This window comes from Scyliorhinus canicula, chromosome 19 (assembly GCF_902713615.1).
Source record: "Scyliorhinus canicula chromosome 19, sScyCan1.1, whole genome shotgun sequence".
NCBI lineage: Eukaryota > Metazoa > Chordata > Chondrichthyes > Carcharhiniformes > Scyliorhinidae > Scyliorhinus > Scyliorhinus canicula.
In genome coordinates, this window is record NC_052164.1 from 97,984,217 (window position 1) to 98,056,305 (window position 72,089).

Below are 72,089 nucleotides of genomic sequence, written 5' to 3' on the forward strand. Positions count from 1 at the left end.
TATCCCCTAAGTTACTATTTATCTCCTAGGTTATTGTCATTTTTTTGGTATGAAACTTATCTCTTCTACTGTGAAGATAGACACAAAAGTTGGGATTCTTCTACCACACTCGCCTGGCAACCAGAAATTAGTGCCCGAGGTCAATGGACCTTTACATGGTCCACATCCCTTCTGTGACGATCTTGCTGCAAGCGCGCCTGAGGAATCTAGCCCAAAATATTTGTTCAGTGCCTCCGCTATTTTCTCATTCCCAAGATATTTCTCCTGCCTCTTCTTTTAATGGACCAAAGTTTGCTTTAGCTACTCTTTTCCTTTTTGTACACTTAACAATCCGTTTTTACATTTCAGGCTGGTTGACTCTCATTCCATTTATTCAATTTTTATTAACTTTGTGGTAATCCTTTGCTGGTTTCCAAAACATTCCCAATTCTCACACTTACTACTATGTTTTGCAAGATTGTAAGACTCTTCTTTTAATCTAATACTATCCCGAACTTCTTAATTCAGGCACAGGTAGGTCTTTTTTTCTGAGCTTTTGTTTTTCGATGGAATCTATTTTTGTTGAACATTTTGAATTCATAGAATTTACAGTGCAGAAGGATGCCATTCGGCCCATCGAGTCTGCACCGGCTCCTGGAAAGAGCACCCTACCCAAGGTTAACGCCTCCATCCTAACCCCATAACCCAGTAACCCCACCCAACACTAAGGGACACTAAAAGCAATTTATCATGGCCAATCCGCCTAACCTGCACATCTTTGGACTGTGGGAGGAAACCGGAGCACCCAGTGGAAACCCACGCACACACAGGGTGGATGTGCAGACTCCGCACAGACAGTGACCCTAGCCGGAATCGAACCTGGGACCCTGAAGCTGTGAAGTGATTGTGCTAACCACAATGCTACCGTGCTGCCCGTAATTCTTTCTTTGAATTCTTTCTTTGAATCTCTCTCACTGTTCATTTACCACCACACGGTTTCCTCTATTTACCTAATTATTCGTAGCCAGTTCTGCTCTCCTATCTATGTAAATGATTTTGTTTAAGTTTAAGATTCTTGTTTGTGAGTGGGATTTGTCACTTTCAAACTTCACATCTGTGACGGTGGCGGCATACTCATTTAGGTTGTGCTGGGCCACCCGGATTCTTCTGCACTTCAGATGTCCTGATCAACATCTCTCCCTCAGCCAAAAACTAGATGAATGACTTATTCTTCTCGCCGTGGTTTGTAGGACGTTCTTGATACACACAACAACACGATTGCTCTTGCGTAGTGCTTTGGCAGAATGATGCTTCATAATTCAAGTATTTCTCCACATTCGAATAGCCGTGATATGGACGCTATTCAATTGTGTGGTGAACATTTCAACTCCTAATTCTCTAATTCAGTTTACAACTGTCAGAAGGAAATATCACAAAGCTGGGCCACGGGAAATATCCCCCAGGGCATTCTCTGAGAATCGGAGATGATTGTAAACAAATATAACTATGTTATTTTCAGATTTCACGGAGAAACATTCTGTGTAACTTTGTTTGCTGGAGTTCTCTCACAAATGGAATGGCGTAATTCCGCTAGTGGCAGGTAAGAATATAATTTATTAATATATCTTTCACCGTGGCACTCAATTCTCTGTTTTCAATGAGCCGTTGGAAATGTTGAGAGATTATTGCTGATGAAACGGCCAAAAAAAACCTAATGGTCAGTGAGAATGGAAAGCACTGGATAAACAATGGAGCAGTAAGCAACTGGCATCGTTTTATTTTTCTTTATTCTTCCACCCCTAATTACCCTTGAACTGAGTGGCATACTGGGCCATTTCAGAGAGCAATCAGGAGTCAACCACATTGCTGTGGGTCTGGAGTCACGTGTAGGCCAGACCGGGTAAGGACGGCAGATTTCCTTCCCTAAAAGACATGGGTGAGCGAGATATTGTTTTAATGACAATTAATGATAGTTTCATAGTCACCGTTACTGAGACTAGCTTTCAATTGGCGAGTTCATAACTTAATGGGCGCAATTTAATGGGACACAGGCAGAGTTCCGTTTTGGGCGCGTTTCTCGGCGCTAATGGCACATGGCCATTTTTCTGGGCCTCGGTGAGGAACGCCCAGCCGAGACCGCACTTATCTAATTTCCTGCACTGACACGCTCAACTCGCCAGTTCACGAAGATGACGCCCCGATCTTCCAACCCTCCCTCAGCCACTCCACTGCTGGACACCCCCCCCCCCCCCCCCCCCCCTACACCCAACAAGTACCTTGAGCCCCACCTCTTTAGGGGCAAGGCACCCATGGCACAGGCAACCTGGCAGCTGGGCGCCTTGGCACTGGGGTCAGCCTGACACCCTGGCAGTGCCCTTGTCAGCCTGAGCATACCATCCGAGCACCCAAGGTGGTACTGCCAAGGTTCCCTTTGTGGAAGTGCCAAGGTGCCAGGCTGGCAGTGCCCAGTGAGAGTACCAGGTTACCACCCTGCCCCAGAGTCCAACCACCTGGGGGTCTTTAATAGCCTGGGTGGGCCCCTCAAATGCCTTTATGCTTGGTCCACATTTATGGAAACCAGTGCTAAACGGCACCCTGGAGAGTTCACTCAGGTGAGATTAGTAACTGAGTGCCAGGGAGAATCTGGCACAGATATATATTTTAATGAGCCTAATGGCGTGATAACTCATTAAATCTCGCGACGGGTATCGAATCTTGTGAGAGATCTCCTGCAAGATTCAATGGCCTCATCGTGTCACCAAGAGGCCATTAAATTGTGCCCAAGGTGTTTAAACCAACTAGCTGCAATGGTGGGATTTGAACCCATGTCCTCAAAGTATTAGCCTGAGACTTTGGGTGATGGTCTAGTCACACATCACTACGACACCATCTCCCATAAAGACTGGCTGTGTTTAAAGTTAGGAATCCTTTGTCAGCCTGGGATTTAGGGTCGGAATATGAAATTCCCTCGGGGTGTTATGGTAGCAACATTATGGCAGAAATCACAGTCACCCAGTGACCTGCCTTTTCCGCCTGAAATGCAGACCAAGCAGCCTGGTATAATAAGCATTTATTGCTTTTATTTTAGTTTTAGAAAAATCACATTAAAGAAAAACCCAAATTATGGGAATGGAATGTAATCCCAATATTTCAGTTCTATTGCTAGAATGGGGTGTTAAAATTAAAGGCCTGAGAAAGTTTACTCGGACTTTGTGTTCATCATTTGCTGTTTGAGAAATAAGCTCATTTTGTGAGAATGTCCCAGAATTCCACTTCTTGACTAAAGGCTGAGAAATTGGAATAATGCCAAAAGCTAGAACCAAATGGCTTTTGGCTTTGCCCTGCATGCTCGAAGACATTGACCCGTGCATCACTTGAAATTGGCACTCACAAGACCAGTGAGTTGCTGACTCCTCAAATCAAATGTAGCCTGCTGATGTGGGCCTGCGAAAATGCAGCTGGCTTCAATGCTGAGCGAACATTTATCTTAATAGAATCATCTGTTGCAATCATCGACTTCAAGAATATCAGTGCCACTGATGGGAATTTTCATTGCAATTTCTCCAGCTATTCATATTCACCTCTTATATCTCTGGTTATCTTAATGTTGTTTCCGTAATGTTTTGCTGCATAGTGCATGGGCGGGATTCTCCGAGCCCCGCGCCGGGCCAGAGAATCGGCGCAACCGCGCCACGCCGCCCCGACGCCGGCACGCGATTCCCCGAGGAGCGGAGAATCGGCGCCATTTGCGCCGGCGTGTTTGGCCCGATGCCAGTCGCGGGCCACTGTCTGCGGCCGGGACGCTGATTCTCCGACCTTGATGGGCCGAGTGGCCACGTGGAAATGCCAGAGTCCCGCCGGCGCCGTCCACACCTGCTCGCAGCCGGCGGGAAGTCTGCACGCAGGGTCGGGGGCGAGGGGGGCTCCTTAACCGGGGAGGGGAGGGCGGGGGGGCCTCCGATGGGGTCTGGCCCACGATCAGGGCCCACCAATCGGCGGGCTGGCCTCTCCAGCTCCGGCCCTATTTTGTTACGCGGCCGGCCCCTGAACTCACGCGCCATGCTGCATCGGGGCCGGCGGGTTGAGGAAGTCCCCCGCGCATGCACGGGTTTGCGCGGAACCACTGTGCCTGCGCGGGTTGGCACGATGCCCAGTTGGGACAGGAAGGGAGGCTGGAGCGGCGTGAACCCCACGGCCCCCCTATGGGGGCCAGAATCGGTAGTGCCCGCGCATGTTTCGCGCCGTCGTGAAACGCGACGGTGTTCACGACGTCGCGGACACTCTGCCTCCATTTCGGAGAATCCCGGCCAGAAGGTCCCTAGGTCATCGTAATCTATTTTTATCATATGTAAAACATTTTGAAACTGGGAATGATGCATTTACATTCCTACATTACAACTCACTGCCTTACAGGACAACTGGTTCAAGGTGAAACCGATACAGACTGCCATTAGTTCTTTTGAACAGATGGTACCTGTTTTTTTTTGTACAATCTTGCTGGCAAGTTGTGTCCTCCCAACTAGTATCTCCTTGGCAGTTTAGAGATTGAAAAGGATGTCAAGGTTTTCGAGAGAGTTGTGAGGAAATTTGCTAGAGTTGTAACAGGGAGGTGGGTCTTGAGTGATATGGTGAAACTAGAGAAGCCGGGATTGTTCTCCTTCCGAGCAAAGCAAGTTACGGGCAGATTAGACAGAAGTGTTCAAAATCATGAAGTGTTTCAAAAGAGCAAATAAGGAGAAATTAGTGGCAGAATGAGGACACATGCAGAGAGTTAAGGTCATTGGCAAAATAACCGGAGGTGAGGTCACAAGAATTTTTTTGTTATGACCTGGAATGTGCTGGTGGGAGAAGATTTAATGGGAATTTCATTTCAAAATGAATTAGGTGAATATTTAAAGGGAAAAAATAGCCAGGCAGTAAAGAAGGGACAGGGGAGTGGGACTACGTGGATAGCTCTTTCAAATAGCCAACACAGGCACAGCAGACTGACTGGCCTCCTACTCTGCCCTCTATGATTGTTTAATTGACAATCCATTGACAACATTGTCTCATAGATGGATATGAGGTAAGTCGGGAATGGAGCTAACTGGTCAGACATTATTACCCATTATTTTGATCCCAGACCAGACCCCAAATTGGTTAGGATACAGGACCGAAACACCAATATTTTACTTTATTTTGTAAGACTGTGCGGAAAGAAAGATTTGCTCCAGGAGTGTTTGAAATAAGACAAAGGGCATTGGCATTTCTAAAACAAAAGTTTGATTATGAATACAATATTAAACTTTTGAACTTCACACCCCAAAAGAACAGTTTACAATTACCCCTTAAACACTACTACTCAATTTCCCATTAAACAACACAAAAATAAACACACAGTTCTAAATCTATCTTAAAATCAGCATGGCATAGAGTAATAATTGCTCTCGACATCAGATTTGGCCCCTATTAGAACCCCTTCAGACTCTTCAAAAAAATTGGTCCACCTGGTGTGTTTCAGTTTCTTCCTTGTCCCCAGGCAAGACTGCTCTGCTTTACAGATTATTTATCTTTTTCAACTTTCCTATTGTGAAAGAATTGTGGACTCAGTTTCAGGCAGATCAGATTCACCTCTCCTCTCTCCCAAACCTTCTTAAAAATACTAATTACCTCTCTGCATTCCTGGGATCCTCCCAGCAATGACCTCATCGGTACAAGCTGAAAAACAAGTTATCTGTGCAGGCTGCAAAAGCACACTGACCCCCAGGGACTTCCCCGATCAAACCACATTCCTTTGGGCCACTTCACTTGCTGTTACTTCGAGACAAAATAAAAATCCTGAAAAAACGTGACTACTGCAGTCAAACACACTGTAATGCTGGGCATTTAACCCTTAAATTGTCCCAACATTTAGAAGCTAATAAAATCCTCCGCCCGTCACACTCTGCTCCAACGCATTAACTCACTTAACATCTGAATCCACTAAATAGCCAGACATAGCAACAGCGTTAAAATTCTTCCAATAATTATATGATTTTAATTAGTTAAAGTGTGCATTGGACACCCATTGAAATGCCCTGCCCCCCCCATCTCCTTATTTGGCAATGCCTGACAGATATTTCAATTAAGGATCAACTGAAAACCAAATAGAAGGAAAAGAAGATGAGGAAATGTGTGTTGCGTCAGAACTGACTGCGCCTGTTATGAAAAATCATCTCCTGCATCAACTGACTGGGAGATGCGAAATCCATGAAAAACTGCATTTAGTCATTATTTATCTTTGAAATGGATTCCCTATTAAAATGAGGTTTCATCTGCTTATGTTTCAAATCAAATAAATGACGATTTTAGCAGCAAATGTTTTGCATATGCTATAATATTGCCCATGGTGATGTTCAAAGTAGGTTGATGAATACAAGCTGTTTTAATGTATTCAATCTGATGATGGAGTTGATAGTTTTCAGAAAGTTAATCGACAGTGTCATTATCTACATGCCAGAGTCCACACCTGGATAGCTGCAGGGTCTCCTTTCTCAATGTCAACAGATGCGATCTCAAAGATATGAAAAATACTTTCATTTAAATAGTGCCTTATTCAATCTCAAAGCGATTGGCCCCAAGCCAGACACGTGGTCAGTGGAGCCCACCCTCTTAAAGGGGCTGCGCGACCACAATATTCACATTAACATTTTAAACCAGAGAGCTGAGAGCTAAGGTGGGTCCCACCAAGGTTGAAGAAAGGACAAGGCAAAACAAGGAATGGTTTTTTTGACATAGAAAGAGAGCAGGTACTTTTTGAAGAGCAGCCCCTGTGGCCAATTTCTGCACAATAAGGTTCCACAAACAGCAGTGGAATCTTTTCCGTCCACCTTGAGATAGCAGATGAGGCCTGGATTTTAGCATCTCTTCTGAAAGACAGTACCTCCAAACGTGCAGCAGCCCTTCCGTGCTGCACTGGTGTGCCAGTATAGATTTTATACTCAAGCGCCTGAGTGGGAATTGAGTCCATTTCTGTTGCAGAGTTGAGTGAGCTACCACTAAGACAAGGCTTGTTATATGTTGACACAAAAGCACAGCCAAAATAATGATGGAAGGATGTGCATGGAGACATAATATCTTGAATTTTGTGCACTTGTAATGTGCATATATTAATAGGTGTCCATTAAAATGTGAAAACAATGAAAAGGTTACTGTCTAATTCTGATTAGTTGCTTTGTTCTATTCCATCAATGCCACAATGGTCTTTACCACTCTGAGTTTTCAAATGGATTGTCCTACATGATCTTCCTTCTGTGAGTGGTGACCTTGCCTTCCGCTGCCATAAGCTCTGGATTTCCCTCTTCTACACCTCTGACTGATCCTTGTAATGTTCCTTACAACCTATCTAGAATCACAGAAATTTACAGTGCAGAAGGAGGGACACTCTGTCCAAATTATCTCTTCATGTGGCTGGGTGTCACATTTAGTGAAGATGTGGGATGCTTACTGTGTTTAAAGGCATCACATAATGCTTTTGTTGTTGTTGCTGCCTTCATTCTTTCTGTGTCCATAAAAACATTCCTTGTTTTGCCTTGTCCTTTCTTCAACCTCGGTGATGCCCACTTTAGCTCTCAGCTCTCTGGTTTCAAATGTTTGTATAAACACTGTGGCAGGGCAGCTCCTTTAAGAAGGTGGACTCCACGGACCACGTGACAGGCCTGGGACCAATCATGCGGGAGCATGTAAATCTCGGCCAATAGGGAGTTAGCACAGAGCCCTGGGAGAAGGACCCTGGGCAGTGTGGACCAGGGGGTCGAAGTGTTAATACCTATTGTATTATTTTCTGTGCCTATTAGTTAACTGCCTTTGCATTTCATTAACAAACCCCTTTGTTAATTATTGGAAACTTCCAGTGTGTGTCTCGAGTCGCCACATTGGTTATGAGGTACAAGTTTTCGACCGCAGCCGACAGTAGTTGCTAATCGAGGAGGGAAGGAAGGAGCAGTTGAGAAAGTAGAGAAGCTCCAGCAAAAGTCGGTGTCATTCAAACTGGGAGTGGAAATGACCATCATTGGGGAAAGAGACCCATTTGACCAAGGGACTGAGGATTGTAGTCATTGTGTCGAATAGCTCCACTGGGTGATGGTTTAGCACAGTGGGCTAAACAGCTGGCTTGTAATGCAGAACAAGGCCAGCAGCGCGGGTTCAATTCCTGTACCAGCCTCCCCGAACAGGCGTCGGAATGTGGCGACTAGGGGTTTTTCACAGTAACTTCATTGACGCCTACTCGTGACAATAAGCGATTGTTACTATTATTATTCATACCACGAGTGAGACAACTAACGAGGACAAGCAGAAAGTGATACTTCTGACAGTGTGCAGGGAGCGAATGTATGATTTGATGAGGAACCTCACATCCTCGGAGGCACCAAATACACATAGAACATAGAACATTACAGCGCAGTACAGGCCCTTCGGCCCTCGATGTTGCGCCGTCCTGTGAAACCCCTCTAAAGTCTCTCTATACTATTCCCTTACAGTCCATATGCCTATCCAATGACCATTTGAATGCATTTAGTGTTGGCGAGTCCACTCCTGTTGCAGGCAAGGCATTCCACGCCCTTACTACACAGGCCTGAATTCTCCGCTGTCGGGATTCTATGTTTTGCCGGCGCCCTGGATTTTTCCGACGGTGCGGGGCTGCCCCACAATGGGAAATCCCATTGACCAGCTGCCGAAACGGAGAATCCCAATGGCGTGCTGAACCAGGGACGGAGAAACCCACCCACCAAATTCCAGCTGTTGGCCAGAATTCTCCGGTCGTTACGATTCACTTTTCCCGCCAGCAGCGCACCCCCGTCCGTGGGCTTCCCGATGACGTGGGGTAGCTTCAATGGAAAATCCCGCCGTCAGCAAGCTGAGCACCTCCGGGTAGCACACGGCTGGGGAAGCGGAGAATCCAGCCCATTTTGTATCCATGCATTTCCAACGTTAGAAGTTTAACTCTGCAGTGAGGGATCATGAAGAGTCTCTCTCAGCTTTCGTAGCCAGGCTTCGCCAGTTTGCCGAGCACTGCAAGTTCGGGACCACACTTAGTGATATGTTGCATGATCGGGTGGTTTATGGTATCCATAACTTTGATGTCCAGAAGAAGCTTCTGGTGGAGACCACGATTATGTTGAAAAAGCGATTGAGGTAGCTCAGGCGACGGAGCGCGCCGGAACATGGTCCTCGTTACTGGACTGGAACCCAAAGATCGGGAAAAGTTGGAGCGTCAACCCACGTGAAAGGTGGACTTCTACCATTGCGGGGGAGACCATCCTCAGGAGACCTGTCACGTTAGAGAACCTCCGTTGAGGTGCGCAAAGCAAAGCACGACAATGCAAAAAAAGCACCAACGGCAGCAGAAGTCCACAGCACCATTGAACATAGTGGAAAAGAGCTCTGAAGAAGAGCAGGCAATGTATCAGTTGAATGCAGTCCAACCCGGGGCTGGTTTAGCTCACTGAGCTAAATCGCTGGCTTACCAAGCAGGCCAGCAGCACGGTTCGATTCCTGTACCAGCCTCCCCGGACAGGCGCCGGAATGTGGCGACTAGGGGCTTTTCACAGTAACTTCATTGAAGCCTACTCGTGACAATAAGCTATTTTCATTATCATTTCATTTCAATAAGACAGACTGATTGAAATTGTCTTCAGGGTCAATGGCAAACCCTAAAAGATGGAAGTCAACACTGGGGCTTCGGTGAGCAGAGTGGGGGAGTAGACTTTCCAATATCCTCTTGCAGGAACTCAGACTTTAAGCTTGAAGAGCACTACAGCCAAGCTTTCCACATGCACCAGGGGAATTTTGACGATCCTCAGAATTGCCAATACACCAGTGGCCTACAGAGGGCAGGTGGCCAATCAGCCTTTGGTTGTAGTGGGAGAGCAGAGTCCCGGTTTGATGGGAAGAGACTGGTTACAGATCAGGCTCTAACTGGTTAGAAATCTTCAAAATATCCAAAGGTGTCCTCCAAGATGTCCTCAGGAGGTATGAGGACGTCTACTACAAGGAATTGGGCAGGATTATGGACGTCAAAGCCAAAATATATGTCAATCCGAATTCGATGTCCAAGTTTTTCAGGATTACATCAATGCCATGCACACTGCATCAGAATGTTGAGGTGGAAGTTCTCTGGCCATACTGCGGATTGTAAAAGATGTTTGCTGACTATCGCGGGGTCACGGCCTCAGCAGGAGGCAAGACAATTGCCTGTAAATATGTGCGCTGATTTCTGTTTTGTCTTCTTTTGTTTCCTTTTTTTGACACGGTTTTATAATATATAACCTATGAATTGTGAAATACAAGGGGCGGGATTCTCTGATCCTGAGGCTAAGTGTTGACGCCGGCGTAAACACCATCACGTTTTACAATGGCGTCAACATGCCCTAAGGAGCAATGATTCTACCCCTACAGGGGGCCAGACCGGCACTGGAGCGACCCACGCCGCTCCAGCTGCCGATCCCGGATACAGATGGGCGCCGCGGGTTTGCGCATGCGCAGTGGGACTGGCGCCAATGCGGAACAAAAGAGGCCCCCAGCCCGAGAGGCCGGCCGGCCGATCGGTTGGCCCGATCGTGGGCTAGGCCACAGCGGAGCCCCTCCCCCCCCACCAGGCCTCCCCCAGATGCATGCACGCTGAGGTCCCGCCAGGTAAGACCACATGTGGATAGCGCCGATGGGATTCGGATTCTTTGTGCGGCCACTCGGCCCATCCCGGGTGGAGAATCGGCGGCGGGGGGGGGGGGGGGGGGGGGGGGGGGCGTCGCGTAGAGCGACTGGCAGCACGCCGACCGCGCTAGTGCCAATGCCGCCAATTCTCCGCTCTCCAGAAAATCGTCGGACTGCCTTTGGGGCGGCGTTGCGCGTGATTCGCGGTCTGGCCTGGGCTGAGGAAATTCCGCCCAAGATGTGAAAACCTAATAAAAACACTGAAAAAGACAATGTTGATGCGGAATTCAAGAGATTGGAAGTGCTGGATATAATCAAACCGGTTGAGTTCTCAGACTGGACGGCGCCGATAGTCTCTTTCCTTAAGGAATTGAGGGGACTAAAAGCTGACCATAAATCAGGCTGCTCAGGTTCATTGGTATCCGATTCCCCGAGTCAAGGACCTCTACACTATACTGGCAGGAGGTCTCGCCTATTCACAATTGGACTTCAGTCGTGTCTACGTGCAAATTAAAGTGCGGCCCCTTTTAGGGGTCAGACTCCATGGATCACATGACTGTCTTGGGGTCAATTGCACAGGAGCAAGCCAACCATGGCCAATAGGGAGTTTGCGTGGAGCCCTGGGAGCCGAAGTGAAGGTCCCGATCCACCACAAAAAGCAAAGGTGGGATTTTAGACTGCCAACATCCGGCCCTCCCTCCCCCGCCCACCCCCGGCATGTTTTCTAGCAGCGAGGGTGGCTTGACATTGACCGTCGATGGAACCTTCCGGTCCCATCATTGTCGATGGAATTGGAATTTTGACAGGTTTGCTCATCCCATTGCTGGGGAAACAACCACAGGTGGGGGGTTGGTTTAACATGCTCATAATGTATTTTGCTTCAATCAGCCTTAGTTGAAGAAATGGAACAAAGATCAAATTCAGAGTTACTTTGACGCATTTAACCTCTTTGCAGGGAATTTGTAAACATTTTTAATTTATAAATTTAGAGTAACCAATTTTTTTTTTTTCCAATTAAGGGGCAATTTAGCGTGGCCAATCCATCTAACCTGCAAATCTTTGGGTTGTGGGGGTGAAACCCACGCAAACACGGGGAGAATGTGCAAACTCCAGACGGACAGTGACCCAGGGCCAGGATCGAACCTGGGACCTCAGCGCCGCAGTCCCACTGCGCCACTTGCTGCCCTGGGAATTTGTAAACATGTTGTGAGCTGAATTAGTAAAGTTTTCACAATGAAAATTAGTTCACAAATCATGTCCTCTTCAAATGCTGGCTGTGATGTAAAGAAGATAAAGATAGATTAGCTTGTGACTGAAAATACTTTGTAATTGCATCTAGTGATCTTTTGGGATGCTAGATGATGAGTACAAGAACACTAAGTTAATTAATCCGAGGAGCAGGCGTGACGTTTGGAACACGGCCAAGTCTGTCTCACTGAAGAGTTCAAAACACTCCACCCGGGGACGGAACTCTTCATGCAGTGATTGCAACGACCCATCCCAACCAATGAACCAACTCAAAACACTCAACCGCAGTTTCATTACAAATCTGCTTGATTTTAAAATCGAAAAATTCAACTGCAGAATTTCTGCAAATAATCTTGTCTACTTTTTTTTTTACCTCCCCTTTTTTATTCTTCACCTCACTGCCTCCTTCCTCCCCTTTCATTTGTCCTGGCTTCATTTTCTCCAATTTCCTTGCTTTCCCGCCTCTCTCCCTCCGACCTTCCTCTCCTCCTTTTACTTTCTTGGCTCGATTTTTGGGAGCGTCGGTCTGTCCCTGGAACAAAAGGCAGGAAATGAAGTCTATATTTTTTTTTAAATCGGTGCTCTCAAAAATGAATCCTCCTTGTCATTTTGCGATATTTTGAAGGTGATTGATGGTGATCCGTCACTGAACAATAAAGATTTTGCTTTTACTGGTTTGTGCATTACGTGCTCGGGGTGCGGGGGGGGGGGGGGGGGGGGGGGGGGGAAGGTGAAGCTGGATGTCCAATTTTCCGCAGCCTAGCTTATCTCTTTCTCTGTGCCAAGCTACTGGGCAAGGTCATACATCCCCTGTCAGTGTGGGCTGGGTGATTGAAACAGGGCAAGGGGAAGATTCACGCACTGTTCTTACCTATGCGAGGTGTTATGGGGCAGGGTTTAGAGAACCCCAAAGTGTAGCATGGAGTTCACCTGACCCACAATTTGTAATAGATTGTGGTATGGGAAACACAGGGCCCACTCTACAGGTGTGGCACAGCAGAAATGGAAAAGTTTTTTTTTAAAGAAAAACAATGTTTATTCTATGAACTCAAGTTAAGCTTTTTAAAACATACAGTGAACATCTTAGCAACCATTAATTCAAATACAACCCCCAAAGAATACAACACTAAGTAATCCGTAAGCTGTCCTTTTAACATCCATATGACACAAAACACCTTTTACCAGAAGCACATAAGCGTAAAGTCACTACTGTTATTAGTTTTAAATCAACAGGATCGATTTACAGTCTTTAGATTACAGAGAGAGATTCAGACACCTTCTGGCTGTGACTGCAGCTATCCAGCTCTGAAAACAAAACTAAAACACACCCTTCAGCAAACAGCCTAAAATAAAAGTAAAAAGCTGACAGCCCAGTTCCACCCACATCTGACATCACTGCAGTAATATGGGGCGAAATTCTCCCCTACCCGGCAGGGCGGGGGGTCCCGGCGTAGCAGAGTGGCGCCAACAACTCCGGCGTAGGGCCTCCCCAAAGGTGCGGAATTCTGTGCACCTTTAGGGGCTAGGCCTGCGCCGGAGTGGCTCCCACTCCGCCGATGGTGCCAAAACTGGCACCAACGGCCTTTGGTGCTACGCCGCCCGGCGTCGGGTCTGGCCAAAAGGCCTTCGCCGGTCCGCGCATGTGTCACATCACCACCGGCGCATGCGCGGTGGAGGGGGTCTCTTCCGCCTCCGCCATGGTGGAGACCGCGGCGGCGGTGGAAGAAAAAGAGTGCCCCAATGGCACTGGCCCACCCGCCGATCGGTGGGCCCCGATCGCAGGCCAGGCCACCGTGGGGGCACCCCTCCAGTCTCCGATCGGCTCGCGCCCCCTCCAGGACCCTGGGGGCCCGCTCGCACCACCAATCCCGCCAGCACAGAGGTGGTCTAAACCACGTCAGCGGGATTGGCCTGTCAGCGGCGGGACTTTGGCCTATCACGGGCTGGGGAATCACCGCGGGGGGCACGTCGATCGGCGGGGCGTGATTCCTGCTCCCACCAATTCCCAGGTGGTGGAGAATTCCGGCCACAGCGGGGGCGGGATTTACGCCGGCCCTGGGCGATTCCCCGACCCTGCGGGGGGTCGTAGAATTCCGCCCATGAGCAGCCAAACATGTCTTAAAGCGACATTCTCATGACACGTCCTAATTGGTTTGAGTGAGTTTCAAATATATTTGATTTGATGGTTAACTGTCAATCCTCAATGTGCAACATAAGTTTTAAATGCCCAGCTCCACCCACTCTCTGACATCACTGCAGTGGTAAACACCCATTTCTTAAAGGTACTCTCACTACCGATATTTATATACATGCCCACTTATAAACACCCATTTCTTAAAGGGACTCTCACATGACAGAGGGGAGAGTCGATATCAGTAATCACGGCTGTAGAAATGCAACAGTACCTGTACTATCATTAACCCTCTTCACTCTGCTGATAAGGGGTAAGGAGTTCTTTTTCTGCTTGGGAACCTGTACCCAGTGGGTTCCACAGGTATCAGTGCTGGGACCGCAACTGTTCAAAAAATATGTTAATGACTTGCAGGAAGGAGGCGAATGTACCGTGGGCATATTTGCAGGAAAATAGGTGCAGAGGCAAGTTACGAGAGGGATACAGACATTTTGCAAAGAGATAGCGATCGGTTAAGTAAATGGGCAAAAAAATTGCAAATGGAGTATAATGTGGGAAACTGTGAAGTTGTCAATTTTGGTAGAAGAACAAAAGAGCAGAGTATTATTTAGCTGGAGAAAAACTGCAGTAAGCTGCAACACAAAGGGATTTGGGTGTATTCTTAGGGACAGCACGGTAGCATTGTGGATAGCACAATTGCTTCACAGCTCCAGGGTCCCAGGTTCGATTCCGGCTTGGGTCACTGTCTGTGCGGAGTCTGCACATCCTCACCATGTGTGCGTGGGTTTCCTCCGGGTGCTCCGGTTTCCTCCCACAGTCCAAAGATGTGCAGGTTAGGTGGATTGGCCATGATAAATTGCCCTTAGTGTCCAAAATTGCCCTTAGTGTTTGGTGGGGTTACTGGGTTATGGGGATAGGGTGGAGGTGTTGACCTTGGGTCGGGTGCTCTTTCCAAGAGCCGGTGCAGACATGATGGGCCAAATGGCCTCCTTCTGCACTGTAAATTCTATGAAACACAGAAAGCTAGCACACAGGTGCAGCAGGTAAGCAGGAAGGCTCTTATTTCAAGGGGGTTGCAGTATAGGAATTGGGAAGCCTTGGTGCAATTGTTCACGGTACTGGTGACACCACATCTGGAGCACTGTGAGCAGTTTTATAACAATCTTTATTATTGTCACAAATAGGCTTACATTTACACTGCAATGAAGTTACTGTGAAAATCCCCGAGACTCCACACTCCGGCGCCTTATTTAAGGGAAGATATTGGGCTGGATTCTCTGTTGGCGGGATGCTCCATTTTGCCGGGAGCCTGGGGTTTTTCCGATAGCGTGGGGCTGCCCCACAATGGGAAACCCCATTGACCAGCCGGCATAATGGAGCATCCCGCCGGCGGGGTGAAACAGAAATGTGGCACGGCGGGACGAAGAATCCAGCCCATTATTTCACGGAGATGGTTCGGACAAGGCTCAGCAGGATGATCCCCGGTATGGAGGGATTGTCTTATGAAGCAAAGGCTCAGCAGGTCTGGCAGCATCTGTAGGGAGAGAAAAGTGCTAACGTTTCGAGTCCGATGACTCTTTGCCAAAGCTCCCTACAGATGCTGCCAGACCTGCTGAGATTTTCCAACATGTTCTCTTTCGTCCTAGCCACCCCTGCAACTCCCCCCCCCCCCCACCCAGCCCTGGCAGACGCCCCCCCCCCCCCCGGCCAGCAGCCCAACTGTCAGCTTACTATAGCGATGTTGGACACTGTTTCTATCCCCACCAGCTCCCTCAGCAGTCACAGTGCTTGTTTCCCGATTTTAAATGCCACACGTGATCCTTGCCATTGGTAATTCCTCCTGGCGGAGGGGTAGCCTCGCAGAAAGCCTGGAAAATGCTGGGTTTGGCCTGTTAATGATAGGCCAATGGCCTTGACTGTACAGTTTGCATGCCCACGCTGCCATGCAGCATAGAATGCATTCACTCTGCTGTTGAGGGACTGGAGCATGGGATTCCTTTTGGTGCCCACCGGCAACCTTGATTTTGGGCTGACGCTGAATTCTCCGCCCAATCGTGTTTCCCGATTCCAGCATCGGCGAACAGAGAATCCCGTCCATAGGGTGCAATCTACCCGAATGGGAACACAGTCCTAAGGCGCGATTAGCTGGGTGTTTCCCAGCGCTCAGAGTGCAGAGAGACACCACACTATCGAATGTCCATTTGGGTAGATTGGGGGTCTCAGCGGGAAACGCGCGTTCGAGTCTCATTTTCTGCACCAAGGGGCTTCGCTCGCCGGAACTCCGCAGGGCAGGGAGAGATTTAGATCTCCTCGACCCCCACGAGGCGACCCCAAACCACCCCCAGCCCCAAATCATGTTTAAGGGGGTCCTCAGCTCCCCCGCACCCCTCTGCACCGATGCAGGGCACCCACAGGCCAAACCCCGCTGTACAAAACATGCCAACTTGGCACCTTGGCAGTGCCACCTGGGCATCCTGGCAGTACCCAGATGGCACCCAGATGGCATAGCCAGGGGAGACATACACCTGGGGACTTCTTAACCCCTGGGAGACCCCCACAAGTGTTGTTCCATCTGGTCCCCGTTTGTGGAAACCAGCACTGAACGGCACTCGCCCGAGGTCTCCAAGGTGAGGGGGTTAGTTCCCACGCTTTGGTAAGATATCGGGAATGTATATTAGAGCCTGACAATGGGTCAGATTCACATTGTGATGTTTCGCGAGATGGCGTTAGATCTCGCAAGGCATGGCGAGCCTGAAAGTCAGATCTCCCGGCACCTACCGGCCGCGCCGTGCTCCTTCTCGGGTGTGACACCAGCTGGTATATCTTGCCCATAGGATTCTTAAGGGGCTTGACAAGATAAATACTGGGAGAATGTTTCCCGTCGTGGGAGAGCCTAGTACCAGAGGGCACAGTCTCAGCATAAAGAGGTGCCAATTAAGACTGAGATAAGGAGGAATTTCCTCTCTCAGAGGGTTGAGGGTGTTTGGAGCTCCCTGCCACAGAGAAGGGGGCAGAGTCCTTGTGTACATTTAAGGCTGAGATAGATTCTTGATCAGTAAGGGGATCAAGGGTTACGGGGAAAGGGCAGGAAAGTGAGCATGAGGAATATCGGATCAGACATGATCCTATTGAATGGTGGCACAGGCTCGATGGGCCAAACGGCCGACTCCCGCTCCTTTTCTTCTGAACTTTTAGTTCACTGGCAGCATCTTCTGACTTTGCAACATGAATCAGAGATTTAGTTGGCAGCACCATTATGACTTGCCGCCACTGCACATGCATTGTGTAGGCGTAAGCAGTTATTGAGATAGACAGGCACTCCGCTGGATATAATGGAAAGGAATTAGGAGCAGCTTTGGTACCATCCGTCACAAGAGGCTGCATGAGGCTACTGAATAGGTTAGCTGCTTGAAATATCACCTGTCTTGCAGAGTCCCAGGGGTGGAGCTAATACGATTCAAAACTGAGTCCGGATTGGTAAGTGGTCCTACTTGGGACTGGTTGATCTAGAGTTCACTTATTATTGTCAGATACAATGTTATGCATTCATTATGGCACTGAAGGAGGCTAATCGGCCTATGGGGTATATGCTAGCCCCCTGCAGAGCAATCCAGCCAGTCCCATTTCCTATTCCATTCTGACATGCCTAGTCCAATTTCCCATGTCCTAATCCAAAGTCTCTGATAGGTACGCTTGTAAACATCAATGCAAAAGATTAACAGCTCAATAAACACCACCAAAAACATTTGGAGTGAAATTTTTCTCAGGTCTAATCCAATTAAATTAAGAATTAAAAATTAAATCCAATATAATGCTCATTATGATGGTAATGCTGCTGCGTAACAGTTGATGAAACCCTCCGTGACATCCCAGTGGACAGAGATAGATTGACTTCTGTAGGGCTCAGTTTGCATCAAGATACTCTCCTATTGCATGATGCTGAGATATGTGACTGCTCAGGCAAGTCAACCAGTTACGATTTTCTTTTGTTTGTTTGGTTTCCAAAAAACATCAAAGCAGGAAGAGGAAGTGAAGCAGATTGTACTCAGTGGGGGGGGGAGGGGGGATTCACCATTCCCCGATGCCAACATCATAATCGGCCATCGGGCGGGAGAATCCCTTCCGACTCCGAAAATCGGGGCGGCGCCTGTTTGGCGCCAGTTTTTCTATCATCCGCCCCCTCCGAAATGGCGTCATCGCATCGCCTGCCTCGCGCTGCTGGACTGGCATTGTGCGTCACCTGGAGGCCCTTTCCCGATGCTCCGCCCCCGAAGGGCGAGTTCCCAACCGCGTGGGGGCCGTGTGGTCTCAGCAGTCGGGAACCTGGCATAGTGGCTGAGGACAGTGTCCAGCGCTGCCACAGTCGGCCGGGAGCCATGCTGCTGGCCGGGGGCGTGGCTTCTGCGAGGGGCTGGGGGGAACTGGTGGGGGGTGGCTAGGTTGTGACCAGGGGGGGTCACGATTTTGTAGGTCATGTCCGTGCACGGCCGGCGGAATATTTTACGGCGCGGACCGCTGCAGGTCATCGCCGTGCGCATGAGAGGCCCACCCCCGCTCATTCTCCAGCCCTTTCTACCTTACTCAATCGGGTGTTGTGCGAACTGAGTTCCTGGTGTGCGCAGCAATTTATAAAGTAAAGGATGCAACTTCTGGAGGTCCAGAAATGCTGGGGATCTATACTTCTTTATCTTTATAATCTTTATAATCTTTATTGTCACAAGTGGTTAACACTGCAATTACATTAACACTGCAGTGAAGTTACTGTGAAAAGCCCCTAGTCGCCACACTCCGGCGCCTGTTCGGGTACATGGAAAGAGAATTCAGAATGTCCAATTCGCCTAACAGGCACATCTTTCAGCACATGTGGGAGGAAACCGGAGCACCCGGAGGGAACCCCACGCAGACAAGGGGAGAACGCGCAGACTCCGCACGGACAGTGACCACCTCTCTCCAAAGCAGAATAAGCGACCATTCTACAGAAGCTATCCTCATGAATGAATTTCTTATTCACTACAGAGTTTGTTTATCTAGCCAGGAACAATCCCATGTTAGCAAATAAGCACCGGCACAAATGTGCTCCAGACTCAGGCTTGCACTACCCCATGCACAGCAGTACAGTGAGTTGAGCTGGTATTTCATGAATGCTCCAACCAATTATTCTGACATTTGTTTAAAACAGTTTTCCCCCACTTAATGGTGGCTTTGAAGTTTATGCCTGTGATCTTTTGGGGCGATCTATTTTTCAATCATTTTGTTGTCTTTGTAAACGACAATGAGATGTAATGCAATACAGAAACCATCAACCTTTTGTTTTAATATAAGTTCATGTTGGAAAGAACCCGATTGAGTGTTGTACCAAGAAAATTCTAAATATCCTTATTACCTCATCAGACCCAAAGTTCAAGTTGGCAATAAAAGGTTTGTCTTGTCAAATGAAGACTGATGGATCAATAACAGCTCAACTGTGCGAGTAAGGAGATTTAGTAACACTGCACAGAATCAGGGCTGCATCAAATATTCCAAACTCGATCATTCATGCAATAATAGAGCAGGATCTGATGGAGCACATTGACATTTGTTCATCTGGGAAACCAGATGTCAGTCTTTGTGTAACTACTTCCCGAAGGTAATGTCTCTGCATTTTATCAGTCATTTTGTACGCTTTATATGTTTTTTTTAATTCATTGGGCAGTCTTTCTCAATCATTTTGTTGTTTTGCATTGATGGGATCTGACCATAGCTGGCGAGGCAACTATTATCCATCCATAATTGCCTTGCCAAGTTAGTGATGAGCCCCCATCTAGAGCGGCTGCAGTTCGTCCAGTGTAGATCCACCCACAGTGCTGTTAGAAAGGGAGTTCCGGGATTATGGCCCAGTGACAGTGAGGGACAGCGAATAGTTTTCCATGTCAGGATGGTGTGTGGCTTGGAGGAAACACACAGCTGGTGGTGCTCCCATGTGTCTGCTGCTCTTGTCCTTCTAGATGGTAGAAGACATGGGTTTAGAAGGTGTTTGTCGAAGGCGGCCTTAGTGAGTAATTGCTGCAGTGCATCCTGCAGATGGCACACACTGCTGCCACTGTGTGTCAGGGGTACAGGGAGTAAATGTTGAAACATGGTGGATTTGGCCCCTATCAAGTGGTCTGCTTGGCTCGGGATGGTGTTGCGTGTTGATTGAGCTGCACTCATCCAGGCAGATGGACAGTGTTGGTAGCATGGGTCCTTTAAGGGGGAGCTCCATGGACCATGTGACTGGCTCAGGCCAATTGCATGGGAATGTCGGCCAATCAGGAGTTTGCACAGGCTCCTGGAAGCAGGACCCCCATGCACTGTGGACTTGGGAGTTGAAGTATAATTCCTGTACCTATTACCCAACTGCCTCTGCTCATCAATCAATAAACCTCTTTGTTATTACTGGACAGTAAGAAGTCTGACAACACCAGGTTAAAGTCCGACAGGTTTGTTTCAAATCACTAGCTTTCGGAGCACTGCTCCTTCCTCAGGTAAACCTGTTTGACTAAGGAGTTGAGTCATGGACTGTCAGTAGATGGAATGGCTCAGCTTCTTCGTAATTGTGAACAAGATCACAGGTGAGGATAATGCATGTAGGTGCTACTTCTATAGTTTTGTGAGCCCAAACCTATTAGGAACCTCATACCCCCGACGCTCCCACTCAAAGGACCTTTGACCAGATAGTGGAATTAGTTAAAGGACATTACCGACCCGACCCTCGATTATCACCCAACATTATGTGGTGGGATTCCCATCTGGGATGCCCGGATCACAATCCCGACGGGACGGAGAATCAGGTAAAATCGGGTCAACACCAGGCACTGACCAATCGTGATGCTTTGACTATATTGCTGGCAGCGGATTGAGATCCACGACTGCACGCCAGCAGTGGGATGTAATGTTTGCAAATGGTCTTAATGACCCATTTTGCATCCAGCTAGTGGGCACAATACCCCATGCTCCAGCTTTCCGTGATTCATTGGTCTCTTGTGGCCGGGAATCATGTGGGCACGGATCACTTTTGGTCACTACCAGCATGGCCCTGGCATGATGGATCTTGCGGTGGGCCAATGGGATAACATCCCCCAGGAGTACCCCCTCGGCCTACACGAAGTCCACCATGCGAGGGCCACGCTGGCAGAAACTATGCGAGCCCAAGCGAATGCCACCACCACCACACAATGCACTGCCTGCTACCCTCACTACCATGCCCCCCACCCTCAAGTTCCCTGTCTCCACGCCCTTGGGACCCCTATAATAGGGATACTCCCCAGGGATTGCTGTAATAGGGAGACCTCCCCAGGGACACACTGACCAAAGGGACCCCCCCCACAGGGACCCCTGTAATAGGGGGACCCACCCAGGGATCCCCTGCCTAAAAGGGACCATCCCCCCACAGTCATCCACCCTTCCCCCCAGAAAGAGACCCCTCTGGGTTCTGGAAGCTAGAGAGCAGTCCAGAGCAGAGCAGCGAAAAGAATTGCAGCTGGAACACGTATTGCAGCTCACAGTGCTCATAAGGAGAACAGCAGTGACCTGGGTCTGGTTCCACAGATCCATTAGCTACAAGCCATTCATAACTTACAGAATGAATGCAGCTTTGATTAATTCATCTGCTTCATGGTTGAGTGGCCTAAGTGGTGCAACCCTAATGTTTACAAACATTGACCACACCAAGAGAGGTAAGTGCAGTGCAATCACACACTTGAGTGATTGGAATGCCCTTAATGCTTGGAATGCACTTACACTCGTTTACCAAAGAGTGGCCTAGCCTGTGGTTGTATATGGAGGTCCCCAACGTCTCTGGACCAACTGACTTTTTCTTTGACCTTGATCGTCTCTGTTAACCATTAAAACTTTTGGATCGAATGTAAAGGGACTTAAGGGGGGGGGGGGGGGAGCAGGATGCCGTAGCATGGGCCTCTTTTAAAGGACGTGCTCTATAGGCCACCTGATCAGCTTGGTGCCCAATTGCACGGGAGCTCGCGAACCCCGGCCAATGGGGAGTTTGCACGGGGCCCTGGAACTCCCTCCCTAAGAGCAGTGTGGGTGTACCTGCACCTCAGGGACTGCAGTTCACCAGCACCTTCTGAAGGGCAACTAGGGATGGGCAATAATCCTGGCCTAACCCAGCGACGCCACATCCCGTAAAATGAACATTTTTTTTTAAAGTGTGGACCAGGAAGATGGAGATTAAAGACCTGTTGTATTGTGTTCTGTGCCTGTTATCTAACTACTTTGCCTTTCATCAATGATATATAGTTTACTAATATTTGTTTCTACTGGAGACCTCCAGTATGTCCTCGAGCAAGCCACAAAGAGTATTTCATTACATTCCTGACTTGCGCCTTTCAGCTGGTGGGGCAAGCTATGGGAGGATCACCACCTCACTATTTCCAGTTTTGACCGTCTCTTGCAGTCACAGTATTTATTTGGTTGGTCCGGTTAAGGTTTGGCTAATGGTAACCCTCAAAATGTTGCTAGTACAACAATTCTTGGAGAGTTGGCTTAACGTTTGCTCAGGCACCACCTGATGTTTTACCGTGCCTCATAAACCAGGTAGGTTCCAGTTCTGATCTGCTGTCAGTATTAGAGAAGGACTGTTTCAAGACACCGATTGTTGACCCATGACCAGTGAGGAAACCCTGTTGAAATTATGTGTACATGAAAATAGGAGCTGTGATTCTCTCCAATATTGACTTGATGATTAACGTTCAACTTTGAACATGAGCGATACACATTTAGGCAAGTTGTGTCAGGACACCAAGGTGAATTACTGCATTCAGATTAGAAGATTTAAGGAAGTATATTGGGGAGGAAGAGAAGGTGCTATGAATGTGCCTGGTCTCAGTTGATGCTTACAATCAGCCCACACATTCTTAATTCATATTCGACACCATAAATCACTTGTAATGTCCCTGTTCTATAAATTGTCAGATAATTGCAGAATCAAATTCATGTGTAAGACTGAAAGTTACATATAATATCTGGTCATTGCTCGTTTAATTTATAATCTATTCTGAGTGGTTGGGAATAGTGATTTTTTTTAAATTAATATATACTCAGAGCAGAATTGTTGAGGCAGAGAGCTATCTTAACAGGAAACAGATCTGAAAGGACATATTGTCATTCAAATAAAGAAGGGGACTCTATTTAATGTACAGAATCAGGTGCAACAGAAGCTCCTTGAAAGCAGTAAGCACGAGCGACATGGGAAGAATGTAAAGAATTATTCAATGGGTGTGCTCAGATTCAAAGAGTGCCATTTTCCCCCAAATGCAACCCATTAAGGCAGGTTTCAGTGTCAATGCTACATCTGTATTCTTACCAATGCTTATCAACAATGTAGAGGCGGGGTAACAAGCTATAATAATAATTTTATTTGTGTCACAAGTCACAAGGAGGCTTACGTTACACTGCCATGACGCAACTGTGAAATCCCCCAGTCGCCACACTCCGGCGCCCTGTCGGGTACACTTGAGGGGGAATTCAGAATGTCCAATTCAAACCAACAAGCATGTCTTTCGGGACTTGTGGGAGGAATCCAGAGCACCCGGAGGAAACCCACGCAGACATGGGGAGAACATGCAGACTCCGCGCACACCCAATCCGGGAATTGAACCCTGGACCCTGGCGTTTTGTGAAGCAACAGTGCTAATCACTGTGCTACCGTTGCCGCCCATTTCTGGACGTAATTTTCTTTTGACATTCTTTGATATCTTTTTTGGGAATCAAGAGAAGTGGGGATAAGGCAGCAAAGTGGCTGGGTCACTGTCTGTGCAGAGTCTGCACGTTCTCCTCATGGTCTGCATGGGTTTCCTCTGGGAACTCTGGTTTCCTCCCACAGTCCAAATATATGCAGGTTAGGTGGATTGCCCATGCTAAATTGCCTTAGTGTGCAAAGGGGTTGCTGGGTTACGGGTATGGGGGAGGTGTGGGCTTAAGTGGGGTGCTCTTTTCCAAGGGCGGTGCAGACTCGATGGGCTGAATGGCCTCCTTCCTGCGCTGTAAATTAAGACCACAGACATAGGAGCAAACATTAGGCCACTCGGCCCATCAAGTCTGCTCCGCCATTCAATTATGGCTGAATTTTCTCATCCCCATTCTCCTGCCTTCTTCCCATAACCCCTGATCCCCTTATTAATCATGAACCTATCTATCTCAGTCTTAGAAACACTCAGTGAATTGGTCTCCACAGCGTTCTGCGGCAAAGCGTTCCACAGATTCACCACCCTCTGGCTGAAGAATTCCTCCTCATCTCTGTTTTAAAGGATCGTCCCTTTAGTCTGAGATGGTGTCCTTCTGGTTCTAGTTTTTCCTACAAGTGGAAACATCCCTCTCACAGTCACTCTATCCAGGCCTCACAGTTCTTGTAATGTTTCAATAAGATTCCCTCTCATCCTTCTAAACTCCAACGATTACAGGACCCAGAGTCCTAAACGTTTCCTCATACAAGTTCTTCATTCCAGGGATCATTTTGTGAACCTCCTCTGGACACTTTCCAAGGCCAGCACATCCTTCTTAGATCAGGGGCCCAAAACTGCTCACAATACTCCCAAATGGGGTCGGACCAGAGCCCTTATACAGCCTCAGAATGTATATCCCTGGTCTTGTATTCTAGCCCTCTTGACATTAAGGGCTTAAGTAAAATTCTATGCCTCTGTCTATGATCTGGGGATTTAACAGCATATCGTTTTGAGGATATCCGGGGATAATTTTGCTTTGTGGGCTGTTGCATAGGCAATTGATGATATGCTTAAATACCAGTTTGAACTAAGAATTCAAGAGAAAGTGTTGAGTAAAGAATTGAACCTCCATATCTTTGGAATCTTAGCATAGGTTATGAATACAATTCTATGAGGGTGTCATGGTAGCCCAGTGGTTAGCACTGTTGCTCACACCTCCAGGTGTGAATCCAAGATTCTTGGATTGGGTGACTGCAGAATCTGCACGTTCTCCCCATGTCTGGTGGGTTTCCTCGGGGCTCCGATTTCCTCCCACAATCCAAAGATGTGCAGGTTAGGTGAATGGCCACGATAAATTGCCCTCAGTGACCAAAAAAGGTTAGGTAAGGTTACTGGGTTATGGGGATAGGGTGGAGGTGTGGCTTAAGTAGGGTGTTCTTTCCATGGGCCGGTGCAGACTTGATGGGCCAAATGGCCTCCTTCTCCACTGTAAAGTCTGTAAATCCTTGAAAAATTCTGCAAGTGCAGCCACTTATTAACGGCCTTGCTCTCCAATAGCTGGAGTGCTTTTCTATGCTACAATGTAAGCTTTGTCTGCGTAATCACTGAAGAAATAATGAAAGATAAGGGCGCGATTCTCCCGACAGGAGAAAATGTAAGGCTGGCGTCAAAACCGGGCAGGTTTGACGCCCAGCCTCCCTCTCCCGATCGGGACCGATTTCTGGTTCCCGGTCGGGGCTAGTATGCCGCCGGCCGTGAACTCCGGCATCGCGGGCTTAACGAATTTCGTTTAAGCCCCGCTTGCCAGAGTTTGCGCCGGCTGACGTGTCACATGACATCAGCCGCGCATGAGCGGATTGGAAGACTCCAACCCGCGCATGCGCGGATGACGTCATCGTGCATTTGGGACGGGATGCCCCTCAGCCGCCCCGTGAAGTGATACAGCGGGGCGGCAGAAGGACAAAGAGTGCGCGGGAATCGGACCCGCTGCACTGATCGCGGGCCCATGGCACCCTTGGCACGGCCGTGGTACTGCCGTGCCAATCGGTGCCATGGTTGCCAAGATCGGGACTTTACGGCCGTTTTTACGAACGGCCAGACCAGGTGTGTTTGCCGTTCGTAAAAACGGCCGTAAAGGGCTTGGAGTTCGGCCCATCGGCCAGCTGAGAATCGCTGCTGGCCGTAAAAAAACGGCGGCAGCGATTCGTGTCGGGAGTTGGGCGTGGGGGGGAGGAGAATAGCGGGAGGGCGTTGGACTAGTGTGGCCGTAAAATTTACGACCCCCGCTATTCTCCGCACCGTCGTGAGTGCGGAGAATTGCGCCCAAAGAATTTTGGATGTTGATTTGTTGCAGATTGAGTAAAGGGAGTGAGGGAGAGACAGCTTTGAGAAATTGGGACCAATTGCCTCCTTAGAGCCCAGAACGTTACCAGGAGATTGAACAGCGGCATTCATTGTCATGAGGGATTTTGTTAAGTGTAAATAATAAACTGTTCCCTGAGGGTTAATTTAAGGAAATTTGGGGAAAAAAGACGCGATGGGAATTTTTTTTTTAACACTGTGAGTTATGGTCTGGAATGTGTTTCCTGAAAGGGTGGTGGAAGCAGATTCAGTAAGAACTCTCACAAGGGATGTAAAAGGGCGAAATAGCTGGGCTATGTCCAAAGAGGAAGGAACTGGGATTAATTGGACAGCTCTTTCAAAGAGCCGACACAGCTATAATGAGCAAACTAGCGTCCTCCTGTGCTGTATCATTCTATGATATGAACTGAAGGTAGAAGCCGCTCTGAAAGTGGGTCAGACTATTTATCACCTCCTGGCCACCCTCCACTACTCCCCCCGGATGTGGCAGAAGCCCCCGGCCAGCAGCAGAGCTGTCAGCGAGCAATGGCCATGTTGGATATCTTCCGTATGCCCTCTCTCCCCCAGCTGCCGCCACGCTGTTTTCACAATTTTTAAAAGCACAAGTGAACAAAGCCGTCGGGAACTCGACCCATCGGAGGCAGCGAATCGCTGATGTCCCGGAGAATACCGGGTCGGGCCCGCTAATGATATGTAAACAGTGTCTACTGTTCGTGCATTCCGGAATGCATTGACGCTGCTGTTGAGGTGCTGGAGCATTACAACTGGGCATCAAATTGGCCCCTGCTGCGATTTCTGTGTCAGAACCAATTCTCCGCCCCATCGCCTTTCCTGATTTCGGGGTCCGCTAACGGAGAATCCCGCCCCGGAACTTAAAAGTCTAGTGTTGACCAGGAAACCATTGCTGATTGTTGTAAACACCCGTCTGATTCACTAATGTCCTTTACGGAAGGCCACTCTTGCCTGGTCTGACCCACATGTGACTCCAGACCCAAAGCAATGTGCTTGATTTAGGTATTAACTTAGGGATGAGCAATAATTCCTGCCATGAATTAATTAATAGAAAACAAATGGAAATGACAATGAAGGCAATGAAGGATGGATCAGTGATTAGCACAGCTGTCTCACAGCACCAGGGACTCGGGGTTCGATTCTGAACTCGGGTGACTGTCTGTGTGGAGTTCATACGATCTCCTCATGTCTGCGTGGGTTTCCTCCGGGTGCTCCGGCTTCCTCCCACAGTCCAAAGATGTGCAGGTTAGGTGAATTGGCCATGCTAAATTGCCCCTTAGTATCCAAAGGTTAGGTGGGGGTTATGGGGCTGGGATTGAGCCCAGGTAGGGTGCTCTTTCGGAGGTGGCTGAATGGCCTCCTTCTGTACCTTAAGAACTCTATGATTCTGTGAACTCAGGTTACATAAACAGTGCAGTGAAGAGATACGTCCGAGTCATAAGCTGGGGCACAATTTTCTCTTACTGGGTAAGTTCCCTTGTATTAAATAGATTCAGAGTTGATATACCCGTTACCTTAATACAATTAAATATTAAAATATCTTTCAGTCATGCAAAATTACACTGGATCAACCACCTCAATTCAGTCATTCAATTCAAACTCATTAATAAACGAGGATCCTGTTGGTGTTTCCAACCCTCCAGGTTTGGCCTTGAGTCTCCAGAATTGACCAAGCTTCAGGTCACTGCCATGCGTAACCTTGGAGAAAAATTATCTGGGGCATAGAAAAACGTCCGCTCATGTTTTGTCATTCCCTCTTTACTGTATCTAAAAATATTGAAAATGGGGTGGGGGAGGCAAGGAGGGAGGGTGGGTGGTGGTAGTGAGAGGCTGGGACAGTCAAGCATCAACAATAATGAGTCCCGTGGCTTTCCAATAGCCGTATGTCACAAGGATGTGTTGATCGAGTAATGTCGCAAGTCTTGCAATGGAGCCTCCAGGAATACGTTTTAATCTCGTGACAACCTTAGATCTTACGTGGGTTAAGAGGCTTGTTTCAAGGTCTGTGCTAGTTCTTGACAGTACCCTTGTGGATTTGCCGCTTGTGTGTCTCCCTCCTCTCAGTTGGCCTGGAGCTTATGATCTTACTAAGTGGCACTACCTGGATTTCACAATCTCATGACTGCCCATTTATATGATCAATAGGTTGCTTTTCTCTCTCCTAATTTGTTTTGAAAGGACAAAATATCCCGGAGAGATCCAAGGGAGCTGGATGAATTACTTGTTTCTGATGGATGAGCCCCAGGCTTTAGAGGTAGTAAGGGACTTTTCAGACTCAATCAAAATCGACTTCATTGCTCGTAACTCAGTTTGTACTGTGTTTATGGGTACTTGGATTCAGCAAGCTTCAGACTGATAGGCAGTCCTGACTCCAAGCAATTGAGCTGAAACACTCCTCAGGATAGGCCAACATTATCCAATCCCTGAATGTCCGGGAAAGAGGTCAGTGACAACACTGACCTCCAGATAACCTCAGCTAAGGTCCAGAGGCAATCAAAAGCATTTTGCAAAACACTGATGTAACAATGAACCAGATTTGTTTGAATATACAGTTGTACAGGCCTAGAAATAGACCTTCTTAAAACATACAAAATAGGAACAGGGGACAGCCATCGGCCCCTCGGGCCTGTTCCAACATTCAATAAGATTATGACTGATCTGTTTGTGATGAGTTACAATTTCCCCAGCTACCCTGAGAACCTTTGATCCCTTGCCCAACACCGAATCTAACCATCTCGGCCTTACAAACATTCAGTGATCCCATCCTCCACCTCCTAAGGTGGCAGAGAATCGCACAACACTCTGTGAGAAAAAATTATCCTCATCTCTGTCCTCAAGGGTGACCCCCCCCCCTAATTGTAACGCAGTGTTCCCTAGTCTGGACTCACCCAGAAGGGGAGGAAACATCCTTTCCATGTCCATCCCGTCAGTACGTTCAGAATCTTACATATTTTAATCAAGTAACTCCTCTCGGTTTTCTAAGCTTAGCTGTGAAACAAGCCAGTTTGTAGTCAAGGAGGAGCCTGGACAAGGAGAGTCAAAGTGTTTTATTCCCAATGCTGAGTTAAGAAAGGTAAATACACAGCAATGGTCCAAGTCCCAGCGAGACCATTCTGAGATACCAACTCCTACCTGGGCCGCATGGAATTAACGAGCCAGCTGATGGGCCTCAGTGGGGTAGCTCATATTCCATGAGCCCTATGGGGAGGTCAATTGGGTCTTCCCCATAGGTCTCGTTGGGGTTACTACACCCCCCCCCCCCCCCCCCCCCAAGTCCGTAAGTCCCTCCGATATAGGGAGTGGAGGAGATTGTCTCCTCTTTGCCCGCAGTTGCTCCGTTGTAGCGATTCGGGGGAGCATCATTTCTGCGACGGCTGTCTGGGGGGTACCATCGGTGAGTGATCCGTGGTGAGGCCCCCATCCAAACCTCAGTCGTCTGGGTCTCCATCGTAGAATCTGAGTCGATTACATCTTGCATCTCTGTTTCCGGGCCTCCAGCGGGTGACAGTCCGAGGCCCCCATGTGCCGGGCTGGTGTGGTTGGGAGATGGTTTCTCTCGAGGTTGTGTCCTTACATTGGAACCTTGCTTCGGAGGTGATCAAGGTGCTCCCGCACTGTCGTTCGCGAGTCTTTATCTGATACAAGTCTGTTGTACCACAGTCCCTAGAATCTAACGGACTCCATCCCCAAAATTTCAGGCTATAAACTGCGCCTCCCGGCCAGAAGCTTCTGCTCAGCGTCCGCCTGCCTTGACATTGCCTCTGAAAGTCCTGACTGTGTTGCACTCTCCAGTCAACATCGGGAATTTCAGGCTGAGGCGGGTCTTGAGCCTCTAGCCCATTCAGCCGTTGCCACTCTGGCCGTGGCATGTGGCGTGGCTTGGTAGCTAAATAAGAAGACGTGCGTCAGTCTTGTTTCAATGTTCCCTTGTTTCAACGGTCCCGTGGCCTGTTTTCTCATACTCTTCTTGAATATCTGCACTGCTCGCTCAGTTAGACTGTTCGAGGAAGGTTGGCACAGGGCCGTTTGGTTGTGCACTGTGTTCGTCTTCATGAAGTGGATGAACTCTTCATTAGTGATTGGTGTACAATTGTCCCTAACCAATACTTCCAGGGTGCTAAGTGAGAACCGTTGAAGAGGTGGACGACATTTGATAGAGGCCCAGCCACTTAGAATGGCCACGAGCACGAACATGGAGCCTTGGAAAGGTCCGGCACAATCTGTGTGTAGGCGTACCTAAGGTCAGCCCAGCCATTTCCATGAATGTAACGCTACGGCTGGTGAGGAAGCTTCTGATGTTCCTGGCATGTGGTACAATTTCTGGGCCAGCCGTTCAAACTTGCCATCCAAGCCTGGCTACCATGTGTAGCTTCTGGCCAGCATTTCAATTTTCAACACCTCAGGGTGGCCATTATGCAGGTCTCTGAGTATGGCCCGTCTGCCCTGGCTTGGATAACAATGTCAACCCCCCAGAGGAGGATGGTGTAGTCCACACAAAGCTCCTGCTCTTGTAGCTCTTTGGGCAGCTTCCCTTGGTGGCCTCGATGAAGGACGACATGGCGCAACTTCACCAACACTGGGACCTTCTGCGTCCAGTCGCGTATCTGGGCACGGTGACCAGCAAGGTGTCATGAAGCTAGGGCAGATACCACCTCGTTAGCCCTCAGTGGGGATGGGGTGGGGGAGGGGGGGGCATCGGCATCAGGAGCCGCTCAGACTGTCAGCATTTGTGATCTGTGTGCCCGGGCGATGCTCAAATATAGACTCGTACGGCGCTAACAAAAGGCCCCATGGATGTACCTGTGCAGATGCTATGGGCGGGATCGCTTTGTCTTCTTTCAATAAACTGAGTAATTTCTTGTGGTCCATCACAATGGTTAATCGACACCCATACTCATATTTCTCATCAATCCATGAATCGGAATCACATTTTTAGTAGTCCGATGCAGTGCTGAATGTCAGCTCAGGTGGTAGCCTGGGCCTCGCGGTAATGGGTCTCCGCCTCGGTCTCAGGCCTCTGCACCGGCGTCATCAACCATGTCCTCAGTGGGTATCCCTTGTCCCTCATAAACCAACCCGTCATCCTGGGGTAGTCCTTGAAGGTACCAGGGATCTCCGACTGCCCGAGGATATAGCTGTCATGCACGTTTCCAGGGTAGCAGGCAGGAATGTGCATGATTATGAGGTGACAGTCACACACAATCGGAACATTCAAGGAATGGAACCCCCCTCCGACTAATATAGGGCACTCCCTGATGCCCTGGTGCTTGGAGGGTGACATGTATGCCATCGATCAACCCCTGGACATGGGGCATCCCGGCGATGGCAGAACATTCTGCAGTCCAGGCATCTTGCTGGGCTTGGTCCAGGTTGAAGGTGAGACAGTCTGTCCAGCCATATGTAGTGTCCATCACCTCCTGGATGCACACAGGCTGAAGATGGCAATATGCCACAAATGTCCCTGCTCGACCCTGGAATTGCCTGGTCACATCGAAGGTTAGGGCTGCAATGACTTTCACAGTCACAGGGAGTGGGTGTCCCCAACCTCCACGGAATGCCACATCCACAAGGACATGGCACAGGTGCCGCAATGTCACTCTGCTGAGGTGGAGTCTTCTGCTGCGTATGCTGTTCCGTCAGCTCATGGAAGGACTCACGACGGTTGTACACCTTGGGCTGCCTCTGGCCGCTGTCAGCCTGATGGGAGACCGGGTCTTCAGCCCTCTGTGTACACAGCAGTGTGCGGCAGCCCTCTGCAATTCTGGTGCTACCTCCAACCTGCGTTGACTTTGCCGCCTTCTGGGGGATCTGTCGGCCTTGGCTGGCACAAGGACAGCGAGGGCAGCCTCCGCGGGATCCACACCAGTAAACATTATTTTATTTGGACGCAATTGGAGGAGGAGAGAGACCAATAATCAGTTAGGGCTTCCATCCTGGGACTCTGAAGTCCCCCAAGCCTCCCCCGCCCTTGTGCGTCCTGCCTTCTCTCAGCGTCCCATACAGCCAGCCAGTTGTACTGGAAAAGCTTGCTTTGCACACTCACCTGAGAGAGAGAGAGGGTGACAGAGAAAGAGAGAGAGAGAGGGAGAGATCAAGAATGATAACAGCAACATAAAAGGAAGGGGAAATAAAGTAATATACAGGAATGGTCCTTATATCACGAGCGTGCATGCATGCACGTACACACACACACACATATGCACGCACTCACGCAACTTTGATAATTCATTTGATAATTTATTTCTTTGAACCTGAAAGAAGAGGTAAAGTATATTCAAAATGGCCAACTTTTATTCGCTCGTTCCCTGACGCCAAAACCGCGCTCGGCGATGGGCCGGAGACTTCCCAATGATGACAGAATCCAGGGCGGCGCCTCTTTTGCGATGCTCCGCCCCCTGAAAAGCCCGCCGTACCCAACGGCCTCAGACCATTGCCTGAGGCCCACCTTGCGATGTTCCGTCCCCGACCGGCCAAGTGGGACACGTTTTCTCTCACCCATTGGGAACTCAGCCTGGCGGCTGCGGACATAGTCCAGTGGTGTCACAGTCGGGGTAGGGCCAATCCACGGGCAGGGGGGTCATTGTTCAGAAGTGGGGACACTGTGGGGGAGGGTGGGGGATGGTCCCGGGCACGCGAGCATGCCGAAGAGTGGGGACTATTTTTGCGGGCCGGGCCCACGGGCTGCGTGAGGTTTTCCCAAACGGAGAATCCAGCCCAATTTTCCACAAGTTTGAGACTATTGCCTCCCCGCACTTCAACCCCCCCACCCCATCGCCCACAAATTCACCTTGTAAATATAAATATAATGATATTAATCCTGTTCGGTGTCACAATGTACTATGGGAAAAGAACAGATTCATGACCATTTTGCGATTAACACGGACAAAAATCTTTCCCTCTGGAGTCTTTTCAAATTAGATTGTGCAAAGCAGATCCCAGTTGCTGCTTTCTGTTGATAATGGGATTATTCCATTGTAAATGAGCATTGAGCACGCTGATGAAAGTAAAAAGGATTAATTTAATTGCCTCTTGGATTTGCATTTGATGTCTTTTATTTCCTTCAACTGTATCAGACCATGGCAAATGTAACGGCTGCAGGAAAACTCTCAGAACTGCAGCCAGGAAACACAGAATAAACATCACGGAAATGAGGCCAGATTCTCCGTTCCTGAGACCAATGGCGGGATTCTCCATTGTCTGACGCCGGTATCGTAATAGGCGATCGGGCGATGAATCCCTCCCCATGCCCAAATCAGGGGGGGGTCGTCGGTTGACGCCAATATTCTATTCTCCACCCCCTCCAAAATGGCATCGCCGCGTTGCGTGCGCATGCCATTGGAATGGCATTGGCACGTCATCGGAAGCCCCCCCTCCCCCCCGACTTGGCTGTTGCGGATTATTTCCAGCTGAATTCTCAACTGCTCCCAATCCTCAGATCTAATGGGCTCGATTCTCCGCTTTGGAGACAAAGTCCCCAGGCCGGCGTGAAAATGATGGTCTTTTATGGCAGGAAAACTGGTGTAAAACGGCCATCGGTTCTGCGTTTTGCTGGGGGCTAGCAGGCAGGCAGCGTACAGTGCTCAGCGGCTGCGCCGCATGCTCCATGGCGGACTCTGCCCACGGACCTGGATCACTAAAGTAGTGCCCCCCTTTGACTGCCCGCCCACCGTGCCTCAGCCCCAAATGAAACCTCCCCCTGCTCTCAGATCGGCCCTGCCCCGACTGTAACGGGCCCCGGACTGAGTCTGCAGCCGCCACGCGAGCTTCCTGAACGGGTGAGACCATGAGAGTCCCACACTGTCATGAACTTGGCCGGTCGGGGACGGAATATCGCTGTGCAGGCCTCAGGCCATAATCGGCGAGGTGTACTCCCAGAGTACACCGCTTTTCAGGGGGCGGAGAATTCAAAAACCGGCGCCGCTCTCGAAATGGACGTCAAAATGGATTGCCTGCCCCTCGCCGAAAGCGATTCCGGCATCGGGGGGGCAGAGAATGCAGCCCAGTACTTTTCTTGGCCAATCTGTATGCTTATTACCAATTTAGCTTTTAGAATAGACATAGAACAGTACAGCACAGAACAGGCCCTTCGGCCCTCGATGTTGTGCCGAGCAATGGTCACCCTACTCAAACCCACGTATCCACCCTATACCCGTAACCCAACAACCCCCCCCCCCCCGCCCCTAACCTTACTTTTAAGGACACTACGGGTAATTTAGCATGGCCAATCCACCTAACCCGCACATCTTTGGACTGTGGGAGGAAACCGGAGCACCCGGAGGAAACCCACGCACACACGGGGAGGACGTGCAGACTCCACACAGACAGTGACACAGCCGGGAATCGAACCTGGGACCCTGGAGCTGTGAAGCATTTATGCTAACCACTATGCTACCGTGCTGCCCCCTTTTGTGCCAGTGATAAGAGTTTTGAGTTATTGATTTATTCATAGTTGTGAGAGGAGACCGGAGCACCCAGAGGAAACCCACGCAGACACGGGGAGAACTCCACACAGTCACCCGGGGCTGGAATTGAACCGAGGTCCTCTGCCATTGTGAGGCAGCAGTGCTAACCACTGTGCCACCGTGCTGCCCCAAGGTGCTCTAAACACTGTGACTCCCTCCCTGAACCTCACTCCAGATCAGATATCTCCTCAGGTGGTTTATGTGAAATGTTATCTGATAATTATCCTGTGAAGTGCTTTGGGACATTTTAGACATTTATAGCGCTATTAAACTGTGAGTTTGTTATTTGAACCAGAACATATACACTTTCTGTTACTAATAGTTTGTCCTTCCAATAGCAGAAGGCAATCGTAAACCATCACTGACAAAAACGGCCAAGGGAAAGAGCTCAGGGTGAAGCATCACAGCCACGGAGCCAAGGATCTGCCTTGGGGCAGAATGCTCCCGGACTGGGGTCCTTCCATTGACATTAATCATGGCAGTGCAAAGAGCCGCTTTAGGAACTTCCGGTGTCGTTATCTACGAGGTGACTCCCGCTGGAGTACTGCAATTTAAGCCCTTATCTTTTATTTTGAAAACCCACATATTTAAGTAGAAGTTTGTCAACAGTGACGGAGGCCACTTGGGGCTCATCAGCGGAAACGATGGCGGAGGCAGCCTCTGGGGCTCTGGCTACTTCACTGCACAGAACTTGACAAAGTGGGGAGAGGGGTGAGGAGCTGGAATCCCGGTGAGCCCAGAGGAAATTCTGAAATGCACAGAGTTGATGCAGACTGGTAAAGTACCTGGCCTGGATGGCTTCCCCGTTGAATTCCATGAGAGGTTTGTAGAGCAATTGGTACCTCTAATTCTAGATTTGTTTAATGATTCATTATCCCGGGGTTCATTGTCCTCTACCCTTGCGCAGGCCACTATCTCCTTGACCCTGATCTTGAAAGATAAAGACCCAACAAAGTGTGAGCCATATCGACCTATCTCACTCTTAAATGCAGGTGTTAAACTGTTTGCCAAAGTGTTGGTGCTACGGCTGGAGCCCTGTCTCCCAGACGTGATCTTGGAGGATCAGACATGCTTCAGTAAGGGTTGTTGTCGGCCAGCATACATCGTCTGCTGAAGTCCCCACCTCGCTCCCTGACCTGGACACACATATGTCTTGGTTTTGGCCCAAGTTAGTAAGCGTTTGGTTGTCTTTCTTCAAACACCATGTCAAAGATACGCAATGTTCATTTGAAGCCATGTCTGCTGGTGGTCCTTTTCGGGATGTCAGACTTGCCGCTGCTTCAGCTGGACGTGAAGGCGGAGGTCCTCTCCTTTGCCTCGTTGAAATCCAAGAGACGATTCCTGCTTGGGTAGCCGTCTCCTACTCCAGCCAGTTGGTCGGGTGACCTGGTGTGGTTCTTACATTTTGAGAGGGTCACGTTCACCATTAGGGGTCGGTAGAGGGATCTACCTAAGATGGCAGCTATTCATTTCCTTTTTTAAAGAGTTAGTCACCGTCAGTTGTTAGGGGGTTTGTTTAATTTTGGGGCGTTATGTTAATGGGGACATTTTCTTGCTAATCTTGTTTTGAGTTTATTGGGTAACTCTGGTTGGTTCTTTTGTTGATTTTGTCTTTTATGAAAATGTTTAAATGAACATATATATTTTTAGAAGGGCAGATTTGATGAGCGCTGTAGATGAGTTAGATTGGTGGATCCATGTGTGTAATTGGTGTATTGCCTTAGGCCCCAGGCTTAATTTCTCCAACAAACCATTGGTGGGCTTCAGGAGACCCTCAGTTGGGTCCAACGGGGGTCAGAAGTCGACACCATATGGGGAACAGTCACACGGCTGTGATTTCCCCCTCATTGGTCAGTCAGTGGCCAGAGGGTGGGAGACTCACCGTCCAAGGTCCTCCAGCACTGAAGAAGCAAAGGTTGGCCTTTCAAGGTAAGTGAGGAGGCATCCTAATGTGGAAGGTCCTCCCTCCCCCACCAACTTATCAATATTTCTAATAAATGAAAAAAGACCGGGCCAGTCGGGCCACAGCTGTGGAGCGGAATCCCCTCTGCAGGGTAGCCTGTGGCTGCAGCTGAATGGATGGTAGCAGGGAACTGGCACGGCAGTGAGCAGTGTCAAATTCCTCACCACCCTGCCTCTGTGTTCACCACATCAGGGTCTAAAGATTGTGCCCCATCTCTTGGCTGGAGAATAAACTGGAAAATTGGGCGTATCATAAATCAGAGGCACTAATCATCCCATTCAATTCTTTGATCCATCCGCTCTGCATTACATAGTCTGCAACATAGAAACAACTGGCTGCGATCCTCCCATTAATTGCACCTGAAAAATGAAATGAAAATCGCTTATTGTCACAAGTAGGCTCCAAATGACGTTACTGTGAAAAGCCCCTAGTCGCCACATTCCAGCGTCCGTTCGGGGAGGCTGGTACAGGAATTGAACCGTGCTGCTGGCCTGCCTTGGTCTGCTTTAAAAGCCAGGGATTTAGTCCAGTGTGCTAAACCAGCATCTATCCTATTCGCTACAATCGCTCCTGGTGCGAGTGAGTTCCACATTCTTCTCAGGTTCCCTGGATAAGAACTTTCTTTCAAATTCCGCATTCGATTTCTTAGTGACTATCTTACATTATCCCTCAACCTATCCGACTGAAACAGATTACCTGCTCATTATTGCACTGCTGTTTGTGAGAACTTGCTATGAACAAAATGTCTGCCTCAGTTCCGACATTCCAACGGTGCCCACACTTGAAAACAATGGGCTGGGTTCTCCGCCGGCGCGATGCTCCATTTTGCCGGCAGCCCGGGGGGGTTTCCCGACGGCGTGGGGACTGCTCCACTATGGGAAACCCCATTGGCCAGCTGACGAAACGGAGCATCCCACCAGCATGCTGTACCAGAACTCGGGCGTGGTGGGAGGGAGGATCCAGCTCAATGTACTTCATTGGCTGTAACGTACTTTGGAACCATCCCCCGGTTGTGAAAGTTCTGAAAGTCAAATTCTTTCTGACTAATTGGAGCTCCTCAATCCTTTTTTCAATTCATATATTTTTTAAATTTTCCCAATTAAGGGGCAATTTAGCGTGGCCAATCCGCCGACCCTGCACATCTCCTGGGTTGTGGGGGCGAAACCCACGCAGACACAGGGAGAATGTGCAAACTCCACACAGACAGTGACCCGCGGCCGGGATCGAACCCGGGCCCTCGGCACCGTGAGGCAGCAGTGCTAACCACTGCCCCACCATGTCGCCCTGGAGCCCTTCATTCCTACCTAGATTGATCTTTTTTTTGTCCAGGTTAGAAGTACCTTGGGATGTTTTATTGTGTTAAGGGAGCTACAAAACTGCAAATTATTGTTTACCTTGCATCTAGCCAATTAGATATTTGAGCTGATCAGTATGCTAATTACACAGTCGGCTGCACTCAGAGCTAATCGCTGTTTTTTTTTTCCTATGCTCAATCTGACAGGTGAAATCCTGCACGTTTTAGTTGGGTTTCAAATGCATGCTATCTAGTAGTGCTGTGTGTATACACAAAGGTGTGTCAGGACATTAATAGGTATCTAAGAGTGTGTGCATGTTTGAGAATGGGTGTTCAGGGGCTGGTTTAGCACACTGGGCTAAATTGCCAGCTTTGAAAGCAGACCCAGGCAGGCCAGCAGCACGGTTCAATTCTCATACCAGCCTCCCCGAACAGGGGGCGGAATGTGGCGACTAGGGGCTTTTCATAGTAGATTTGAAGCCTACTTGTGACAATAAGCGATTTTCATTTCATTTCATTTCATGCACATGTTTATTGTGGTATAAGCATGTTCGGCAGAGCATGTGGGACTGGAGAACAATACCACTCATGGCATGGTGTAGAGAGTCACATGACAGTAAACTGGGTAGAGCAGAGTCCGGAAGGAGGCAGCACGGAGGCAGCACCCATGCATGGCAGCACCTTGGCTATGTACATAGTCATGGGTTGGGAATAAACAGTTTATGTTCAACCATATCAGGCCTCCAAACAAATTTTCCAACATGGTGGCAGCGGTCCCCATGACACAAGGCAGTGCACATTTGCTGGAACTATGAAAGCTACAGCACAGCGGGAGACCATTCAGTCCGTCAAATCAATTCCAGTTCTAGCTCTTCAGCTGGAATTGTCTATTATAATGCCCTTTCCCTATGTTCTGTCTTATCTTTAATGTGTTTTATTGGTTTCTGCCTCAATAACTTATTGGATAAAGAATTCCAGTTTAAAATAACTATGGGCTGTATTCTCCAATTTTGAGGCTATGTCCCGAGTATGTGTCTAGTCTTACGACCAAAAAGTTGGGGCCGCCCCCCTCCCCCCCCCCAACCGATACTCCGCCCGGTGGGGGGGACTACAGCTGCGCCATGTAAAACCGCTGGCCTTACCTGCAGACACGGTTGGAGGATTGCCGGGTCCATGGCTGTGCATGCGCACGGCTGCGACCTGCAGCGGTCACGCCATACAACATGGCGCCTTGCTGCACACGGACCCGGTCTACCAGATAGTGCTCCCCTCGCCAATCCCGCACCATCCCCCAACAGTCCCTGCAGGCCCCAGCCAAAGCCACCCCGGTCAGCGGAATGGCTCCCCGCGCCCCCTGACTGTGGCAGTGCTAGACACAGTGTGCAGCCACCACGGGGGTCCCCGAAAACTGTGACCACACGCGCCCCACACCATTGGGGACTCAGCCTATCTGGGGTGGAGCATTGGGAGAGAGCCTCAGGTGACGTCCTGAGGCCGTCCCAATGGCGTTCGGCGTACTCAGCAATTACGCCATTGTTGAGGGGGCGGAGCATCCAAAAAAACAGCATTTTGTTTTGGCATCAAAATGGATTCTCCAGCCAATCGCCAAACACGATTTCTGCGTCGATAATCGGAGAGTCCCGCCCTATATATCTGAAACAGTCTTAACTTGAGCTTTTATTCTTCCATCACTAATATTCATGCTTTGAAGATCTTGCAACTTTTAGAGACTTTTCTCCCAAAACCTTTTATAAATAAGTGAGAGATTTTCAAAATTATTATTCCGTCTTCAACATAGGAAAGTTCAACAAGATTGTGTGTTTGCTGTGATTGTTAATGTCAATGATATGAAGTAGTGGTTGAGAATCTTGAATTAAATGTAGTGAGTAGGCAGGATATTTTGGCTGAGGAAACAGGAGAAGCATTGTAGAAGATGACGGGACGGATATTGATTCAATTAAATAGAACCAAGAAAGTTTGAAGTAGAGAGAAAGAGAGAGAAAACAGTCAAGTCTAAAGATAAGATGTCTAAAGATCAGCCGCAACTGATCTCTGGTTTTGAGTCTGTGCATATATACAGATGTGACACTGAGACACCGTACACTGCAATCCAATTCTACACTAAAGTAGCATGAATTTAGAACATAGAACAAAAAACATACAATGCAGAAGGAGGCCATTTGGCCCATCGAGTCTGCACCGACCCACTTAAGCCCTCATTTCCACCCTATCCCCGTCACCCAATAACACCTTCTAACCTTTTTTTTGGTCACTGAGGGCAATTTATCACGGCCAATCCACCTAATCTGCACGTCTTTGGACTGTGGGAGAAAACCGGAGCACCCGGAGGAAATCCACGCAGACACAGGGAGAACGTGCAGACTCCGCATAGACAGTGACCCAGCGGGGAATCGAACCTGGGACCCTGGCGCTGTGAAGCCACAGTGCTAACCACTTGTGCTATCGTTACACCCTAAATTGTCAAACTTTATTTACGTTTGCTGCAGATTTTTTAAAAAAGTTGATTGAAGAGAGAAAATATTCATGTGGTGAAATAGCAATTACCCATATACTCAAATCCACAGGATAGTCTTTGCCATCAACTCTCTAATGTAAAAGATTGTCTCCACTGGATAATTTATCAAAGTCACACAGCAAAAACCTTGGCTTCTGTCGATTTGGAAAGTTCAAAACTATAGCGAATTCTATCTGCAGTTTGAATAACAATTAAAAAAGCAATACGAGTTGCTTTTCTTTGAAGGGGTCATTTAGTTTTTGAATTACTTTTGATTTATTGCCTTTTTTCTCCTTCGTAGATAAGGGAGTGAGAGGGGAAAGCAATCCGAGGAAGAATATCGAATGTGAATAAATGTTTTACGTTTAATACCCTGGAGATGATATTGTCCATGAGGAAGTGGGGGGGGGGGGGGGGGGGGGGGGGGGGGGGGGGGGGGGGGGGGGGGGGAGGGGGGGGGGGGGGGGGGGGGGAGGGAGGGGGGGGGGGGGGGAATGATTTTAACTTGTTTCAACTAACGAAAACCCAGTTGTGATATTTATCGATGTTGGTCCCTCCCTTACAGCCATCCCCACTTTATGAAGGTCCTCATCGCTGGCGGATGAAGCAATATTTCGAATAGGACCTTTACTTCCAATAAAATGGAGAGATATTCACTTAATATCTGGGACGGATTGGAATCCAGCTCCCAGACGGATCTTCAACATTTACCCAATCTATGAATTATTCTTTATTTATGTATGGGATGTGGTTCTTGTTGGCAATGCCAGCATTTATTGGCCATCCCTAATTGCCCATGGGAAGGTGGTGGTGAGCTGCCTTTGTGAACTGCTGCAGTCTTTTAGGACGGTTCTGATGCAACTGAATGGTCTGCTCGGGCAGTTAAGAGCCAGTCACTTTGCTGTGGCACTGACCAAACGCAGCCAAACTGGCAGCATTTCCGACAGTACATAGTAATGACAATTTTTCACACCACCAAAGGCAGTGGACAAAGGCAGGTTCATTCTATCTCTCTTAGAGCTGCAGTCGGGCCGTAGGTTCCTGTAATCCAAGTCTCCCATGGTTTTGCCTCAACCTCACTGAACATATTCCTCCATGCCCTCATTCCCGCTTTCATCCCCGCCTCATCCTTTGCCCTCTGTCAAAGGCCTCCTTCAGCTACAGCACCTCGCTTGTTTATGATTCTCTGCCTTAAGCCTTCCTGTCTAGATTTCTTTCAAAATTTCAAAATATCTTTCAAAATCAATTTCAAATAGGGACTTCAGCACAGTGGGCTAAACAGCTGGCTTGTGAAGCAGAACAAGGCCAGCAGCGCGGGTTCAATTCCCGTACCAGCCTCCCCGAACAGGCACCGCAATGTGGCAACTAGGGACTTTTCACAGTAACTTCATTTGAAGCCTACTTGTGACAATAAGCGATCTTCAAAAGCATTTTGTAATACCAGAGCGGTGCAATTTCATGGCCTGCACTGAATGAGAGTCGGGGCAGCCACACAAAGAGTCAGCAATCAAACTGATCCAGGATCTCTTTATAGAGCAGAGAGTCAGTGATCAAACTGATCCAGGATCTCTTATAGAGCAGAGAGACAGTGATCAAACTGATCCAGGATATCTTTATAGAGCAGAGAGACAGTGATCAAACTGATCCAGGATCTCTTATAGAGCAGAGAGACAGTGATCAAACTGATCCAGGATATCTTTATAGAGCAGAGAGACAGTGATCAAACTGTTCCAGGATCTCTCTATAGAGCAAAGAGTCAGTGATCAAACTGATCCAGGATAGAGTCAGCGATCAATCTGATCCAGGATCTCTTTATAGAGCAAAGAGTCAGTGATCAAACTGATCCAGGATAGAGTCAGCGATCAATCTGATCCAGGATCTCTTTATAGAGCAAAGAGTCAGTGATCAAACTGATCCAAGATCTCTTTATAGAGCAAAGAGTCAGTGATCACACTGATCCAGGATCTCTTTATAGAGCAAAGAGTCAGTGATCAAACTGATCCAGGATAGAGTCAGCGTTCACACTGATCCAGTATCTCTTTATAGAGCAGAGAGTCAACAATCGAACTGATCCAGGATCTCTTTATAGAGCAAAGAGTCAGTGATCAAACTGATCCAGGATAGAGTCAGCAATCAAACTGATCCAGGATCTCTTTATACAGCAGAGTGTCAGTGATCACACTGATCCAGGATCTCTTTATAGAGCAGAGAGACAGGGATCAAACTGATCCAGGATCTCTTTATAGAGCAGAGAGTCAATGATCAAACTGATCCAGGAGAGAGTCAGTGATCAAACTGATCCAGGATCTCTTTATAAAGCAGAGAGTCAGTGATCAAACTGATCCAGGATCTCTTACAGAGCAGAGAGTCAGTTATCAAACTGATCCAGGATCCCTTTATAGTGCAGAGAGTCAGTGATCAAACTGATCCAGGATCTCTTTATAGAGCAGAGAGTCAGTGATCAAACTGATCCAGGATAGTGTCAGCAATCAGACTGATCCAGGATCTCTTTATAGAGCAGAGAGACAGGGATCAAACTGATCCAGGATCTCTTTATAGAGCAGAGAGTCAATGATCAAACTGATCCAGGAGAGAGTCAGTGATCAAACTGATCCAGGATCTCTTTATAGTGCAGAGAGCCAGTAATCAAACTGATCCAGGATCTCTTACAGAGCAGAGAGTCAGAGATCAAACTGATCCAGGATCTCTTTATAGAGCAGAGAGTCAGTGATCAAACTAATCCAGGATCTCTTATAGTGCAGAGAGTCAGTGATCAAACTAATCCAGGATCTCTTATAGTGCAGAGAGTCAGTGATCAAACTGATCCAGGATCTCTTTATAGAACCGAGAGTCAATGATCAAACTGGTCCAGGATTTCTTATAGAGTAGAGAGTCAGTGATCAGACTGATCCAGGATTTCTTATAGAGCAGAGAGACAGTGATGAAACTGATCCAGGATCTCTTTATAGTGCAGAGAGACAGTGATCAAACTGACCCAGGATCTCTTACAGAGCAGAGTCAGTGATCAAACTGATCCAGGATCTCTTTATAGTGCAGAGTGACAGTGATCAAACTGATCCAGGATAGAGTCAGCGATCAAACTGATCCAGGATCTCTTTATAGAGCAAAGAGTCAGTGATCAAACTGATCCAGGATCTCTTATAGAGCAGAGAGTCAGTGATCAAACTGATCCAGGATCTCTTTATGGAGCAGAGGGACAATGATCAAACTGATCCAGGATAGAGTCAGCGATCAAACTGATCCAGGATCTCTTACAGAGCAGAGAGTCAGCAATAAAACTGATCCAGGATCTCTTTATAGAGCAGAGAGCCAGTGATCAAACTGATCCAGGATCTCTTATAGAGTTGACAGTCAGTGATCAAACTGATCCACGTGCTCGCGAGGTGAGGAACAGGGAGAGAGTGCAGTTAAACACGTGGCGACAGGGATGGTGTAGGAGGGTTTCATTACTTGGATAATTGGAGCACATTCTGGGGAAGGTGGGATCTGTACAAACAGGACGGGTTACACCTGAACCAGAGGGTCACCAATATCCTGGGAGGGAAATATGCTCTTCGGGTGGGGTTTAAACTAATTTGGCAGGGGGATGGGAAACTGATTTGTAGTCCAGGAGATAGCGTTGCTGGAGTTCAGGAAGTTGAGGGTAGTGCAGCACTGAGTGAGGAAGGTACCAAGGTCACAACAGTGGACCTGCAGGCATGAAGATGGTTTGAAGTGTGTCTACTTCAATGCGAGGAGCATCAGGAATAAGGTTGGTGAGCTTGAAGCATGGATTGGTACCTGGGACTACAATGTTGTGGCCATTACAGAGATGTGGATAGAACAGGGGCAGGAATGGTTGTTGGTGGTTCCAGTGTTTAGATGTTTCAGCAAGATTTAGGAAGGTGGTAAAAGAGGTGGAGGAGTAGCATTGTTAATCAAGGATAGTATAATGGCTGCAGAAAGGCAGTTTGAGGAAGATCTGTCTACTGAGGTAATGTGGGTTTTCTAATGAAGTTAGAAATAGGAAAGGAGCTGTCACTTTGTTAGGAGTTTTCTATGGGACCCCAAACTGTAACAAAGATGTGGAGGAAATATTGCAATGCAGATTTTGCATAGGTGCGGTAGTCACAAGGTAGTTGTCATGGGTGACTTTAACTTTCCAAATATTGATTGGAACCACTATAATTCGAATAGTTTGGATGGGGCTGTTTTTATCCAGTGTGTCCAGAAGGGTTTCCTCACACAATATGTGGATAGACCGACAAGATGCGGGGCCACATTGGATTTGGTACTGGGTAATGAACCGGGCCAAGTGTTAGATTTGGCTGTGGGAGAGCACTTTGGAGATAGTGACCACAATTCGGTGACTTTCACTATAGCAATGGAGAGGGATAGGAACATATGACAGAGCAAGGTTTATAACTGGGGGAAGGGTAATTACAATGCGATTAGGCAAGAATTGGGGAGCATAAGGTGGAAACAGGAACTGTCAGGGATAGGCACAATTGAGATGTGAAGCTTGTTCAAGGAGCAAATACTGCGTGTCCTTGATATGTATGTCCCTGTCAGGCAGGGAGGAAATGGTTGAGTGAGGGAACCATGGTTTACAAAAGAGGTTGAATGTCTTGTCAAGAGGAAGAAGGGGGCTTATGTAAGGATGAGAAAACAAGGTTCAGTTAGGGCACTTGAGGGATACAAGATAGCTAGAAAGGAGTTCAAGGCTGAGGAGTGCTAGAAGGGGGCATGAGAAGTCCTTTGCGGGTAGGATCAAGGAAAACCCCAAGGCTTTTTACACTTATGTGAGGAATAAAAGAGTGACCAGGGTGAAGTTAGGGCCGGTCAAGGACAGTAGTGGGAACGTGTGCATGGAGTCTGAAGATGTAGGAGAGGCCCTAAATGAATACTTTTCTTCAGTGTTCACAAAGGAGAGGGGCCATGTTGTTGAGGAGGATAGTGCGATACAGGCTGGTAGGCTGGAGGAGGTAGATATTCGGAAGGAAGATGTGTTAGAAATTTTGAGAAGCTTGAGGATAGATAAGTCCCCTGGGCCTGATGGGATATATCCTAGGATTCTTTGGGAGGGGAGGGATGAGATTGCAGAGCTTTTGGCTTTGATCTTTATGTCCTCACTGTCTACAGGAATAGTGCCAGAAGACTGGAGAGAGGCAAATGTTTCCCCTTGTTCAAGAAAGGCAATAGGTATAACCCTGGGAATTATAGGCCGGTTAGTCTCACTTCGGTCACAGGTAAATTATTGGAAAGGATCCTGAGGGATAGGATTTATGATCATTTGGAAAGATACAGCTTAATCCAGGATAGTCAGCACGGATTTGTGAGGGGTAAGTCTTGCCTCACAAGTTTGATTGTATTCTTTGAGGAGGTAACTAAGTACATAGATGAAGGTAGAGCAGTTGATGTCGTATACATGGATTTTAGTAAGGCGTTTGATAAGATGCCCCATGGTCGGCTCATGCAGAAAGTAAGGAGGCATGGCATAGAGGGACATTTGGCCGATTGGATCAGTAACTGGCTATCACATAGAAGACAATGTCTGTGCCCACAATGGGAAACCCCATTCACCGGCTGGCGTGTCCTTGATAGCCTTTTCCTAATCCAGTTGGAGAGTCATCGATCTTTCTCCATCGCTGCTGCTAGACCTGCCGAGTACTCCCAGCTTTATTGTTTGTAATTCAGGTTTTAAAGGAGTGTATTAACAGAGCAGAGCGAGTGGGCGACAGCTGGAGAGGTTTATTACCATTGCCTTACAAACATCCACATATCTCGGGTTGATTCTCCGGCACGTCGCACCTGTTTTCAGCTGTGGCGCGCCCCGTCCCAGTAGCCGGCCAATGGGGTTTCCCATTGTGGCCACCCCCACACCGACGGGAAATCCGCGGGCGTGAGTGCCCTGCTGGCGAAACAGAGGATCCCGCTGCCGGAGAACTCAGCCTCTCAGTTTGGACATTTGCAGTGAAACCTCAGTCCCAGCAGCTGACTGGGACAAAGATTTCCTGATGCCCACTCGAGTGAAGAAATGCATCTTCTCCTCACCCCTGAATAACCTGACTCTTATTTGAAGGTGATGGACTGGAATCTCCGCTGCCTGGCAACAAGAACCACGATCGAGCGGAGAATATCGGGTGGAGCAATAATCGGAATTTGCTCCCGACGCCAATTCCAACACAATGCTCTGGCCCCCGCGAGCGGAGGCAGTGAGGTTTGCACGGATTTGAGTGCGATTAGCAGGTTGGACACTGCATTCTCCACCCCTCCGCGATACTCCACCCCTCTCAGGCGGGAATCACGCGAGTGTGAATTGGTGCAAATATTTACAAGTGGGGTCTCGTTGGGGGGGGGGGGGTAATAAAACACTCAAAACATGTCCAAAGATGGGCAGGTTAGGTGGATTGGCCATGCTAAATTGCCCTTAGTGTCCAAAATTGCCCTGAGTCTTGGGTGGGGTTACTGGGTTATGGGGATAGGGTGGAGGTGTGGGCTTGGGTAGGGTGCTCTTTTCAAGAGCCAGTGCAGACTCGATGGGCCGAATGGCCTCCTTCTGCATTGTAAATTCTATGAAATCTATGAAATGTCAGGTTTGCTGGGCCTTGGCTGCCTGGGCTGCAGGGACTAGTGAGGAACAACTTGGTACCAAGTCCATGCACTCGGGAGTCCCCTCAGGATCAGGGTGGCCTGGCTATGGTCGCCATTGCAGCAGTACATTATATAATGCACCCCTTTGGTGGAACTTACAGGCCACTTGTTGTTCACTCTGCTGACTGCTCACTGTATCCTGTACCTGGACACAGAGCCTCTGGTCAAGGGGGAACCCAGGCCGTCCCTCTGGAAACCCTCAGATCCCAGCTGTTTCATCAATGGGATGGGTGTGGCTAAACTCAATCAGTGGCCCACCAGGTGCTGGCACTTCTCAGCGCACTTCTCAGAAGTGCAGCCTCACTTCAGGGAAATAGAAAAGCTCACCACAAACAAAGGACACATGCACCCTGACTGTTGAAACCTGCCTTGGCACACAGCCCCTCTCAGATTAGAAGCCTGACCAGTGACACTAGCAGCTCGCCCACCCATCAGGACCACCAAGCCCTGCCTGTCCACTGCAGCTCGTCTCACATCCATCCTGTCCCTGGCCAGGAAACCTGACCAGCTCTCTATCACAAGCTGTGTGTCACACCCAAGGTGTTGCTTACTTAGGATGGTTGGCGTAGTGTTTCACAGAGACCACCGTACAGCTTTTACTGAAACAAAGCTATGATTTTATTTACACTACTAAACTGGGTTTTGACACTTAGTCCTTTAGAATACAGAATTGATCAATAACATCTAACTACACTCATCTACTGCTAATCTCACTACTGGTATAAACTATAATCTAACCTTGTTCACACTATCTGCTCTGATGACCTTCACTAACTATCTCCTGGATACACACTTCCCCTAAGGTCTAGCATCACTGCTTTATATAGTGGTATCTGCAGCTCCCTCGAGTGGCTATTCTTGACACTACATTAACCCTTGTGATGCTGATAGTTATAACAATCTTTATTGTCACAAGTAATCATTAACACTGCAATGAAGTTACTGTGAAAAGCCCCTAATCGCTACATTCCGGAGCCTTTTCGGGTACACGGAGGGAGAATTCAGAATGTCCAATTTACCTAACAGCGCGTCTTTCGGGACTTGTGGGAGGAAACAGGAGCACCCGGAGGAAACCCACGCAGACACGGGGAGAACGTGCAGACTCCGCACAGACAGTGACCCAAGCCGGGAATCAAACCTGGGACCCTGGAGTTGTGAAGCAACAGTGCTACCCACTGTACTCATACCACATCCCCCTTCTTTGTAAAAGAAAATATTATGATAGTGGTTGTGATATTTTCTTTAACACTGACTTTTATGTGTGATGGGAGTGGAATGATAACATTAATAAGATGTTTCCTATCAAATAAAATCCCTTCCTATTACTCAGAGCATGATAAGCATGCAGATGTCGTTCTCCAGCCCTGGTCGACCTGACACTTCTGTCCTTCCTTGGTATTCTCATTATCTTTTCAAAAACAACTATATGCATCTATATAGCGCCTTTTCGTAAAATATCCCAAACAACGCCGCAGGAGCCACTATCAAAAATACTTTGACACTGAGCCACAGAAGGAAATATTGAGACACATGATCAAAGGTATGTTCAGAGGCTTTAAGGGTTAAAGGGAGAGGGAAGGTGAATGATGGAATTGCAGAGCTGAGGGCCCAGGCATTGCGACCAGTGATTAAAATTGGGGTGCATAATAGGCTAGAATTGGAAGAGTGCATCGAGGTGATTCTGAAAGATGTGGGGCTGGAGGAAATTGCAGAGATATCGATGAGTTAATATTTAAGTTTGATGTTTGCCAGTGGGGCTCGATGGGGTGGGCCTGTGAGTGACCTTACTCAACTGGCTGTCTGTGTGAACTGTCACAGGAGTGAATGTGAATGTCTTCAGTAGAAGCAAAGGGTGCAGGCAAGATAGAGTGTGAAAGGCTGAATGTAAGTAGGTAAACAGACTAAATATAATGTGGCTAATCTGGACAAATTGTTAGTCTCAGTGCTGACTACTTCAGATTCCTTTTCTGCTGCACCTGTGTCAAACCTATGCTTTAATATTGCATTTATCCAGTCAATGGTTTCAGGTAATGCAGCTCATAAGTTTCAAGTACCATCGAAAACTGATGAAAAAGAACTTAATATCCAGAAGCCTAACCAGGGCTTTGTACACATCTCTGTTACGTGGTGTAATGGTGTTTGGGGCATTGCTAACAGTGGATAATCAGATATACTCATGACCACTGGACTAACTTCAAGCAAAGAACAGTGGTTCTCGAGAATTGCTTGTGTTTTTTTTTTAATTAAGCAAAATGCGTTTCCAAGCGTGGCTTCGGTTGAAAATTGGACAAGATGTTTGAAGCATTTCATGGTGTCATTGGTAACTAATTAGTTCAGTGATTTAACAAGAGTTCATTAGCCTTTGGTGGCATATCGCCATTGGAATTAATGGATATGTGCCACATATTTGGCTCACATGCAGTATTATACATTGAATAATTAATGGCCCAGAGACAATATAAGACTTGAGGGTCAGAGCATGGTTGTAAGAATGATGATTGAGTTGTTACAGAGTTAATTTCATCCTACTCCCCACTGGCTCTAACCACACAGTGCTCACTGAATTCTGGTCACTCTGAGATAGCAGAGGGCTGCTCCCATGCTATGGAACTAGATATTGTCATGAATTCTTCACGTCAGGACTGGAGGAGTAAAACCAAAAATTGGAAAGAGGAAAACAAAGCCACCTGTTTATTTAAGAAAGTAAAACATTTTTAGAGGCACAGTTTTTTAAAATTTAGAGTACCCAATTCATTTTATTTTCAATTAAGGGGCAATTTAGTGTGGCCAATCCACCTATTCTGCACATCATTGGGTTGTGGGGGTGAGACGCACTCAGACACGAGGAGAATGTGCAAACTCTACACCGGCCGGGATCGAACGCGGGTCCTTGGCGCCATGTGGCGGCAGTGCTAACCACTGCACCACCATGCCCCCCCCCCCCCCCAACCTTAGAGGCACAGTTAAAGGCAAACAGCACGTCAGGTATCAATGAAAGGCAACGTCCCTCAGGCAGTAGAATTAGTTCCCTGTGTTGTTGCGTTCCTGACCTCAGTACTGCAGTAGTCAAGAGGAGGCCAAGAGCGGTTTCTTAGGGTCATTCATAGAACATAGAACATAGAACAGTACAGCACAGAACAGGCCCTTCGCCCCTCAATGTTGTGCCGAGCAATGATCACCCTACTCAAACCCACGTATCCACCCTATACCCGTAACCCAACAATCCCCCCATTAACCTTACACTACGGGCAATTTGGCATGGCCAATCCACCTAACCCGCACATCTTTGGACTGTGGGAGGAAACCGGAGCACCCGGAGGAAACCCACGCACACACGGGGAGGACGTGCAGATTCCGCACAGACAGTGACCCAGCCGGGAATCGAACCTGGGACCCTGGAGCTGTAAAGCATTTATGCTAACCACCATGCTACCGTGCTGCCCTTATTGATTACCTCTAGACTCTAGACTCCGGCTATCCCAACATACTCCTGATTGGTCTCCACATTCTTGTTTCTGTAAACTTGAAATCACCCAAAACTTTGCTGCCCATTAACTCGCATCTATCACCCTGTGCTCACTGACCTTGTCTCCTGGTCTGGTCAAGCAACATCCAGATTTTAAAATTCTCGTCCTTGTTTTCACATGCTTCCATGATCTTGCCCATCCCTATCCCTCTAATCTTGTCTCGCCCCAAACTCACTGAGACATACCTATGTTCCTTTAGTTATGGCCTCTTATGCATCCCTGGTTTTAATTAGACCGTAAGACATAGAAGCAGAATTAGGCCACTCGCCCCATCGAGTCTGCTCCGCCATTCAATCATGGCTGATAATTTTCTCACCCCATTCTTCTGCCTTCTCCCCATACCACCTGATCCCCTTATTAATCAAGAACCTATCTATCTCTGTCTTAAAGACACTCAGTGATTTAGCCTCCACAGACTTCTGTGGCAAAGGATTCCACAGATCCATGGCTGAAGAAATTCCTCCTCATCTCTGTTTTATAGGATTGTCCCTTTAGTCTGAGATTGTGTCCTCTGGTTCTAGTTTTTCCTAGAAGTGGAAACATCCTCGTCATGTCCACTCTATCCAGGCCTTGCAGTATCCTGTACGTTTCACTAAGATCCCCCCTCATCCTTCTAAACTCCAACGAGTACAGACGCAGAGTCCTCAAATGTTCCTCAATCAACAAGTTCTTCATTCCAGGGATCATTATTGTGAACCTCCTCTGGAGGCCTTTCCAAGGCCAGCACATCCTTCCTTAGATACTGTGGCCCAGAACTGCTCACAATACTCCAAATGGGGTCTGACCAAAGCCTTATACAGCCTCAGAAGTACCTCCCTGGTCTTGTATTCTAGCCCTCCCGACATTAATGCGAACATTGCATTTGCCTTCCTGACTGCCAACTGAACCTGAACGTTGACCTTAAGAGAATCTTGAACAAGGACTCCCAAGTCCCTTTATGCTTCTGATTTCCTAAGCATTTCCCCATTCAGAAAGTAGTCTATGCCTCCATTCCTCCTTCCGAAGTGCATAACCTCACACTTTTCCACATTGTATTTCATCTATCACTTCATAGCCCGCTCCCCTAGCCTGTCCAAATCATTCTGCAGCCTCCCCCTGCTTCCACAATACTACCTTGCCCTCTATAGATCTTTGTATTATCTGCGAACTTAGCAACAGTGTCCTCGGTTCCTTCGTCTAGATCATTGATGTATATTGTGAAAAGTTGTGGTCCCAGCACACCAGTCGTCACTGGCTGCCATCCTGAAAAAGACCTCTTTATCCCCACTCTCTGCCTTCTGCCAGTCAGCCAGTCCTCTATCCATACCTTAATACTATGGGCTCTTAACTTATTTAACAGTATCCTATGCGGCACCATGGTGGCCATGCCTTCAATTGTCCAGGCCAAAGTTCTTGAATTCCCTCTCTAAATTTCTTCACTTCTTTGCCTTGCCAACTAGCTTCCCTGCTTTGAGACATTCCTTAAAAAAAAAACGTTGGTCATCTTATCTCATATCTCGCTATGTGGCCTGGTGTCAACTTTGTTTTAATAATACTCCTGTGAAGCGTCTCGGGAGGTTTCACTTGGTGAATGGCGCGATATAAATATAATTTGTTGTTGTTGCAATCTTTTTTTTGGGTGGTTATTTGAGGTTGTGATCAGGAGGTATTCCACAAACTTACCGAGCTTCATCCAAATGGATCACTGCCATTTACCTGGGAATGTGTGATCGGCTATAACTGGATACAAAGAGTGGGAAACTGTTTTGCTTTGGTCTCTACCGGCCATCAACGTTATGCAAAGGGAGAACAAAGGTGCAGGAAGCACAAAGCAAATAACATCATGAACAAAGCAAAATAGATTCAGAACTTGAGTTTTAAGCAGGGCAGCAATAAATTCATGAGCGAGAAACCACTGAACTGCAAACTCACTGGACTTGACTCTGTATTTACACATCTGCTTTTCCCTCTTTGGACTGAAAATTATTAGACAGCTCACGTAAAACCCAACTACCAGCCTCGCCTCCTTCCCACTGATTAGTGTTCAATGAATTATTTCTAACTTTAGGGAATAAGAATTCGAAGTTTTTACTGAGCAGCCTGTGTTAATGGCTGCAGGGAATAGTGCAGGCGCTTTGTAAAAAAAAAAATCAATGGAAGCCGCATAAATAATGCATTTCTCAATGGCAAGACTTGGACAGAGGGCACTTTGATGGGCGGAATTCTCCAGTCCCCCAGTCACGGGTTTCTTGACCACGCACCGTCCGCTGGTGGAGGGATTCTACCTTCCCGCTGCTTGTCAATGGGACTTCCCAAACATCCCACGTCGCCGGGAAACCCACGGGCGCTGTCGGTGGGAAAAGTGCATCACAGCGACCGGAGGATTCCTTCCAACTTCCCATAACCGGCACTTCCATGCCAAAATTGATATTCATTCGGAAGCAAAATACTGGGAAAGAGAAAAAAGATATGGGCAATGCTGGGAATGCGCAGCGGGTCAGTCAGCATTAGTGAGAGAGAGAGAAATAGTTGACATTTTAGGGCCATTGGCCCTTTCAGAAGAACTGGAGGAAATTAGAGTGGTGTCAGGCTTTAAGCAAGGAGGAGAGGCGGGAAGAGCAAAAGAGTGTTTGGGTGGATGGCAGGAGAGATACAATGAGAAAAGGGATGAGGCAAAAAGGGAGAAGTGCGTAGTCATGGAAGAAGCAAAGAAATAAATGATGTGTCTGGGAGGAGTGCAACTGGCAACAGAAGAACCCCATTACAAACAGCTGCAGCCTTCGAAAATGGGAATGATGGTTATGATCGGAAATTGCTGAACTCAGTGTTGTTTCTTTCTAGGGATATGGGTGTCGCTGACTGTTAGTGGGAATGAATTGAAAGAATCACTCAACACTCGTGTCTGCTTCAAACGTCAAACGGTTTATTTAATACCGGCGGGGAGTAAGCCGCCACACGCTTCTCTCTCCACCGAGCATAGGAAATCATCAACATTTATACAGTTACAGACACAGCTACTCAGCCCACTTCAGCTGGATACAGTTCAATAATGAGTATTGGTTGCCAGGCAGCATGGGGCTGCGTGATCTGCTCAACAGCAGATGGAGCCCCCCCCCCCCCCCCCCCCCCCTTATCAACTGTCCTTGGGTTTTCTTGATACCTGTAGACTGGGTCTTCCTTATCATCACCTCAATAAGGACAGGTGCTGCAAGCAGCATTACCTCAGGAACAGCTGCTGATAAGGGCTGCCCCGCTCCATAAGCCATTCCCAAGTATATCTGTGGGAACTAACAAGGTTTCACAGATGGTCAAGTCTGTTGGCCATAAACCCCATGATGCCTCACAAACTGCAATGTTTCGCTTTGAAGCAGGATTTAGGATTTTATATTGTTAACGTGTGTCTATGATTATATATCCATATAGTTAGTTGTGTGTATGATTATTATGTTTAGTGTGTGTGCATTGTTAATGTGTATCTGTGGTTAGTGTGTGTCTATATGTTCTCATTGATGTGTATTCAGGACACATACATATTTTGATGGTGCCTCTGCCCCAGGCCCGCGCCTACACTGACTCGGCCAGCATTTATTGCCCATCCCTAATTGCCTTTGCGAAGATGGTGGTGAGCTGTCTTCTTGAGCCACTGCAGTCCGTACAGTGTAGGTACACCCAACAAGCTGTTACAGAAGGAAGTCTATGATTTTGACCTCGCGACAGTGAAGGAACGGCGGTATATTTCCAAGTCAGCATCATGTACGACTTGAAGGGGAACTTGCCAGAGGTAAGTCACTGTCCTTTTAGATGGTAGACGTTGCAGGTTCAGAAGATGCTGTTAAAGGAGCCTTGGTGAGTTCTATGTTGCACCTTGTAAAGTGCCCAGTTGAAAGTTGAGGTGCTCTCCATCCAGTTTCCAATGAGCTTCATTGAACTATTGTGAGTGGCTGAGGACAAAGATCAGAGCAGGAATGAGACAGAGAATTAAAATGGCAAGTGACTGGGAGTTCAGAATTAAGCTTGCTTGACTGAATCTCAGAGCTTGTCTTCCATCCCTTCCTGATCTGCTTCCTCCTCAGACAAGGCAACATGTCCCTCCGCCTCCTCCTCCCTACATATCGCCCCGCTGCTGTGCCAGACTGTGGAGGGCACAGTAGACCACCACAAAGCGGAAACCCTCTGAAGGGTGTACTGCAGGGCTCCACCAAAGCGGTCCTGGAATCAGGACCATATTATAAGCAGTCCGATGCACTGCTCAGTGACAGCGCGGGTGGGAACATGGGCCTTGTTATATTAGGTCTTCTCCTTGGTCTCCGGCCTCCACACTAGCGTCATCAATCAGGACCTCAGCAGGTATCCCTTGCCTCCTAAGAGGCAACCCGTCATCCTCGGGTGGTCCTTGAAGAAGCCGGAGATCTCCTAGTGTCCCAGGATGTAGCTGTCATGTACGATCCCCGGGAAGTGCGCACACATTTACATGATCCGTAGGCGGTGGTCACACGCAAGTTGAATATTCAAGGCGTGAAACCATTTCCTGTTAATGAAGGGCACTCCCTGATGCCCCAGTACATGCAAGGTGACATGCATGCCTCAATTACCCCTGGACTTGGGGCATCCCGGTGATGGCAGAGAATCCCGCAACCCAGGCACCTTGGTCGGCCTGCGTCCAGCTCAAAGTTGATAAAGTCTGATTCCCGGGCATAAAGGGCATCCATGACCTCACGGATGCGCTTGGGAAATGCCACACAAGTCTCTGCTTGAGCCCTGGAATGATCCAGCTGCGCAAAGGTTCAGGGCTGCAATGATCTTCACGACTACCAGGAGTGGGTGTCCTCCTCCCCCATGGGGTGTCACACCCGCGACTGTCTCTGTCGCGACAGAATCTCCTCTGGCACATGCGTTCCATCATCCCATCGAAAGACCAACAACGCCTGTACATCTTGGGCCGTCGCTGGCGACCCGCTCTGGGTTCCTTCTTGGCCTGATGGGGGTCTGGGTCTTCAAGGTGTGCGGTGACCTCCTGCACACGAGGTACCGCCCCCAGTCTGCATTGACACTGTTTCCTTCTCCAGCGTCTGGTCGCCAGGCCTGTCACCAGTCCTGCGAGGGCATCCTCCGTGGGACCGGCAACACCAGCAATTTTGGCATTTGTAAGAAATTGGAGAAGGAGATAGACTTACAATCAATTAGGGCTTCCATCCCGGCACCCTCAAACCACCCCCCTCCCCGGCACACGCACCCCGGCCACATCAGGAGCCCCTAGAACCCTGACCCCTGCCGGAAACAACAGGGGGACCAGGCTCAGGTGCCCTTCCCTGATCCGCACACTCACCCTTTGGTCGCGAGAGGGTGCCCAGCGCTGAAGCCCAGCTCTTTAGTGTTTGATTATTGGCTGCTGCCTTATTGCGCTGACGCTCCTAGAGTTCAAGCACAGAGTCATAGAGTCATAGATGTTTACAGCATGGCCCTTCGGCCCAGCTTGTCCATGCCGCCCAGTTTCTATCACTAAGCTAGTCCCACTTGCCTGCATTTGGCCCATATCCGTCTATACCCACCCTGCCCGTGTAACTGTCTAACTGCTTTTTAAAAGACAAAATTGTACCTGCCTCTACTACTGCCTCTGGCAGCTCGTTCCAGATGCTCACCACCCACTGTGTGAAGAAATTTCCCCTCTGGCCTCTTTTGTATCTCTGTCATCTCACCTTAAACCTATGCCCTCTAGTTCTAGACTCCTCTAACTTTGGGAAAAGATGTTGACTATCTACCTTATCTATGCTCCTCGTTATTTTATAGATCTCTATAAGGTCACCCCTAAGCCTCCTACTCTCCAGGGAAAAGAGTCCCAGCCTATCCAGCCTCTCATTATAACTCAGACCATCAAGTCCTGGTGACATCCTCTTTTGCAATCTTTCTAGTTTAACAATATCCTTCCTATAATAGGGTGACCAGAACTGAACACAGTATTCCATGTGTGGTCTTACCAATGTCTTGTCCAACTTCAACAAGACGTCCCAACTCCTGTATTCAATATTCTGACCAATAAAACCCAGCATGGAGAATGCCTTCTTCACCACCCTGTCCACCTGCGGCTCCACCTTCAATAATTATCCTCTGATTGGCAGCACAGGTACCAGGAGAAGCCACTTGAGAGTTGAGAATATTTTGTTTACTAAATGGTCAGCAGCAACAAAGATTTGAAAATTAACTACGTAACATTCCACATATCACACCAAACAGCAAACAAGGAAATGTCACCGTTCCATATTGGTACCAATAAAAAGCTATATCAGCTTATTTTCACCAAAAAAAAACAAACACAAGGTATCATCTCTCACAAGGGGCGAAATTCTCCGACCCCCCACAGGGTCGGAGAATTGCCCGGGACCGGCGAAAATCCCGCCTCCACCGTGGCCGGAATTCTCCGTGCCCTCCGCGCCAATCGGCGAGCCCCCTGCAGCGATTCTCCGGCCCGCGATGGGCCAAAGTCCCGCCGCTGAGAGGCCTCTCCCGCCGCCGTGGTTTAAACTCTGGTGGTGGCGGGATCGGCAGCGCGAGCGGGCCCCCGGGGTCCTGGGGGGGACGCAGGGCGATCAGACCCTGGGGGCTGCCCCCACGGTGGCCAGGCCCGCGATCGGGGCCCACCGATTGGCGGGCGGGCCAATGCCGTGGGGGCACTCTTTTTCTTCCGCCGCCGCCACGGCCTCCACCATGGCGGAGGCAGAAGAGAATCCCCCAGCGCGCATGTGCCGGTGGTGACGCCAGCATCAGCTGATGTACCAGCGCATGCGCGAACCGGCGGAGGCCTTTCGGCCAGCCCCGGCGCCGGGCGGTGGGCGTCAAAGGCCGTTGTGCCGGTTTTGGCGCCAGTTGGCGTGGTGCCAACCACTCCGGCGTGGGCCTAGCCCCCTCAATGTGAGGGCTTAGCCCCTAAAGGTGCGGAGAATTCGCACGTTTGGCGAGGCCCGACGCCGGAGTGGTTGGGGTCACTCCGCTACGCCTGGACCCCCCCCCGCCCCGCCGGGTAGGGGAGAATCCCGCCCAGGTTCTTCAACGGAAATGAAAGATAAGCCTGAGAATGCGTTATCATGTCCAGGTCTTTGTGGTAGAAATGATCTGTCCATCAATGTGTTATTTGTTCCACGTTTCAGTGCCATTCTCTGCCCAGGAGCCGCAGCAATGCAGGCCCCTCCCGCACAGCCCAATCTCACTGGAATGGCTTCTTGCTTCAAACCGGATTGCCTTCTGGACTCATGCATCCCCCTGAGCCTGCTGTTCCAGGATCCAGGTATCTTAGAAGAAATTGTCCTTCTTTATGGTTACAAAAGATGAAGGAAACAGCAACAGCAGCCTCCAGGCATCTGCAGCCACCAGCAGGAGCAAACAGCAAACACAAACAAAAGGGAAAATGCTGGAAAATCTCAGCAAGTCTGGCAGCATCTGTAGGGAGAGAAAAGCGCTAACGTTTCGAGTCCGATGACTCTTTGTCAAAGCTAGCAGACAGAGAAAGTGGGAAATATTTGTACTGTGGAGTGAGAATGAATGATGAGTCATAGCCACAGAAACCCATGGAAACCTGGTGCTAATGGCCACAGATACCAAGGTGAAAGAGTGTTAATGGCAGTCCCCAGAGAGGACAAAAGATGTGAAAGGTCAAACAGCAGGGAAACTAACATCAGAGGATGAACTGTAGGTGCGGGCATGATGTGGAGATGCCGACGTTGGACTGGGATGAGTACAGTAAGAAGTCTTACAACACCAGGTTAAAGTCTAACAAGTTTGTTTCAATCATGAGCTTTCGGAGGACTGCTCCTTCCTCAGGTGAATGAAGAGATATGTTCCAGAAACATAAAAAAGACAATGTCAAAGATGCCAGACAATGCTTAGAATGCGAGCATTTGCGGGTAATCAAATCTTTACAGATCCAGAGATTGGAGTAATCCCAGGTTAAAGAGGTGTGAATTGTCTCAAATCAGGACAGTTGGTAGGATTTTGCAAATCTAGGCCAGATGGTGGGGGGGGGGGGGGGGGGGGGGGGGCGGGGGTGAATGTAATGCAACATGAATACAAGATCCCGGTTGAGGCCGTACCCATGTGTGCAGAACTTGGCTATAAGTTTCTGCTCGACAATTCTGCGTTGTCGCGTGTCCTGAAGGCCGCCTTGGAGAACGCTTACCCGGAGATCAGAGGCTGAATGCCCTTGACTGCTGGAGTGTTCCCCGACTGGAAGGGAACATTCCTGCCTGGTGATTGTCGCACGATGCCCGTTCATTCGTTGTTGCAGCATCTGCATGGTCTTGCCGATGTACCACGCTTCGGGACATCCTTTCCTGCAGCGTATGAGGTAGACGACATTGGCCGAGTCGCACGAGTATGTACCGCGTACCTGGTGGGTGGTGTTCTCACGTGTAATGGTGGTGTCCATGTCGATGATCTGGCACGTCTTGTAGAGATTGCCATGGCAGGGTTGTGTGGTGTCGTGGCCGCTGTTCTGAAGGCTGGGTAGTTTGCTGCAAACAATGGTTTGTTTGAGGTTCGCTGCAAACAATGGTTTGTGTAGGTGTGGAGGGAGGGGAAGGGGGAAGCAAAGAGGAGAAAGGTGCAGGAAAGGTGGACAGAAAACACAACCTGCAGCTGTGAAGTGCTCTCACAATTAGCAAGGTCAATTCCTCATTTGCAAGAGCCTTCAGCTGTGAAGCTAGAGGCTGCTCACAGTCAAAGGAAGTTAAAGTGACCTTCAACGTAAAAGCCGGAGCAGATCAACCATCAGCTATAAAGAGATGCTGGTTAAGCTGGGTTTATTTTCCTTTGAATAGAGAAGTCTGAGGGGGGACCTGATTGAGGTGCACAAAATTATGAGGGACATAGATAGGGTAGATAGGAAGAAACACCTTAGTAGAGATGTCGATAACTGGCAGGAGATTTAATGGGGATTTGAGGAAAAACTTTTCTCCCAATGGGTGTTGGGAATCTGGAACTCACTACCTGAAAGGATGTTAGAGGTGGGAACCCTCACAACATTTAAGTAGCATTTAGATCAGCACTTGAAAAACTATACCATACAAGGCTACGGGCCAAGTGCTGGAAAATGGGATTAGAGTAGATAGGTGTGCTTGATGACCAGCTCAGACATGATGGGCCAAGGACCTCTTTCTGTGGTGTAAAACTCTATGACTCTACGACAAGTGACAACTTTCAGATGTGCCTGGCTCAGAGATCTTAGCCAGCAACTAAATAATGGATTGGTTCTAATCTCCCATTGCCAGGCACTTCTTGTTGAGGACAACTGCCCCAAGAAGCATAATAATGAATAAATCATCCACAACTATCATAGACTCCAAAGACAAAGCACTGGCCAAGACCCTTTGAAGAATGCCTGTTCTCTTCAATGTCGAGAATGGGATACGAGATTGATTACTCAACCGGGTTTTTTCAATTAAATAATTGCCTTGCAGCCAAACTCAATGGAAATTCAAAAATCCTAATTTGTTTTCTAAATATAGAATGTACCAAGGACTAAAATCATGATGTGGCCAAGACATGCGGCAGTTCGTCTTCGTGCTGCAATAGATCCTGCCGGGGCTTTTTGTTTGAAGGATGTCTTGGATATTTTAAGTTAAATTACAATAGGAACCAAGGCTGTAGAATATGGACAACAGATTGTGCAAAATGTCCTTGATTGGGAAACATTCACAATGACATGAATGAGGAATTGGGATTGTAGCGCAGAAAATCTGTTAGACCAAACCTCCCACACGCAGACAAACCACACACTGTAACTGTCCCCTCAATCAATAAACAGCTCAATATGAAGTTCAATGATGCTGAATGCAATTAAAATTGATTGGTCTGGGCAAGGGAAAATAATAAGATGTACAAGTTTGATTTGAAAAATTCCAGATATTTTCAGCGACATGATGGAACGCCACACAATGAAAACAAGATACTTAATCCAAGCATGGGAAGCATTATTACTCAAGAACATCTCAGGATTTGCAGCATGAAAAGGTCTGATTAATATGGCGAAAATGTTGTCATGTGAGATTACTTTTAAGCAATGAGTGTTTATAAATGGGTGTGTATATAAATATCTGTAGTGAGAGTACCTTTGAGAAATGGGTGTTTACTACTGCAATGATGTCTGAGAGTGGGTGGAGCTGGGCTGTCTGTCAGCTTTTTACTTTCATTTTTGAGCAGGCTGCAGGGTGTGTTTTAGTTTTGTTTTCAGTGTTGGAGCTGAAGCCAGACCAAGCAGATGTACTGCTGTTCTCTCTGCCATCAAAAGACTATCTCTTGATCATTTGGTGAATTCAGAATTATAAATATTCTCAGTCGTGAATGTAAGCCTAATGTGCTTCTGTTGAAAGGTGTTTTAAGTCTTATGGATGTTAAAAGGACGGCTTAAAAGATTACTTAGTGTTGTAGTATTTGGGGGTTGCATTTAAATTAATGGTTGCTGAGATGTGGGCAGCATGGTAGCATTGTGGCTAGCACAATTGCTTCACAGCTCCAGGGTCTCAGGTTCGATTCCGGCTTGGGTCACTGTCTGTGCGGAGTCTGCACATCCTCCCCGTGTGTGCGTGAGTTTCCTCCGGGTGCTCCGGTTTCCTCCCACAGTCCAAAGATGTGCAGGTTAGGTGGATTGGCCATGATAAATTGCCCTTAGTGTCCAAAATTGCACTTAGTGTTGGGTGGGGTTACTGGGTTATGGGGATAGGGTGGAGGTGTTGACCTTGGGTAGGGTGCTCTTTCCAAGAGTTGGTGCAGACTCGATGGGCTGAATGGCCTCCTTCTGCACTGTAAATTCTATGATATGTTCACTGTATGTTTTAAAAAAGGTTAACTTGAGTTTATAGAATAAACATTGTTTTGCTTCAAAAAATACTTTTCCATTCCTGCTGTACCACACCTGTAGAGTGGGCCGTGTGCTCCCCATACCACAATCTATTAAACGTTGTGGGTCAGGTGAACTCCATGCTACCCTTTAGGGTTCTCTAAACCCTGGCCCATAAGAATATTATAATCACAGAAATGCGCAGTGCAAAAGGAGGCCATTTGGCCTGTGTAAGAATATAAGGATATAAGAAATAGGAGTGAGAGTAGATGATTCGGCCTGTGGACACTGTTGGTCTTCAACCTCAACTCCACTTTCCCAGCCGCACCCCATATCCCCGAATCCTTGAGAGGCTCTTTGAAATGACAGTGGCCCGGTGACTAGCCAGGCTGAATTTGTTTCCGAAATTATTAGTGGCTCCTTGTAAAAGCTGGCCTTCACAAAATTGCATTGAGAAAAGGGCCATGGTTGATTTTTTATTGTGACAATTTCTGTTTGCTATTTACTGTGCTCTTTAGAATTTGTTCTCGGGTTGTGACCATGCAGACAAGGAAACATTTATTAGACAATAATAATAACATTTATTGTCACAAATCGACTTACATTAACACTGCAATGACGTTATTGTGAAAAGGCCCCAGTCGCCACATTGCTCTGCCTGTTCGGGTAAACAAAGGGAGAATTCAGAATGTCTTAATTACTTTACAGCACGTTTTTCGGGATTTTGGGGAGGAAATCAGAGCACCCGGAGGAAAGCCACACACACACACACACACACACACAGGGAGAATGTGCAGACTCTGCACAGACAGTGACTCAAGCCAGGAATCGAATCTGGGACCCTGCGCTGTGAAGGAATTGCGCTAACCACTGCACTACCTTGCTGCCCACTCTACAACTGGAACACTACAACTATAATTCAATTATCACTACTATTATTGCAACACAATTTTGTTGCACCTTACCTTCCATGGTGAATTTCTCCCCCTTATTTTTATTTTTTGGCTTGAATATAATCAGATGAAACTCCATTGATGGGCTCTATAAATAGAGCTACAGCTCTCAAAGGTAAGGAAATGGTGATGAGCCTTCAATAAGTGCTGGCTCGGACTGAACTGGAATAGTCCGTCCAAATCTGGGCTTCGGAAGGTTGTGAAAGTTTCGGAGAGGGCACGGAAAAGAGTTCCGAAATTGGTCCCAGGTGTTGTGTTTGGTTCTTTGTACTTTACGAACGAATCCACCAAACACTTCAAATTGTCCAAACCAGAATTTTTGATGAGTCTCAAAAGGTAAAGTAGCAGTCTGATACAGAGCACGTTATCGCGGAGTCTGCTAACTACTCCTCTGGAACTTTCACCGAGCACTGACCATTCACATGTATGCATTATTACCCTCTCAATCTCCTTCTGGAGATGGCCGGATGTGTTTCTCTTTATATCGGATTCACAGGTCACATGACCTTAGTCTGCATGGTGTGTCTGCACCGCTGGTCACACACCTTCCAACTATGAAATAGCCCATAGGCATATCACCACACCAGGGATGAGGGAATTCGGGCAGCATGGTGGCGCAGTGGTTAGCACTGGGACTATGTCGTTGAGGACCCGGGTTCAAATTCCGGCCCCGGGTCACTGTCCATGTGGAGTTTGCACGTTCTCCCCGTGTCTGCGTGGGTTTCACCCCCCACAACCCAAAGATGTGCAGGTTAGGTGAATTGACCTTTAATTGGAAAAAAAAATAATTGGATAATCTAAATGAACAAAAAGGGATGAGAGAGTTCAGTTTTGTGGATGGTTTGGAGAAGTTCCTTGGAGAAGAGAAAGTGGAGAGGAGATTTGATAGAGGTGATAAAAACCACGAGGGGTCTAGATGGATTGGATAGAGAGAGAGAGGGAGTTCTAATCAGCGAAAGAGTTGAGAAACACAGAACACAAATTTGGAGTAATTGGCAAAAGAACCAAAGGCGACGTGCGGAAACACCTTACCTCACAGCGAGTGCTTCAGATCTGGAATGCATTGCCTGAAAGGATGGTTGAGGTAGATAGAATTGAGGAGTTCAGAAGGGAATTAGATAAACACCTGACGAGGAAACAAATACAGGACTTGTGCGGCTAGAGCGGGGAGTGGGGTTTGCTGAATTGTGCCTTCAAAGAGCTGGCATAGACTCAACTGGCTGATAGGCCTCGTGTTGTTCTATAGTCAATCTCAGTTGTTCTGCTTTGTGAATCATTGCTTTGTATATATTGGCTGAGAAAAGAAAACTTGTTAAGAGTTGTAACTGAAGGGGCGACAAGGTGGTGTAATGGTTAGCACTGCTGCCTCACATCGCCAAAGACCCGGGTTCGATCCAGGCCCCAGTGTCACTGTCCATGCAGAATTGCACATTCTCCCCGTGTCTGGGTGGTTCTCACCCCTACATCCCGCCTGATAGGTGGATTGGCCACTCTAAATTGCCCCTTAATTGGAAAAATTTAAATTATATACATCAAAAAAGAGTTGTCTCTGAAATACTGCTCGGTGAACAAATAATAAAACAAATATAACATGTAGCTTTGTCCCGTCTTTGTTAATATGTCTCTTCAAAATACACAAATATTACTGGTTTATTACAAGAACAGAAAAACAATTGTTGTTGGGGCATGATTTTCCTTCTATTACAGATTGGTTTGCAGTTGACATGAGTTCAATTTTTGTTGTTATCGGTGCTCAATCTTACAGTGCTTTCATTATTGAAACATGTTGTCCTTTGTTCACTAGACTGTCACTCCTACTTTGACTTGGGCATTGTGTTATTCTGTCAAAATATGAGCTAAACCTGATAGCAGCAAATTCCTCTTTTCGTTTTTTTAAATGGTGGCATCAAAGGCATTTTGTTTGATTGAGTTTAAAGAGGCACAAACATGGGACTGGATACCAGGCGGAGCAGTTGAGACAAAAAGCGTGGAAGCATTTACGAGGGATCTAGATAAACACATGGGCAGGGAAGGAATAACACTGTTACACTTGTCAGTATTCTCCGGCCCCACCACGGCGAGTTCTCCAGCAACAGAGGCTGCTCGCCATTGGCCACTGGTGAGATCTTCCGCTCCCGCCAGAGTCTACGTTGTTTCGTGTGTCTCGCCCGAACGTCCGCCAGGAAAGCTACCACAGTCAGGCGGGGAGGGTCACCTTCAACGGGGCCAGAGGATCCCGCCAGCCAGAAGGGCTGGAGAATCCCTCCCGTTGTTGGGGTTAGATGAGGAAATGGTGTTAGAGTGGAACTTAATCGTCAGCATGGATCTGTTGGGCCAAATGTCCTGTTTTCATGTTGGGAATGTTGTGTAACTATGAATAGGAATATGTTACATATTTGTACATTGATACGGTTATTTTATTCATTTTACCATTAACATCTGGAATTTATAACAGCTGAATTGAGGGTGATGCAACTTTATTCAAACCGTCTGTCAACTTTCTTGAAATGTTTGGTCTACACTAGACAATAATAGAACTTTATGACCTTCTCTGGCAGCCAGAGTACTCATTTGAAGAGGTCCTGGGAAACCTTTGAGAGGTCAGGTGCCTTTTAGGGGAGGTCAGGTGCATTTTAAAATTGTTAAAGGCAGACATACATGTGTGTAAAATGTGCATAAACCCATTGGAACTGGTAACAGACCTGTCAAAATCAACTGTCAAAAATGTCAAGACAAACTGTCAAAAGCAATTGTCAAAGGGAGCTGTCAAAGTTTTTTAAAATCCTGCCCTTTAAACCATTGGGGAAAATATCTGCTATGTTTTAAAAATCATTGTTTGTTATTTCATTTTGTTGCCGTAAGTGTAGTGGCTTCCTTTGCTGGATTACTGTGGCGTGACTGATTTCCCAACCCTCCATTATCAAAGAAGAGTGCCTGCCATTTCACAGGTTGATTGACAGCTACTAGTAGTTCAAAACTCTTTGAAGCAGGTCAAGAATTCCATGGATTGTTGTTATAAGGCTTTATGTAAATGAAGAAGTGTAAATGTAGTAAGTAATTTTCTGTGAATGAATGTGTTTTCCCAGTATAGTGAATGCTACAATGGACATTTAAAACTTTATCTTCCAGAACTTTAATTGATCTGATCTCTGCATAATTATGGTGAATACTGGGTGGGTTGGCATGGTAGGTGTAAGGACAAAGGGTGGTGAATGGGGGGCATGAGCTGGCACTAAGTTGGTACAGAGACTGTAAAGACCATCGAGATGGGTACAAGAGCATTGGGTATCATGGAGAGTATGGAGGGGTCATGGGGGTGGTTTCAGGGCATGGATTGTCATGGATTGGGCGTGAAGAGTGTGTGTGGGGGGAGGGGGTGCATGGGGTGAGAGCTGGAGGAATGTTTGTATTTTAATTTTGTTTTCTGCACTTTGGATGCAGTATCGGAGCCCCAAGGCAGGCTGGCTAACTAGCGGATCTCCGGAAGCGACATTCTCCTTGATACATCTGGGGTCACCCATCCCAATGTCTAATATAGATCACATCTGCCCCTCTCCTTTCCAGTCCACCCACCCTCCCTCCCGGTGTGACCTGTTCTGACCACCATCACCACTCCCCCCTCCCCATGGTGCAACCCACTCTGACCCCCCTCCTTCCTCCTTCCTCCCGGTGAGATTAGGTCTGACTCCCCCCCCCCCCCAATCCCGGTGCGACGTTATCCAACCCAGAACCCCTGTCCCAAACTCAGCTTCCCCCTGGTCCAAACGCCCCCTCTCTCGGATGACTCCTCCACCCTGGTCTGACCCTCAATCCCCTGCATTGAACTGACCACCCCTCCCGGTCCAATTGGACCCTCTTCTGGCCCATACCGCCACTTCCCCCCCCCCCCCCCCCCCCCCCCCCCCCCGGCGTCGAACCCTGCCTCGCCCAGTCTAACGACCCACTCTGGTCTGCCCAGTCCCTCCTCTCTCAGACTGACACCCCTCTCCTGGTTCAAGACCCCTTTCTTCCGGACTGACTCCTCCCATTAGTTTGAGCCCCCTTTCCTGGGCAGATCGCCCCCCCTCCAATCCGAAGCCCAAACCGGTCTGATGCCCCCATCCCTGACTGACCCCAGCTCCCTTCCGAGCCCCCCCCCCCACCACCTCCAGAATGACACACCCTTCGGTCCGACCTCTGCTTACCCTGACTGACCTCCACCCTCCGGTTCAAACCTCCTGCCTCTCCCGGAGTGGTACCCCCATCCTGGACTAAACCCCCCCCCCAACTCCTCCCAGAGTGATTCCTCCTCTCCAGTGCCAACTCCCCCTCCAAGTCAGTCTGACCTGGATCTTCCATCCTCTAACAGTTCCGATGGGGGTTAGCTGGGGGCGAGATCCAATGTTCCTGTCTCACCGAACCTGAGTGATGAAGGTTGGTTGCGACAGGGGCTTTGGAATCCTGATGTGGCCCAGTCCATTGAGAATGACAATCTGCTGCACACTGCCACTCTGATGAAGTTACAGGCTCATTCCTAGAACAACCTCATCGACCACAGCATGTATTTATATAGTGGCTTAGATAAGGCTAAACATTCTAAGACTAAAACAGATTACCTGGCCGTTAAAACATTTCTCCTTGTGGGGTCTTTCTGTGCAGAAATTGTGAGCTGTATTTCCTACATTTCAACAGTAATGGCACGTCAAATGTACTTCACTGGCTGCAAAGCACTTTGAGAGATCGCTGAGGTCGCCCAAAGGTGTGGCAAAAATGCAAATGATTTTTCTTTCTTTTCAGAAGAATTAAGTCAAAGTAGGAGCGAGATTGGCGAAAGGTCGACTGTTTTGGGTTGCTGCTTTTTCTTTGTCTTTCTTCTGTCCTGAGACGTAGGGGTCACTGGCAAGGTCAGCGTTTGTTGCTCGTCCCTAATTGGTCTGGAAATGGTTGACTTAAACCTTTCAGGGGACAGATCAGCGTCAACCAGTGGTGCATCTGTGACCATATGTGAAGAGTTTGGCTCATATTTCCTTCACAGGACTGTAGTTCTGACTGGGCAATGCTCCCTCTGGACTGGACCTAGACTGAGGCACTAAAGTCAGAACCTCCCTACTCAGTGGCAATGTAACCACCTGTGGAGCCAGGCTGACGCATGTCAAGTCTTTGCTGTCCTGTCAAGCAACTGTCATACACATCCACAGACCTTGCAGTGTTTTGACGGAGCAGAGATTGACACGGATTAATGTGCGCGCTCACAGGGTGTACAAGAAAAGGCTGGCTGTGATCTGGGAGCGCAAGCCAAGAACTCCTGTCACTGCACATGTCTGGGCCCCTCCGTGAATCAATAGGTTGCACCTCTTGCTGAGACTCTGCCCACCTGTGGAATCACATTTGACACAACAACCAGCAGGCGAGTGATGACAGACACCGTTGTATGAGCTACTGACTGTATTTTGACATGAGTTCTGTTCATACAGCAAAGGAAACGTAGGTATTCAGCTTCAATCATCAACAGATACTGTCACACATCAACGCTGTTGAAACAGGAGGGATCAGAAGAGTGGAAATGAAACCCTATTCATAGATCTTCAAAGGAAAGAATTAACTTGCATTCGTCTAGGATCTGACCTCAGAGTGTTCCAAAGCACTCAGCAGCCAACAACTTTGGGAGTGTACTCACTGTTGTAATATAGAAAGTTCAATAGCAAATCTGCATACAAGAAGCCCCCGTAAACAGCAATGTGTTAATAACCAGATTTTTAAAACTCTTTTGTGTTGTGTGGGAAGTGCTGGTTTGGTCATCATTTATCACCCATCCCTTATTGCCTTTGAGGGGGGCATTTAAGAACATAGAACATAGAACGATACAGCGCAGTACAGGCCCTTCGGCCCACGATGTTGCACCGACATGGGAAGTCAAAAACTAAAGGCCATCTATCCTACACTATGCCATTATCATCCATATGCTTATCCAATAAACTTTTAAATGCCCTCAATGTTGGCGAGTTCACTACTTGAATGAACCGCAATGCTGTGGATCCAGAGTCGCATGTGGGCTAGACCAGGTCAGATCATCTGATTTATTTATTTTGTGATATTGTTGAAGACTAAACATTGGCTCAGACACCAGGGAGACTTCCCTGGTCTTTTTTCAAAATTGTACCATAGGATCTGTTGGGCGGGATTCTCCGCCCTGGGATGCCTGCGTTCCCCGATGGAGCAGAGAATGAGCGCGGGGAAAAATCGGGATCAGATCCAGGCGCCAATCCGAAAGTGATGCTCTGACCCGACCCCCAGATAGCGGCGGGAAGGAGGCCTATGCCGCACGCCATTTGGGGGCGTGTAGATAAATGCACGTGGGTTTTAATGGCCCATTTGCATCTATTTGGTGGACCCAGCACCCTATGCTTCACCCCCTCATGATTCTCCGGTCCCCGCAGCCGTGAATCACGTGGGCGCGGATCACTTGTGGTCTCTACAAGCGCTGTCCTGGCACGGTGCACCTTGCGTGGGCCGTTCTCTAGCTTCCAGACCGGGATCTTATTTCTGGGGTGGTGGTCTGTGTGGGGGGGTGTCCATGGGGAGGGGGAGGGTGATCACTTTAGACAGAGGGTCCCTGTTTGGGGTCCCACTATTACAGGGAAACCTGAGGGGGCCTCTTTATTATACGTGTCCCTGTGAGGGTTTCCCCTATTGCAAGGGTCCATGTGAGGGGTCTCCCTATTACAGGGGTTCCTCTGATGGGTCTCCCCATTCCAGGGTCCCTGGGAGGGGAGGGATCAGGTCAGACTGTACTAGCGGGTGGGGGGGGGGGGGGGGGCGGGGGGGGGCGGGGAGGCACCCAAGCAATATGGAGGTGGGACTGCTGTGCAGTGCGGGGGGGGGCACATTTCCTTGACGAATTGCTGTGCGCGGGGTGGGGTGGGGAGCGGGTTCAAGCCACCTGCTCAAGATGAAGGCCTAATTGCGGGATTCCCCGGGAATCCCTCATATTCCACGCTAAGCATAAATTTACATGGCGTTGCACACTGAATTGTGTATCGGTTTGCGCTACTGGGGGATCGTATACTGTTGCAATTCAGCTCCGGCGGGAGAATCCAGTCCGTTATGTCTACCTGAGAGGACAGACAGGTCACAGTTTAATGTTTTATCTGAAAGATAGTGCCATCAATAATGCAGCACTCCCTGGAGTAGGTCTTGAACCCAAAACCTTGTAATTCAGAGGGAAAGGTGCTTCTAGCTGAGCCTTGGCTGACAATCGCCAGAGCAGCAAACATTCAGAAAACATTTAATAGAGATGTTCACAATCATGAAGGGTTTTGATAAGAGTAAGGAAAAATTCTTTACAGGGTCAGGAATCAAATTTAAGGTGATTGACATAACTTCCAGCATGTTTTGTTCAATTAAATTGATTAATTGTCAATGAATATATCCCGAGGGAAAGTATCATGTTGAAATATCCCTTTCGTCTTGAAAACTTCCTCTAATTTAATACACACCACATATATTACACCAACTCATGTCTCGCTGTTATTGCTTTGACTGTTCCATAAGCTTCAGTAAATTATTGGGAATGTAAGAAGATTTAAAGTAATGCCCAGGGAATAGTCCTACGGTGATGATCAAATGCCTACAATCAGTCTGTTATCACAGTAGATTATTGGAATCCTTGGCACTGTGTCCGTATGCGTTACTGTGAGAGACTGTGCTGTGTGTTTAATTTACAAAAGTGTGATTTTGAGAGAAGGTTGAGTTTCATTTGCTTTTTTTTAGTTGTTGCATGCTTCTCTTGAAATTACTGACTCCGACTGGGGTACAGATTGATGGAAACAGCATTCCAGAGTCTGATGAAACTGTTTTGGTAAAAGTTTGAAACCACTCACGTTGGTAAGTTGGAGAAACAGGCATGCTTGGGAGACTCAACCCACTCCTACAGGGTGTCTGCCTGATACAAAAGGCTGCATAACGTTTTTATATCTTTTGGTGATCACCTTCACACTAAGGGCAGGATTTTCTGGCTTAACCCACAGCCGGAATTATCCAGTCCCACCGACAGTCAATGGACTTTTACCTGGCCGCCGAATTTCCCGAATTGCTTCCGATGGCAGTCCAGGCGACGGCTACTAAATAAATTCAATGAATTCTCCTGGAGCTACTCGAAGTGCAACTATCATCTTGTATGACTTACTACCAACTGATTGGCGTCTCAAGCCACATGGTAGATCTCTATCGCCACTTGCTGGTCAGAGGTTGTGTAGCGAACTATATACAGAACCGAGCACGGGCATATCACCTCACAAGTCTGTACCTCTTATCACACTTGTGTTTACCCATTCCGTGAAGGTCATTCGGTTTGTGGTTGTTACTTCCCATGCCATCATGCTGAAAAAGGGCTCCATTAACTATTCTTTTAAAGCTGCTAATGCTCATAAGTCCATTTTCCTACTTCAAAGATGTTCATGTTTGAAGTGGAATCATTTCAATCGCCCCACTGCAAGACCATGTAGGCTGTCAGAGTGTTCCTCAGCGGGTGAGGGAATGAAAACCAAACAGCTGATTTTAAGCCTGCCCCCCCCCCCCCCCCACCCTCCCTGACATTGACTGGAACCTGTCCAGGAATGGGGCAAATTGTCTGGTTTCTATCATCCCTGTGGCAGAAGACAAAGCAGCGTGGACTCAGCCCAGAGCAGCTACCTTGACAACAGAGTCTTGGCAAGTTTGTAGCCTGTTGGCCCAGTCCCAGATAGTTTACTGTCAACTACGATTAATCTGTTGCTTTGTGTTATTATATTATGGATATATAATGAAGGGTCTCGTCAATGTTATTGTTTATGGTGCAGTGCTGGAGTGGGGTGCCCGCATGTAATTATGTTTGTATATTAAACAAGGGATTATACTTGTGGTTGAACACTACCAAACTCTCCCTCACTCTTCATAAAACCTAGCACACTAAACTCTTTCTCTCTGTAATTAATTGGTCAGTACATTTGGGTGACTCTCTCTCCGCTGTTCATCATTTTAACAAAACCAGCGACTCACTTATCTTAACTAAGAAATCTCAGCGGCAGTCTTCAATTCCTTACAAAGTGAATGTGTGTAGTGGAGGCTTAGTGCTTTCTGTGTTGTTCCTCGTGTCTTAATAAAGCTTGTAGTCTCAAAGGTGGAGAAGATGCTTTATAGTGAATTTGTTCTGTCTTCAGAGCTTAACTTACATCTACCTCAAATTCTGCCTGCCTGTGTGTCTGTGTCCTGCTCCCAGTTCTGCCTTCCGTGAAGTGTGTCGTCACTTCCTGTCCCTGTGTATATATAGCTCTCCCGTGCTCCCTCTAGTGCTTGCTCAGTTGTATTGCATCTAGTCAGATCTACAATCACCACACTTTCCTTCTGGACATTGTAGCTTTTTTATGGGAGGTGGTGTTTGCTGTCTCTGCCAGCTTCTCCAGTCTGACAACCCTCCGAGATCTGTTTCTTCCAAATCCGGCCTCTTGTGATCACGGGCTTCTTTGGCCTCATGATGGCAGTCATATTGTCAGTGTGTCTCGCATGTCCAACACCTAGCTTTGCGATATTTGATCTCTAAACCATTGTGCATCCCCGTTTCTCTCTTCATATTCAAAACTGGCTGTGTCTAGCTTTTGACAATGTTTCTCATCACTTGACTCAGTGTCAATTGGTTTGATTATGCTTTTGTAAGACATCACGGAATGTTTTGCCATGTTAAGGCGCTGTACAGACTCAGGTTGTTGTTGTTGTGTTTTGTCCTTTTATACCTTACGAAGGAACCCACCAAATACTTCGACTTGTCCAAACCAGAATCTTTTATTGAGTCTCGCGTGGTAAG